At 38.7% G+C, this 72,089-nt stretch overlaps 2 protein-coding genes, 1 long non-coding RNA gene and 1 other non-coding gene across 5 annotated transcripts in view; 2 read left to right on the forward strand and 2 right to left on the reverse strand.

Moving 5' to 3' along the window:
* Positions 1 to 24,234: 24,234 nt before the first annotated feature.
* Positions 24,235 to 28,307, forward strand: LOC116031708 (lysine histidine transporter-like 6). The gene is made up of 7 exons (XM_031273984.1): positions 24,235 to 24,276; positions 24,414 to 24,565; positions 25,318 to 25,701; positions 26,405 to 26,904; positions 27,840 to 27,931; positions 28,048 to 28,116; positions 28,194 to 28,307. The coding sequence occupies exons 1-7, from the start codon at positions 24,244 to 24,246 to the stop codon at positions 28,290 to 28,292; spliced, it is 1,329 nt and encodes a 442-aa protein (XP_031129844.1). The 5' UTR covers positions 24,235 to 24,243; the 3' UTR covers positions 28,293 to 28,307.
* LOC116031709 lies at positions 27,649 to 49,819 on the reverse strand. 2 transcript variants are annotated; one of them, XR_004100642.1, is made up of 3 exons: positions 49,643 to 49,819; positions 49,193 to 49,523; positions 27,649 to 27,927 (listed from the first exon to the last, which is right to left on the reverse strand). It is a non-coding gene; the product is annotated as an uncharacterized LOC116031709 (long non-coding RNA). The 2 variants fall into 2 exon arrangements; XR_004100641.1 differs by lacking the exon at positions 27,649 to 27,927 and having other exon boundaries at positions 48,932 to 49,523; positions 49,643 to 49,818.
* On the forward strand, positions 45,756 to 45,837 carry TRNAS-UGA. Its single transcript has one exon. It is a non-coding gene; the product is annotated as a tRNA-Ser (tRNA).
* Positions 49,820 to 65,123: 15,304 nt separating the features above from the next.
* Positions 65,124 to 72,089, reverse strand: part of LOC116032915 (GDT1-like protein 5) — a 7,607-nt gene continuing 641 nt past the window's right edge. Inside the window, exons 3-12 of the mRNA XM_031275653.1 lie at positions 71,364 to 71,423; positions 71,211 to 71,258; positions 70,408 to 70,493; positions 70,242 to 70,278; positions 70,119 to 70,175; positions 68,787 to 68,855; positions 68,660 to 68,704; positions 68,507 to 68,568; positions 65,717 to 65,789; positions 65,124 to 65,638 (exon numbers count right to left, since the gene is read on the reverse strand). Of these exons, the coding sequence (XP_031131513.1) occupies positions 65,570 to 65,638; positions 65,717 to 65,789; positions 68,507 to 68,568; positions 68,660 to 68,704; positions 68,787 to 68,855; positions 70,119 to 70,175; positions 70,242 to 70,278; positions 70,408 to 70,493; positions 71,211 to 71,258; positions 71,364 to 71,423 (606 nt within the window). The 3' untranslated portion in view covers positions 65,124 to 65,569. The remainder of the gene's footprint in view (positions 65,639 to 65,716; positions 65,790 to 68,506; positions 68,569 to 68,659; positions 68,705 to 68,786; positions 68,856 to 70,118; positions 70,176 to 70,241; positions 70,279 to 70,407; positions 70,494 to 71,210; positions 71,259 to 71,363; positions 71,424 to 72,089) is intronic.

Consider the following 72,089-nt stretch of genomic DNA (forward strand, 5'->3'; position numbering starts at 1 on the left):
TCACTCCCACTATACAAACATCCATCAAAATGGCGCCGTTGCCGGGGATGGCAAACGGTTCTTGAATTGTGTTGACATTTTTGAAGTAGATTTGTAAGAGTTCTTGAATTTCTTTCTTTTTGTTTATATTGTTTTCTTATTTTTGTTACTTGTTTGAGAAGTGAGCTTATATTGCCTTGTATATCTTGTGCTCACTTGCAACTACTTCTAGTTGCATATATTTGTTGTTGGCTAAGCTTTGTGCAGGAAATTTTTGTTGAAAATCATTTGAAAGCTTGCCAATGTATGCTCAAATGAATCCCCATGATTACCCACACCATGGAGGACAATCCTATACAAATCCTCAACCCCAACCATATCCCTATTACCCCCATTCCACCTATACTTACCCTCCACCCACATACCATTACCCACCTCCATACCCTTACCCATTTCCACATCACCAATTACCACCTCCATATGCTTATCCATTTCATACACCCAATCATCACCCATACCCATATGAAACACCACCTCCACCTTTCCAAGAAAATTACCCTTCACAATACTCCAACTATCAAGAAATTGACTCGCTAAGCTCCAAAGAAATATCCCAAAACATAGAGAGTAAGCTTGGGCAAATGATGAAACAACTCGACCCAAACTATACTTGTTGGTCCCAAGGGGATGGGGTACAAGTCTAGAGGGGGGGTGAATAGACTTGTATAAGATTTTGCAAATCTTTTCGACCTCTCGTGTGTATTGGACTTAGGATGTTTAGGTCCGACACATCACAAGACGAAGACAAAGTTTTATGCGCAGCGGAAAAGTTATCCCCTTTTAATTAGCACGACTTTGAGTTAGTTCGAGAGGTGTGGTTATATGCAGTGCAGAGATAGGTTAGCGAGAGATAAAAACAGAAAGTAAATGCGAGAGAGATTTTTAAGTGGTTCGGCCAACCCGCCTACGTCCACTTCTCTTCTAGAAACTCCCTAGAAGGATTGCACTAAAACTTCCCTTTTTAGTACAATATCGAGCGCTTGAGCTTTGATCACGAAGCCCGCCTCAAGCCTCAGGTTTTTCGCCCCGCTTCTTGTTACTCCACCTCTCGAGCACTTGAGCTTTGATCACAAAGCCCGCCTCAAGCCTCAGGATCTTCACAAGACAGCTCCCAGGTTACTCCGCCTCTTCTTGCCTTCTCCAAAGCAAGGTTGTTCCGGTTGTCACAGGTTGTGTGTAACAATCTCCAATCTGACCAAAAGCTTTTGTTGAATGATATTCCTTGTAGAGCAGCTTTGGTCACCTTCTAGATATGTAGTAGTTGAAGCTTTGTAACTCTCTCAAACACTAAGATGTGTTTTCTAGCAGTTGTGAATATCAAGGATGATATTCCAGATTAAGCACTTGCACTTTGAACGTATGAAATAGACACCTCTTATGATAGCTTAGAATTCGAACCTCTTTTGAACTTGTGTCTTCACGTCCTTATATATGAGAGTTGAGGAATAATTCCGTTGGAGGAAAAATTATTCCGTTTGAAATCTGTCTCCCATGCCGATCATGGGACTTGCACATTTTTAGCATGTTTCATGGAGTGATGGTTTTGTAACTTGAGCCTTTTGTCTTGTAGTGAATATCCCATATTCCACTATCTTGAGTCCATGCTCCACTTACTTCTTTTGGCAAAAGTTACTCTTTTTATATTCCCATTGATCCTTGTTTTAGGGAATAAGACCGACCTTGGATTGGTGCACTTTCTATCCATTTGTTGTGGAATTCTGACGTGGCATCCACTTCTGGCTGTTCTAAGCTCCCATAATATTCTTTCGACACCTCCTTAATATTTTATCTCCATGATATTTTTCTTCTCCAAACTTAGATTACTTTATCCATGCATGTTCACTGCCATTCAGTCTATTGGAGAAGTACCAGTTCATCGAGACCAATGTTGATGTCTCGACTACTTGATGTCTCGTTCCCATGTCTCGAACAGGATTGATGTCTCGAGAGATTCCATCTCTCGAACTCTGCTTATGTCTCGAGACTTAGTTAATGTCTTGCAGACCCTTATTCATCTAGTAATGTCTCGTGCCTTCTTCTGATCTATCTATAAGCTTACTACAACACGAAACTTCTAAGATGTTCAAACAAGTTTACCTTAAGCTTAAATATTTCCCGAGTTGAGCTCAAATACCCGATTGTATTTTCGCTCTTAGTTTACTTGTCGAACTTACAAGTATATCCTATCTATCGAGACTTAGGGGATTGTGAATTACATTTGGTATCATCAAAACCTATTACAATATGATCCTAACAATTTCCCCCTTTTTGATGATGCCAACACTATACTTACTTATATGGCTGATTTTCAAGAAAATAAACGTTGATTTTATTTTCAGCGCATACGGTAAGTTTGACAAGGAAACTGATCTGCTAAAACATGAAGTAAAAACTCACGCAACACCCCCAGCAAAAGATATGTATATATTAAAGATAAGGGAATGTTTTACAAGGAAAAACTTAGCAGAAAAGTTAAAAGAAAGCAAAGAACAACATCAAGATATTTTCAAGAATGCATGTAGACATCGAGTGCTTACTGCTTGTCTGCTTTCCTCTTCTCGTTGATAGCTGCTCGTGTCTTAACGAGGTCTTTAGTGTTTACCAGATTTAGGTAGCCATCTGATACATCAAGGTAAAGATAATTGATGAAGGCTTCACCTATGAAATCTCCTTCGATTACCCCATCTCTCCACCATTCGATGCATTCTTGAGGAGTGAGGCCGCTGTGAGAAGATAGGTCAGTTTTGGCAAGAAGACTTACTATGATTCCATTGAGATATTCTGTTGTGTCTTCTTTGAATCCTGATTTGTAGTTTTTCATAAACTGTTCGTCCTTCTTCTCTTTGGCCATTTGTTGTTCTTGCCTCTTTCTTCTCCTTTCTCTGTCTTCTTCTCTTCTCTTCTCAAACTCCAGTGTACGCTGAACCCTTAGATTCTCCTGCCTCTTGGCTTCCTCCAGTGCCTTGCTTGTTGTTCTTGGAACTTTCGGAGGAGGTCCAGTGGTTAAGGGTTCACTTGCTGCCCTTTTCTTGCTTGTTGATGTCCCTCTTGATCCTTGATTCCCCTAATTTTCCGCCTTATTGGCATCATCTAGTTGGGAAAGGAGAGTGGACATACCTTCAAAAAGAGATTGAAGTTGAGCAGGGACTTGGTTCGACAGGTCATCGAGTAGTGCTTTGATCATATCCTGTCGAACTTCGCTGGAGTTCCTAAAGGCTTGAAGCTCATCTCTCAATTTTGCAACTGCTGCCTTTGCTTCTGCAGCTTTTGCTCGAGCTTCTGCAGCCTCATTCGTGGCTCGTCTACCTGCATCTTCAGCACAAGCAGTTTGCTCCAACAGCTCCTCATGATTGGATAGAGTCGTGTGTTCAGAATTAGTAGGCGGCAATGATTTGAAATGGAGAAAATTGACCTTTTGCTCAATTTGGGCTATCTTTTGAGAGTGATCGGACATGAATTGGCGCACCTCGCCAATGAAAGCTTCTTCGGCCTGTCGATCATAATCAGAAGTAGGAGAAGACGGTGAAGAAGTACCTTTAGAGTGAGGGGACTTGGGTGCTTCCAGATTTCCACCCATGGTTTGCAACTGTGAGTCCACCTCTCGATTGTGCATCTGAGGATCAACAGGGACACTAGGATCAGAGCTTGAAGGTAGCTCCATGTCAGGTGCTTCCCCGTTTCCACCTAAGGGATGGATCAGTTCTCGCTCATCACCTCTCGAACCTGGAACCTCAGCTTCAGCTTCTGGTTGGATTGGATCAGCTAAGGAAGGAACTTCTGTGTTGGATGCTTCCCGGTTTCCATCCAAATGAAGAGCTTCCTCAGTGTTACCTCTCGAACCAGAGCTGGGAACTTGATCATCTACTGGATCGATTGGATTTGAGGAGGGAGTCTGTGCATCGACAGGTGCTTCCCGGTTTCCACCATTGATGGGAACATCTTCCCCCTCAGTACCTCTCAAACCAACAGGGTTTGGAACTGTCTGCTCAGTTTGCTCATCAGGCTGCACCTCAGTCTGCTCAAGAGAGTCAGGAATCACGATGGGTTCAGGAGCAGCTGGTGCACTCCACCTCTGCCTATCAAACATTCTGGCCACAAAGGTAGATGCCGTGTCATCTGGTAGTAGGAATGGAGATGCCTGCTCCATGTAGATTGAAAAGCCCGGTGGTGTGAGCAAAGGAATTTCACCCTCTCGAACTGTCTGTGCCTCGTCGGTGTCAACAGAGGGTGTGGACTCAGGAGCTGGCAGAAGTAGAATGGAATTGGGTTCTGCCTCAAGTGCTACAGAGGTCTCGGATTCACCTCTCGAAGCTGCTACCTGTGCGTCCAGAGCAGAATCATGAACTTGGGACAAATGAATTGCTGCTGTTGCTATTGGATTTTCAGGATCATCCCTTGCAACTCTTGAGATCTCCCCTGGACCTCTCGTATCCTCTACTTGATGTCCCAAGGATAGAGCAGTAGCGAGCCTGACATCTTCTTGGAATTTTGCTTCTAGTTCAGGATCCAACTCAGGCTCGTCTTCTTGTACATCAGCAGCTATGCCCTTCCCTTTGTCAGAACGCCAAAGATTTCTCTTGGTCACATGCATTTCATGGGCTAGCTCTTGTAATTCATTGGCTGGGATCTCGGTAAGATTTAGCCAATTCAGTGCAAAGATCTCCTCAGCTTCCATTTCTGCTGCCTGAGCTACCAGTTGGTGAAAAGGACCTGTTCTCCAGTTGATCCAACGAAGTACTCTGGAGAGGTCATTCAAACTAGACAGTTCTTCATCATTTTGATCCAACTGAGTGGTGACTTCGTCATTCATATCATGAGGCTCAGCAGATAGGATTTCTGTCGCTGATGCAGCTTCCACTGTCTGTGCACCGATCTCTCGATTGTGCTCCGAGAGATCATCACCCAACCCAACATCTGCTATGGCTCTTGCTATTGATCCTTCAACCTGAGCAAAGTCAGTGGGTGTCAACTCCACATTATGAGCACTTTGCGCTGGGTCCCTGACCATAGTGCCCTGATCATCAGCAGTAGTTTCCACTATATTGTCTCGAACCTCTACTGCTGAAACTATTATCTCTCGAACCAGCTCTCGTGGTTCCTCAGCATCACCTTGCACTGGATTACTGATCCCAGTGCCTTCAAACTCTCGAGTTTCCTCCCGAGACATATCCACAGACTCATCAACAGCACCAGCACCATCATCAATATTCAGTTCAATCACAAACTCACCCGACATGGACCTGGTAGGGGGCACTCTCTCAACCTCAGCGGCCAGTGTAGCTTGAGGTTCCCCCTGGGCCTGTGCCCTGTCCTCGAATGGTACTGGAATAACAGAGGGTGTCACCTCTCGAGTCTTGATGACAGCATCAGATTTGGCTTTCTTAGCCTTCTTAGGTAGAACAACCCTCTTAATCAATACACCCAGTGGTGCATCATCAGAATCCTCCTCTACAGATTGGGCTTTCCTCTTGCCCTTTCCCTTAGGCTTTGAGGGAGAGGGTGCAATCTTTACACCCTTGGACTTTGGAGCTTGAGATTTCGTCCTACCCATATAGGTATTTCGATGAATCTCTCTCCCTTCCCTCAATTGCAAACCCTTCAAACTCAACAAATATTGAACAACAAAACCGAAACCAACCTTTTTATTAATCGACTGGTTGGTGTTTGAAACTGAGCCTTGCACTTGTTGCTTTAGGAAGTTGAAGATGATGTGTGCCTAGTCCATTTGAACGTTGTTCCAGATGGCATGGAGGATTTTGAGGATGTCCAGATTGATTTCATCGGTTCTAGACACCTTGCTGAGGATGAACTTCATGATGAGGTCAGCTGCAATTGCAAACCTCTCCTTCAAATGGTACTTGCGTAGGGCAGAGGTTGCGCTAGACGGTGCATTCTCCAATCGGATTTTGTCCCAAAACGCCTGCTTGTCCAGACTGTAATCCGAGAGGTTTCTGACTGCCTCTTCTGATGTGGCAAAGTCGAATGCAGCTCTAAGGTCACCCACGGATGTTGTGATATCAATCTCGTTGAACTGGCTCTCAATCTTGCCCTTTGTGACCTTAGCGTTTGCGAACCATTCGGTGAAGTCGAGGTCGTGGATGGTTCGATAATCATGCGTCATGTATTTCATGAGTTCGGCCTTCTCGAACTTCTTGAGGACCTTCTCCGTCTGCTTTGGGTTCGTCGAGTGATTGACGAATCCATCTCTGTCAAGGATGCTCCCCGCATTGACTTGCTTGATGAGAGTTCGAATGTGGTCCAACTCCCTCTGGTAAGCTTCGGAAGATGAGGTTGAAGAAGATGATTCGGACGCCATTGTTGAAAGATTGGTGTTTTGGAGGGAATGTGTACAGTGTTTGTAATTTGGGGATTTTGGGTATTCAGTTTGAGCTTGAATCCAGGTAAGGAGGATGGGTTTGGCTTTTATATCTTGTGGATCCGGGTTGGATATATGGGTAGGGTTGAGAGTTTGACCCGACAAGTAATCCCGGTTGATTTAAATGAAGTGAAAGGTCAGAAATACCCTTTTATAACGGTTAGGAGTATAACATATGGTAAGGGTATTTTTGGTAAAGGATGTGACGGTTTTAGATTCAAGATAATGGGGTAATAAAAATAAGATATCTTTATAAGCCCACATAGGTATTTTTGGTATAGTCAAGATACTGCCCTTAAAAATTGGAAATCGTCAGTAACCGAAGACCACATAGCTAATATTAAATTCCAAATTAGCCGTTCCACATATATTCGCTGAATGCATCAGTTTCACCCTTCGAAGATGAACACTTGTCTGTACTAGTTTAAGGATCTTCCCCCTAAGTGATTGATCCCTAAACCTCCTTATTCCTCCGTCTTGATCTGGTTGAACTCATGGCAACATGTTCAAGTGGTTAAGGATCTTCCCCCTGAGTGATTGATCCCTAACCCTCCTTATTCCTCCGTTTTTGAGATACATAGAGAGATAGTTTGTTATCTTTCGAAGTGATCTCTCGAACTTCCCTTCTTCGAGACATATCGTATTTGAACAAACTAAGTATGTATCCTCGAACTACCTTTCGAACACAGATTGCAAGAAGAACAAGATTGATTCATCCAAAAGATATCACTTGGAATATTTCCTTAAATTCACTTAGTGATTTCCAAATACATTACATATGAATCAATATGCTATTTGATTCCTAGAGGTTCCTTTTAAGCAACAGAGATCCCTCCAGGTCTCAAACGTTAGAACAGGAACTAGCCATCTAAAATCCTATTCATTCTAGATACAAAACTAGAGGTGGCTAATTCTTCTTGTTCTTCTCTATCTCTCCGCTGCTGCACTCCTCACTAGCTCCTACTCCCTTTCCCTTGGTTCTCTATTTGGTTGAGGGAGAGCCTTTTCCAGAATGTGCAGCTGTAGGAGTCCCACTTATACGAGACTCTTCTCCTGATTCTAGTATCCCATCATTGTGGACCTCCACGCATTTGGGGATCCATTCACCTTGGATGGGAATAGGATACTTGCTTTGATTATCAGGAAACTCCGCAATCTGTTCACCCTTCGTTGATTCTGGATAGTTTTCTCCTTGAAAGTCTTTGGACTTAACTGCCGATTTCCTTCCTCTATACTAGAATTGTACATCGTCTTTTCCTTTCTTCTTCTCCATGAAGAAGTCGATGACAAGAATTGATGGAGTAATACCTCTATTTATAGCTCAAAAACTTAAGCACTGTTGAGTCACGAGATGCTAAATGAATGACTATTCAATGCTGTGTAACTTCAAAGCTGCCATAAAGTTGATGAAACCGCCCCTCACATGCGAAACAGTTCATGGAACTAAATACAAGGAGATAAGATTTGACCGTTCAACCCAATTCTATCATTCTCAATTCTAACCTTAGTTGAGAGAATCTATTTTCACATAACGCCTTTGTGAAAATATCTGCTAGTTGCTCCTCCGTTGCAACATATTCCAAAGTTATATCCTTTTTCTCAACATGGTCTCGGATGAAGTGATACTTGATATCAATATGTTTTGTCCTTGAGTGTAGCACTGGATTTTGAGTAATGGCTATGGCACTAGTGTTGTCACACATAAACTTAACCTCTGTACATTCAACACCATAATCCAGTAATTGTTGCTTCATCCATAAAATCTTAGCACAGCAACTTCTAGCTGCTACATATTCTGCCTCAGCGGTACTTGTAGCTATCGAATGTTGTTTCTTGCTAAACCATGAGACAAGTCTCCCACCTAGAAACTGACATGTCCCAGAAGTGTTCTTTCGATCAATTTTGCAACCGGCAAAGTCCGCATCTGAATATCCCATAAGTTCGAAAGATCCACCTTTCGAATACCAAAGTCCAACACTTTGCGTACCCTTGAGATATCTAAGTATCTTCTTAGATGCATTGAGGTGACTTTCCTTAGGACTTGCCTGAAATCTAGCACATACACCTACTGCAAAGGATATATCTGGTCTACTAGCAGTTAAATAAAGAAGAGATCCGATGATACCTCGATACGTAGTTTGATCGACCTCTCGACCTCTCGACCTTCACTGTCAACGTCGATGCGTAGAGAAGTTCCCATAGGTACTTTGACTGAAGATTTCCCTTCTATATTGTATTTCCTGAGCAGATCCTTGGTGTATTTCTCCTGGTTGATGAAGATACCTTCCTTAAGCTGTCTCACTTGTAATCCAAGGAAGTAGATGAGTTCTCCCATCATGCTCATCTCGAACTTCTCTTTCATCAAACTGGAGAACTTCTCGCACAAGTCTGGATTGGTGCTCCCAAAAATGATATCATCCACATAGATTTGCACCAATAAGATATGATCCCCATCCTTAGTTCTGAACAATGTTTTGTCCACTAGGCCTTTGGTGAACCCACACTGAAGTAGAAACGAGGATAAGGTATCATACCAAGCTCTCGGAGCTTGTTTCAAGCCGTAAGTGCCTTCTTCAACCTATATACTTTGTTAGCTGCCACGTCCTTCAAGAAACCCGGAGGTTGTTCAACGTACACCTCTTCTTCAAGAAGTCCGTTCAGAAAAGCGCTCTTGACATCCATTTAATACACTTTGAAGTCTTTGAAGGCGGCATATTGGAGAAAGATGCGAATGGCTTCGAGACGTGCCACCGGAGCGAAGGTTTCATCAAAATCTATTCCTTCCTCTTGGCAATATCCTTTAGCAACAAGTCTGGCCTTGTTCCTAACAATAACTCCATCCTCATTCATCTTGTTTCTGAACACCCACTTTGTTCCAATGACATTCTGATGATGAGGTCTCGAAACCAGTTCCCAAACGTCGTTCCTCTCAAACTGATGAAGTTCCTCTTGCATGGCTTGCACCCAATCTAGATCACTTAGAGCCTCATCAATCACCTTAGGCTCTATTTGAGATAGAAAGCAAGCAAGCATGTTTTCTCTGTATGCTGATCTGGTTCAAACTTTGTCACGTACATCTCCAATCACTTGATCAGCAGGGTGACTTCTCAGCCATCTTAGATCGGGTTGTGGCTCCTCAGTTGACTCCTCGGTTGTTGGTTGGGATGTGGGTTGATCATCTGTGATCTGGATTGGATCAACTGAGTCAGGAGCATTCTTCTTTGTAGTCTCTTCATCATCTGATTCTGACTGGAGTTCTGCTACGTCTCGAACTATCGATTTCTTCCCATCGAGAGGTAAGTCTAATCTCTCGATTGTTTCCGGCTGAACTTCCTCAGAACTTTCAGCTGCTTCTATTGACTTTGATGGTTGATTAGCTGATGCTTCATCATCAAAAGAGACATGTATAGATTCCTCAACCACCAATGTCCGCTTGTTGAAGACTTTGAATGCTTTACTTGTCGATGAGTATCCCAGAAATACTCCATCGTCTGCCTTTTCGTCAAAGGCTCTTAGCTGAGTCTTTCCATTGTTGTGGACATAGCATTTGCATCCTAGCTGAGTCTTTCCATTGTTGTGGACATAGCATTTGCATCCGAATGTGTGAAAGTAGTTGTTGTGGACATAGCATTTGCATCCGAATGTGTGAAAGTAGCTTACATTCGGTTTGCATTTGCATCCGAATGTGTGAAAGTAGCTTACATTCGGTTTCCTCCCATTCCACAATGTGTGAAAGTAGCTTACATTCGGTTTCCTCCCATTCCACAACTCATATGGAGTCTTTCCAACTCCTTTCACGATCAAGGACCGATTTTGGGTATAGCACGCTGTGTTGACTACTTCTGCCCAAAATCCTTGTGATATATTGGCTTTTGAGAGCATGGTCCTTGCTGCTTCCTTGAGAGTTCTGTTCCTCCTTTCAGCAACGCCGTTCTGTTGAGGTGTTCGAGCAACTAACAACTGATGATGGATCCCGTTCTCGTTGCAGTAGCTCTCGATCACTTGGTTAACGAACTCTCCACCTTGATCTGACCGAATCTTGAGTATCGAGACATCCTTTTCAACTTGAACTTGCCTCAAAAGATTTGGTAGGGCAACTTTTGTCTCGCTTTTCTTTGTTAAGAACACGGTCCAGGTGAATCTTGTGTAGTCATCTACTACCACAAGAGTGTACTTCCTTCCTCTTATGCTGGGTGGATCTACTGGGCCAACTAAGTCCATATAGAGAAGACTTAGTGGTCTAGTAGACGAAGTTTCGGCTTTGGTTTTGAAAGAGGATTTGATCTGTTTGCAACGTTGACATGCCTCACAAATCTTGTCCTTTCGAAACGTGACTTTGGGCAGTCCTTCTACTAGGTTCCTCTTGGTAAGCTTGTTGATAGTCTTAAAGTTTAGATGACTGAGCTTACTATGCCAATCCCAGCATAAGTCCTCTTTGCTCCTTGCTAGCATACATAGGGATGGTTTGGCAGATCTCCAATCCACTATGTACATGTTTCCTTTCCTTGATGCTTCCAGGACGACTTCGAGAGATTGCTCTTGTATGATCCGGCACTTGCTTTTGGTGAAGATAACTTTGTAGCCCTTGTCACAGAATTAGCTCGTGCTAAGAAGATTGAACTTGAGTCCTTCAACATAGGACACCTCCTTGATCACCAATTCATTCTTATGAATCTCACCAACAGCCTTCGTGCCTCCTTTCTTGTTGTCGCCAAATGTCACCAAGGGACCTTCGATAGGATGGATGTTCTCTAGCAGTGTTAGATTTCCCGTCATATGTCTCAAACATCTACTGTCAATGAACCATACGTCCCTGGTGTCCTGCATGCAAATCAAGCAGATTTAGGTACCCAAACTTTGGGTCCTGGTTGGTTAGTAATTTTAGGCATCCATTTATACCTCGGGCCCATTAATCCAGGCCTAGGTGCAATGTAGCCGTTATACGATTGATAATTATAAGGAATGCTACCAAAGACTCTGGGCCTTTTAGGTGCATAGATCAGTTTAGGTTGAGGCCGGACCTCGAATTTACGCACCATGCCCTTCATAGCCTGTTTGGTTACGTGGTACCGTTGAAACTGAGGTTTATTCCACGGTTCATATTCTTGTGACCAATCCTCATCGGATGGGTAGTGTCTGCCTTCCTCCATCCGTGAGTTCCTATTTCTAAGGATCTCAAACCTTCCATATTTGCCTTGAGGCGCATTATATGGAATGTAGCTTCTCTTATACTCGGAATGGCCTTGCGAGAGATAGCTAGATGATCTCTCGATATTGTTAACCCGGCTATTCTTCATAGCTTTCCTATACTTTCCATTTCTGGTGTATAGGGACGGTTTGTGAATAGCTACTTTGGTCTTTTCGGATGGTCCTTTATGACCCTTATTCGGTTTGGGTTGAGATCTTCCATTATTTGAAGTTCCCAAACCGTTTGTCTGCTTATCTTTCGAGAGACAGTTCTGATTGAACCCTAGTCCGGTTCTATCATTTGTAGGTCTATGATCATTTACGATTTTCTCCACAACTTTGGAGGAATTAGTATATGATGCAATAACCTCTCTAAGATTAAGCTCTCTAGTCTCTCGAGCTTTGCACTCTTCCTTAAGTTGGATTATTTCAGCTTCTAAGTTGCTTACTTTGAGAGTTAGCTCTGAGTTCTCTTTCGAGACATTCTTAAGCATTTCTCTTTCAGCAATTAGTCTGTTGTTTTCTTCCAGAACTTTAGCATGAGAGCTATTAGCGATGTTGAGGTCCCTCCTAAGTAATTCCATGGTCTCGAAGGGATCCTCATCGCTTCTAAAAGAAGAACATTGAGAAGTAGAGATAGAGCAGCGAGATGTAGAAGTGGAGGTTACCTCATTGTTAATAGCCATTAAGCATTGATCCTCCTCTTCTGTAGTGTATAAACAGATGAGCCCCCTCTCATCCTCTGAGCTGCTGCTGCTCTCGCTAGAACTTGATGTCTCGGACTCCTCGATTGCTTTCTCAAGTTCCTCAGCTACAAGCGCCTTTCTGCGCGAGTGAGTCTTTGATGAGCTTTTGAAGCCTCCTTGTGTTGGCTTCTCCCTGGATTCCTCTTTCCTCCTGGAATCCTTTCCTTCTTGGCCTTGATATTTGCTTACTGGTGGGTAAGGACATTCGGCCTTGAAATGTCCCGGTCTTCTACAATTGTAGCATAAACCTTGGTTTTCTTCCTCCGTCCTTCTAGATGGATATCTTTCATTTTTCCTTCTTGAGGAGGAAGGTGAACTTGTATTGCTCTCCGGTGTCTTCTTCATGAATTTCCTGAATTTTCTCATAAAAAGAGCAAATTGTTCGCCAGACAAAAGATTTGTGGGATTAGGATCTGACTTTGAGGATGTGGATGGTTGATCAGCAACGAGTGCAACATTCCGTCTGTCCACCACGTCCTCATCTCTCGGAAAAATCTCAAATTCGAAGGCTTTGAGATCTCTGAATAGTTGGTCGGTTGTGGTGTTCTTCAGATCTCTGTGATCGCGCATTGTGATCACCTTCATTTCCCACTCCTTGGTAAGGCCTCGTAAGACCTTCAAGTTTAGCTCCTTTTGTGGGATCTCCTTCTTGAGATCACTGATCTCGGTTGACAGCTTCATGAACCTGGATTCCATGCTGTCGATGCTCTCTCCTGGCTTCATCTTGAAGTCCTCGAACTTCTTCATTGCCACAGTGAGCTTGTTCTCCTTTTCCTGTTCGTCACCTTCACCAATCAACATCAAAGTGTCCCATACCTCATTAGCCATCGTGCACTTTCTTACTCTTGGGAAGATGGTTTCGTCTATAGCTCTGAAGAGTATGTCCTTGGTAATGTTGTCAAGGTTGTTTCTCTTCCTATCATCACTTGTCCATTCTTCCTTAGGTTTTGGTACGTACTTTGGTGTGTCTTTGGTTTGCTCTGCAGCAGTGTTGACCATTAAGATCTTGACTGGTCCAGATGTTATAACATCGGCCATCTCATCATGAAGGGCTGATAGGTACGCAAGCATGCGTGTTTTCCAGTCATCGAACCTGCTAAGATCAAAGAGAAGATGTCTCGACAACATACTGTCCATGTTGAAAATTATCTCGTGCTTGAAAACGTTTTAAAAGATTTTCAAATAAGGATCTCTAGGCAATATAAACAAAGGTTTATATCGATCAAAGAACTCGCTCTGATACCAATTGTTGGTCCCAAGGGGATGGGGTACAAGTCTAGAGGGGGGGGTGAATAGACTTGTATAAGATTTTGCAAATCTTTTCGACCTCTCATGTGTATTGGACTTAGGATGTTTAGGTCCAACACATCACAAGACGAAGACAAAGTTTTATGCGCAGCGGAAAAGTTATCCCCTTTTAATTAGCACGAGTTTGAGTTAGTTCGAGAGGTGTGGTTATATGCAATGCAGTTCGAGAGATAGGTTAGCGAGAGATAAAAACAAAAAGTAAATGCGAGAGAGATTTTTAATTGGCTCGGCCAACCCGCCTACGTCCACTCTTCTTCTAGAAACTCCCTAGAAGGATTGCACCAAAACTTCCCTTTTTAGTACAATATCGAGCGCTTGAGCTTTGATCACGAAGCCCGCCTCAAGCCTTAGGATCTTCACAAGACAGCTCCCAGGTTACTCCGCCTCTTCTTGCCTTCTCCAAAGCAAGGTTGTTCCGGTTGTCACAGGTTGTGTGTAACAATCTCCAATCTGACCAAAAGCTTTTGTTGAATGATATTCCTTGTAGAGCAGCTTTGGTCACCTTCTAGATATGTAGTAGTTGAAGCTTTGTAACTCTCTCAAACACTAAGATGTGTTTTCTAGCAGTTGTGAATATCAAGGATGATATTCCAGATTAAGCACTTGCACTTTGAACATATGAAATAGACACCTCTTATGATAGCTTAGAATTCGAACCTCTTTTGAACTTGTGTCTTCACGTCCTTATATATGAGAGTTGAGGAATAATTCCGTTGGAGGAAAAATTATTCCGTTTGAAATCTGTCTCCCATGCCGATCATGGGACTTGCACATTTTTAGCATGTTTCATGGAGTGATGGTTTTGTAACTTGAGCCTTTTGTCTTGTAGTGAATATCCCATATTCCACTATCTTGAGTCCATGCTCCACTTACTTCTTTTGGCAAAAGTTACTCTTTTTATATTCCCATTGATCCTCGTTTTAGGAAATAAGACCGACCTTGGATTGGTGCACTTTCTATCCGTTTGTTGTAGAATTCTGACGTGGCATCCACTTCCGGCTGTTCTAAGCTCCCATAATATTCTTTCGGCACCTCCTTAATATTTTATCTCCATGATATTCTTCTTCTCCAAACTTAGATTACTTTATCCATGCATGTTCACTGTCATTCAGTCTATTGGAGAAGTACCAATTCATCGAGACCAATGTTGATGTCTCGACTACTTGATGTCTCGTTCCCATGTCTCGAACAGGATTGATGTCTCAAGAGATTCCATCTCTCGAACTCTGCTTATGTCTCAAGAGATTCCATCTCTCGAACTCTGCTTATGTCTCGAGACTTAGTTGATGTCTCGCAGACCCTTATTCCTCCAGTAATGTCTCGTGCCTTCTTCTGATCTATCTATAAGCTTACAACATGAAACTTCTAGGATGTTCAAACAAGTTTACCTTAAGCTTAAATATTTCCCGAGTTGAGCTCAAATACCCGGTTGTATTTTCGCTCTTAGTTTACTTGTCGAACTTACAAGTATTTCCTATCTATCGACACTTAGGGGATTGTGAATTACATTTGGTATCATCAAAACCTATTACAATATGTTCCTAACAATACTCACGAGTCAAATTCCCACCTAAACACCTACTACCCACCTCCATCACAAATTCATCTAGAAAACAATACTAGCCATTCCTTTGAAACACCACCCTCTTTCCCATATAATACCTATACAAATCCTTGTGATTATATCCCATCGGCCTCAGACGAAATTAAAATTCTGAAAGCGAAAATTGATGCATTCACGAGGATGGCCAAGGAGGATACGGCTAAAGTAAAAGCCGAAATCAAGAGCGAACTAAAGGACTATCTCGCTACCCTCTGGGAGGAAGGACTTCCACTAGAAGAGGTTGAAACGAAAATGCTATCTATGATGGAGGAGCTCATGAAGATGAATGAGTCCCGAGCTAACTCCACCATCATAGATGACATCCCCACTTTGGAAGCCCATCCAAGGATTGTACAAGGGGTTGATAAAGAGCAAGATGCTAGCAAAGAGGTGGATGTTGAAGAGAATGTAGATTGTTATGCCCGGTGCTTGAAGAAGTTCAAATCTTCGAATTGGAAAATCAAAAGGAGGTAGAGATGGAGAGTGAGGATGAGGACATAGAAGTAGTGTGGGAAGATGAAGAGTCAAAATGTGGTAAAATTCCTAATCCTTCTTGTGCTAATCTTCTTGAAAATCCTTGTGCTCTTTTTGAAAACACCCTTGACACTTGTGTGGATGACTCCCTTTGCATTAATATTTCCATTACATGTGATTATGATTGCTTTAAATTTCGGGAGGATGATTCCATGGAAAGTTTTGATATATTGATTGATAATTGTAAGGATTCTATCTTGTTTGCTAATGATTATGATTGCTTTAATTTTTCGGAAGATGAATCCTTTGTCTTGGGTGAGAATGAGTTGATGAGTGAGGGAGATGATGCTGAGTTGTGAGAGTGAGAGTAATTTTTGGGAAGATGAGAGAAGGGAAGGTGAGGAAGGAATGAGAGAAAATGATAGGATTTTAACGCTTGATCTTATAGAGAAAGTTGAGTGGAGAGACTTGACCACATTAGAAAATGAAAATGGGAGTGAGGAGATATGGTACGAAACAAATGAAAAAATCTTTAGGGGGAGAATAGAGGATGAGGAAAAGGAAGTAAACACCATCCTAGAAGAGTTAAGGAGGGTGTTTGGTGCTAAAATTCTTCCAATCTTGCATGTTGTTCTTCCTTTATTTATGTGGGTATTCAAGGATGTTTCCCATCTTAGGACATTCCTTGAAGCAAAGGTTCACGGGACGCTTGGTAAGATCCCAAATCTGTGTGCTTCGAAGGATAGAGCACACCACGTCTGGCCAGGAGACGTTAAACCATGGCGCACTTGGGAGGCAATCCCAACGTTATCCTTAGATTAGAACTTTATTTCTTGTTTACTTTTTCTTTTCCTTCGTTATTAGCAATTTTTCTTTTTTAGGTTAGCCTTGCTTGAGCTAACATTGCAGGTGATTTTGGTGCTAAGCCGTGACAAATGAGCTAAACCAGATCAAACATGGAAGGCGAAAGCCGGGAGACGAAGAAGGTGATCAGCATTGCTGACCACGCCTGCTCACACGCGTGGTGACAGGCGTGGAATCTTTCTAGAGCCGCTCCACGAGGACCACCACGCGTGTGAGTCACGTGGACCAGTCCTGGACAGATTTTCGTGCATTATTTTCTTTTCATCCAATTTTTATGAGTCTCCAAGGTCTGGCCGTGCCAAAATCATCTCCTATCTTGATTTACATATCTTTCTTATTGCTTTTGTTTTAGTTACTTACCTCGTTTTAGGATTTATGCTTTCATTATAAATAAAAGAACTTCGGCCAGGCCATTGCACGTCAATTGGTAGTCTTCTTGCGCTAAATTGTTTCATGTAGCTTGGAGAACGAAGGCAAAAGAGATGCTAGAAGCTTAAAGTGTGGAAATGAAGGGATGCTTACTTGGTTGTAAACCTCTTATCCCTTCTACTTTTTATGCCCTGTTTTTCAATTCTATAGTGTGGAAATTTAATTGTTATACGTGTTCCTTGCATACTTGATAAACACATGCTATTTTGCACCTACAAAATGCTATATTGTTGACACCCCCACACCCCCGAAAACACTTCTAAAGTGTGGAAAGGGTTTGATTGATTTTGAATGGTTGTGCTCCTTTGTTCCACTTGATCCTCAAGGCAACATCGAGGACGATGTTTGTTTTAAAGTGTGGAAAGGATGCACCTTGTGCTTATATTGTTTGTTGCTTGATTGATATATTGGTCTTGTCTTATGGGTATGTTTTATCTTTGGAGAGTATGTCATTGTTCACATTATCTAGGGAGAATGTTAATCATATGCCAAAAATAAAATTTTTTTTCTCTTTGAATATCCATGGGAAGTACCCTTTCTTTGACCAAATGAGCTTTAAATTCTTGAATGCTTGCATGATATTCACCTCTTATTTTCCTTAGACCTTAGTCAATGATCTCTCGAAGTGGGAGTGTGCACCCCTTAATTTTAGAAAGATAAGTGAAAGCGAAGCCCGGAATTGAACTAATCTTGGTAGGGCATGGGGCAAAAGGTAAGCCTAATAGTGAGCTTAGAGTGAAAAATCCCTTAATCCCAAGAAAAAGGCATGAGGGGTTGTATGGAGAAACAGTAGAAAAGGCAAAAGGCCAATCCTAGAGATAAAAATTGAGGAAAGCCATCTCGCTAGGTTGTGTTCAACCATAGTCTTCATAAAAAGCAAAAGCTATACCTGGAGTCGGTTGTCCACATAAAATGCTCCTAGGAGATGAGAAAATAGAGCGGGGTGAGCCGCTTCGCTAGGATTCGGGCACCCATTGCACTGTCTTCGAAAAAGCATGGAGCTCCATGTGAAGTCGGGTCGCCCGATGACGTTATCCTAGGAAGTGAGAAAATAGAGTGATCGCCCAAGCCATGGCGATGAGCGGTCCATGTCCCTACCCTCACTTATTTTACGCGTTGGGCTTTGGCGTCTAGTTGAAAGTATTGGTTGAGGTGTGCACATCGTTCCCACTAGGGGGCTCGGCTTGAAGGCCTTTGTAAAATTTGAGGTGAATCTAATTTGGATTGCATGCTTGGTTGAATGAAGGGTGTGTGTGTTGCATTGTCTAAACGAGACCATAGGGGTTTTGCTTCGTTTGTATATTCTTAGAGTGTATGGCATATGGTTACCATTCTGTGTAGATAATGTGCGTTATTTCACCCACTCCGTTGTTACACCCTAGAGTTAATAGACCGATTAATTTATTAAGTAACACAGCTACCTTTGGCACTTAAATGATTAGTGTTTAATTGTGAATTGCTTGAGGACAAGCAAAGTTAAAGTGTAGAAAATTTGATAAGTGCCAAAAGTAGCCATATTTTAGGGGTCATTTAGGTGTGAAATATGCTATAATAGATGCCCATTAGGCCTAGAAACATGCTAAGATAGGGTAATTTCATTGCATATAGGTCTAGGGACTAATCTTGTGTGTTTTTATATAATTTACACAATTCTTGCACTTCGTAGGGCATTCCGGCGACACTTCAGTAAAACAGACGTAACCGGAGCTAGAAATGTCCAAATGAGGCGAGGCAGGTGGCTATGGAACCGTATCGACGAGAGCTACAACATAGAAGAAGACAGAAGAAGAAAACTTCACCACGCACGCTCACACGCGTGTGAGCGAAGTGGTTGCTTACTGGTTCGCTCCCACGCACGCTCACACGCATGTGAGCCGCGTGGACGCGACACAACGCGGAAATTATTTTTGGGGGCTATATATATGCCCTTTATAGGTCTTTTAGATCAGTTTTCAGTAGCCCCCAATAGCTTTAGATCTGATTTCTCTTTCCAAATTCTTCCCCTTTGGGGAGGAAAACACTCCTTAGAATAGATTTAGCTTAGGATTTGAAGATGAAGATTATGTAGATTCAAGCTTCTTTAGGTATAATTTCTCTTCCTTTAATATAAAGTTTGAATCTTTACTTTATTGTTTTTTTTTCCTTGTTTCTATTTATGTTTATTATGGTAGAGTAGAGTAGTTGGGTGTGTGTGCCCTTGTTGATCTATGGATTGATGCTTATAATTTGATATTATGATCTTGGTTTTGTGGGAGTAAGATTGATGAATGTATGGATGATGTTGTTCAATCTTTGCTTCTATTTCCAGCCGGGATAGGTAGTAAACCGAGTGGAAGTGAGAGAGTGCGCGATAGCGGCCTCTCACGAGCCCAACTCATCTATATCTCCGCTCTTAATCCGAAAGGATGAGATCCGAGAGGAGTGGTAGGCTAGGTGTTCGATGAAATGCCTCAACCGAATGAGGATTGAGAGTTTGAGTGTGACGCCACTCAATACAAAGACCGTGACTCCTTAGATCAATCCCGAAACCCAATTCCAAGCTACCTACGATAATCAATCCTTTAGCTTAACTTTGGCATGCACCCCTTCCCTTTACATTTTGTATTTTCTATCTTATTTTACCTTTAAAACCTTTACCCAACCAACCATGAACAAACTTTCTCCCTATGATTCTTGTAACTCTTACCTTTCAACTTCCTAAATGCCACACATATTCGGTTCCCATTCGCCATCCTTGAGAGACACGACACTCGGGGAGTCTTGACTCTTCGTTTTACCACTTCACCTTCACTCCCACTATACAAACATCCTTCAAAAACCAAACCCCTTTCTCCTTGACCTGAAAAGGCCAGTAATCGCCTTGGCTTGTACACGAATGTTAACTAATAGATAAGTTTTATTATTCAAACTAAATAATACACCAACTATGGCAGCTAAGTGCCTATATTTAATAATTAAATGATAAAAGGAACAGCGACTAAGTCGCACTATTGATAGAATTTCTTCAGGTGGTAAGCATTCCAAATTCTGTCCACCCGACTGCCTTCCATGTTCTCCAGTCAGTATGTGCCTGGAAAGACTATTTCTGAAATCTTGTATGACCCTTCCCACTTTATGGCTAACTTCCCCCCACCCCCTCAATGGGTCGACTGGCCTCCCAATCCCTCAGCACTAAGTCGCCCACCTGAGGGTGCTTTACTCTGGCCCGCTTGTCTTGGTACTGCTTGTTGGTACTCGGCGATTCGAGCGTACGCGACGTCCCGTCTTTCTTCCAAAAAATTCTTTTCAATCTGGAGACTTTCTTCGTTACCATCATCGTTGTATAACATGATTCGCCGATTGGGTACCTGGACCTCAGTTGGGCCTTCACCTCAAAGCCAAATGCTAATACAAATGGGGTCTCGGCAATTGCTCAGCGAGGAGTTGTTCGATAGGTCCATAGTACCTTTTCCAACTACTCGACCTAAGTACCACCAAACTCTTCCAATCTTTTCCTCAGTTCATCTAGTAATGTACGATTCAAAATTTCAATCTGCCCATTCAATTGAGTATGATCGATCATACCCCTCAAGCCTAGATTAGTTTTCCACCTTCTAATCGAGACCCTATCATGTTGATCAACATCATCACATCAAGTCGCATCTCCCTAATCAATCAATTCAAGACCACATTGACCCAAAATCTAATATACATTCCTATCAATCTTCTAGAAATCTGCTCACACATATTAAGGAATGAAATGACAATGAATCTAACAATAAAATCACAATCATCATAAGCACAAGGGCAATAAAGCAATAAGATCAAAACACAATACAAAAATACAAGAAATGTAATGTAGGAAAACTTAGCTATTAATGGAGAAATTCTTCAAAATCTTGAATAAAAAAGTGCAACATAATGTATAATCTTGCAATTTTACTGTGAATTGGACAAGTATCTAAAGCTAAAACTATTTGGAATTTGAAAAGGGAAAAAGATCTCTAAAGCTAAACTAAAGGAAAACCTAGAAAGAACAAAAAGCTCCTTTGAATTTTCTATCTCTCCCCTTTTATAGTTTCTAAATTTTCATGTGTTACGAGGCTCGTTACATGCGTAAATCACCTCATAACGGCAACTCCAGGATTCTGATGATGGCTACTATGTGACTTATTACGAGCTTAATATTGCTCGTTGTAGCAGAATCAGGATTTTGATGATCTCCGCTACGAAGCCTCCTACGCGCGTAAGTTCATTCATAATAGCAAATTTTCCTTTACGATACTTCTTGCTACTAGCCAAGCTACGAGCATTATAACGCTCATAATAGCATAATTGGATTTCTAATCATGAGTGCTATGGAGCTCGTAATAGTATACTTCAAGTTTCCTTCCCATTTTAGCTTCTTTTTTGTCTAATTCACCCTTGTTTTAGCCCAATTTACCTACAAAATATTTAAAAAAAAAAAAAAAAAACACACACACATCAAATATGATCCTTAATCATCACAATTCAAGGCATTTTGTACACAATAAGCACATGCCTAATCCCACATTTGCCGCAAAAAAAAAACTTAAAAAGTAGTGAAATTTGGCACTCATCTGCAACATGATTCTCAACCAACATCAAGAGATTAAAGACAAGAAGGGTTTTATATGCAGTAAGAGATCAAGCAACAAGACTTCTTATGAACTAAGCAATAGAGGACGTTAAGTAGTTGATGCTCTCAACCAACATTCTCTCCTTATTTCTTATTACTTTTGGATTGTTGGCATATTATCCAAGGTGGATATATGCACTTTTAGGAAAGGTACTTGACAAACGCAAAAAATATGAATTTCATGGACAAGTTGTAAGCAATCATTAGATGTCATCCTTACATGTCAAGTATGAGCACATTATTAATTTAATGACAAGTGGGTAATTCAAAAATTTGTTTACCCTCAAACAAATAGATTTGAAGATTCAACAAAAAATAGAATGAATGCAAGAAGAAGGAAAAAAAAAAAAAAAGAAGATATATTAATTGACATCAAACAGTCAAACACAAAAAACTCACATATACCCATTCATCAAGTTCAGAAGAAACTCAAAGCTCAACATTCATCCAGTTTTCTAGTCTCTTAATTAGTTGGAGATCAATTCAACCTATGTGTTGAAGTTATTATTTTCTATCAATGGTGGATAGAGGAAGAATAACAGGGGTTGTCGGGTGAAAACTTAACTGTTCAAATCAGTGTGGACTTTGTGATCAAAGCACGTGATTTGTTGGATTCATTGTAATTGTAGAGTGTGATAAAATTATAGTGAATTTCTTCTGGACGATAGGAAAAGAGTAGAATAGAAGGATTACATTGCATCACCTTCGAACCATTATAAATTTCTTGTTTTCTTTACTTTCTTAGTGCTTACTTCTGACGTACTTCATCTCTCCTTAAAAGATTATTTCTTGAAAAATTGATTATTTTGCTGTGCAATTTTGATTTGAAAAATCTCTTTTGATTATATAGTTAAGTTGTCGAACATTACCTTATAAAAAGTCTTAAAATTTTTAACTTAATCTCAAAAGTGTCTTTGCATAAAATTATGTTAATCTTCAAAAAGGTCTATTCACCCCCTCGCTCGGCCTCTCTCTCCCTCTAGACTTTTACCATATTCAATTGGGAACATCAATTATGATTATTATTATTAATATTATTATTATTATTATTATTATTATTATTCATAATGTATTTATTACACATACATTTAAATTGATTTTCATCAAATGTTTATTCAAATAGCTAGTGGTACTCATAAGGAAAATGACATTTTTAGTCTTTCTTTTTTTTTTTTTTGAAAAGACATTTTTAGTCTTTCAGTTATGACCAAATTGTAGATTTAGTCTTTCATGTTTTTAAACTAAAGATTTAGTGTGTCAATTGCTGGCAAAATGACTAATTTGGTTAATTGTAATTTATTTCTGTCACCAATATGTCAATTAATAAAGTGGTTGATTTTTTTTTTGAGTACTAAAGTTATTGATTTAATATCTAAAAGACTAAATATGTATCACAAATAATTAAAGGACTAAATCTATATACTTTTCTCATAACTGCGAGACTAAAACTATCATTTTTCCTCACTTATATAATAATCTGTGAAAGTGGGAAGAATTATTAAAAGACGAAATTATTTTTATGTTAGAACTTATTTTTTGAGATGCTATTATTCTTCCAATTTCTGCAATGCCAAATCATGCATGTATACATCATTAGTTCTTTTGCTGCTGCTGCTACGACACATATGACTAAATTGATTTTCATCAAAGGTATTATTACTACTACTACACATATGACTAAATTGATTTTCATCAAAGGTTTAATTATCCAAATAGTAGAAGTTATATAATAATTTGTGAAAGTGGGCGGCAGAGCCGGTTTTTTTATTTGCAGGGCCCTGTGCTAGTAACTAAATGAGGCCCTATCAAACTATAAATAAGCTGCGAATTGAAGAAAAATTGCAAAGAGAAAAATGCAAAAAAAAATTAATTTTGAATCAATATAATCAAAAATACATATAGTAACTATTAGGCCAGGGCTGGACTAGGGGCCCCAAAATTTTGGGGCCCTGTGCGGTTACATATCTTGTACGCCCTAAAATCCGGCCCTGAAATGGGGCATATATGCATGGTTTGAAAGTGTGTAAAATTGAAGGAATCATATTTTCAGTTTCAAAATCTCATCATTTCATTTATGCACTCATAAACTATTGCAGTTTGCATGCATATGGAATCAAATCAAATCAAATTTAATTTGTAAAGCTACCATCTTTAATTTTCTTTGTTAATCAGAATATAAAGGATGAACGTAACTTTACCTGACCCTTCCAAGACACTGTTCTGAGCTAATCGTGAAAACGAAACATTGACTCAGTTATAGTGCAGGATTTAGCAGTTTGTGGTAGTTGTTGGTGGTGGAGGTGGAGGTGGACTCACATCATATCCAGTACATATGCATGGGAATTTGATGTCTTATTGTCTGTATCTAATATAATATGGGTCACTTCAATTCATTGAAAATCAATACTGTGTTAAAAAGTAAATAAAGCTGGGAAAAGAGTTCACTTTCAACTTTATTCCATAAAATAAAAAATAATTTTTAAAAAACTAACAACCAATATATACATGATGTTATGATCACCAAAGTCCCACGTTACGTTGTTGATTTGTGTCTCATAGTATAGGCCAGGCTGCAAATATGGTTTCAGATTCTCCTCCACCACAGCCAAAAGTAAGAATGCCATCATCATTATTTATATATTCTTGTTCTAATTATGCATAGTAGCTAGTAATTGCATGATTGATGAGTGTATTCTTTTATTATACCTCAAATATTATGTTAAATAGTACGTAATTAATGTTTTGTAGGGAGTTCCGGCAAATGATGAATGGAAAGAAGACAATGACAGTAGTGGTCCTCCCAGAGAAGCCAAATGGTGGTATTCAACATTCCACACAGTCACTGCCATGGTTGGTGCTGGTGTTCTTAGCCTCCCATATGCCATGGCATACCTAGGATGGTATTTAATTCTACTCCATCATATACTTTATTTCGATAAGTTTTAATTATTGATGATACATTTAGGAGAATGATTAGTATTGGGTGATGAATTGCTCGAGTTGTTTTTGAAAGGCTTTCTGAATGAACAATAAACAATTAGAACAGATAATTGTCGCTCAAATTGTAAAAATTTTAATGACATTGGTAAAAGCAATTGGAACAGTTAGACCACTTTAATTTTACCATCATTAATTGTTTTAACTATTCTAAATTGACAACATTTACAAGAGGAGTTTAAATCTCCTTTTAACCTATTATTGATACCATGAAATTGTTGGGTGGAGACCGGTGAAAAGTCAAGTCCAACAACCTGTCTCTACTATGAGGAAATAAAGTTGCTCCTTTGTTGTAAGCTAGAACTTTTGACGTAGTGATAAATGCATGCTTGATCCTAACAAGTAGTATTAGAGCACGAGAGACATGTGTAGTTACTAACTGGAGGGAAGAATTGTTTGGCAAAAACTAGTGAAGGGCCAAGCCCAGCACCTTGCTTCTGAAAAATGTGGCGGTATAAGAAAATAAAATTGAGCATTTGCTAACTTTTGACATACTGATAAGCGCATAGAGCCAAGTCATGGACCTGCAATTACTAGCCGATTTTGGGAGAAGGAATTGTTGGAGGAAGACCGCTAAAGAGCCAAGTTTAACACCCTGCATAGCCGAATAATAAGCGTTTGATCTTAACAAAAAATAACACCTACTGTGATTTAGGGGTCCGGGGACATTGGTGATGGTGCTATCGTGGTGCGTGACCTTGAACACAATGTGGCAGATGATTGAGCTCCACGAGTGCGTGCCGGGCGTTCGGTTTGACCGATACTATGATTTGGGACGGCACGCGTTCGGGGAGAGACTTGGGCCGTGGATTGTGCTGCCGCAGCAGCTAATTGTGCAGGTTGGATGTGACATTGTTTATATGGTCACCGGTGGGAAGTGTCTAAAGAAGTTCATGGAGTTGGCCTGCACAAATTGCACGCCAATTAGGCAGTCCTATTGGATCTGCACTTTTGGGGCCATTCATTTCTTCTTGTCTCAGCTCCCAAACTTCAACTCTGTCTCTGCTGTTTCTTTTGCAGCAGCAATCATGTCTTTGAGGTACCTACTACGCTACTAATAACTAATTTACATTATTTACGATCAAAACATATTATTTGGACTATAAAGATGTTTTGGGGAGTTAATTATAGAAATGGTTTATTGATTATAGCGAAATTATCAACTATTTTTATGCCTAATTAAGCTCTCAACTTTAAAAATCTTAATTAATTTGATTATCCGTTCGGTCAATGCCAGAAATCTATTTAATTTGAGAATATTATATTGCTGAAATTTCACATCACATGCATCATTCCCTCTCTTATTAAAGCAAAAAGTTAATTATCGAAATAGTGGTCCTTTGACTATAGCGAAATTACCAATTTGGTTCCAAGCACCCCGAAAAGCAATGTAAAATTTCAACAATACCCTCGAGTTAAATAGACATTTGATGGCTAAACAAACGAAGGACCATATCGGTTAAGATTTTTAAAGTTGAGGAAATGAGGACTTAATTAGAAAGAAATAATCAATGACTAGATTGGTAATTTCATTATAGTTAAGGAATCAGTTCGGTAATTAATTATATTTTGGTGATGGGATAGCTAGCTCAGTTAGAACTTAATAGACTGAAACTCCCTTACATTTGTTATAATATTCTCATTTAAACATGTTTTTGAAGGAGGATAAAAAAATGAATAGTATGTCAGGACCAACAATAAATTGTGATTTCCCTAATTAGCTCTATTTTGGTGAGGAGTAGCTATTCAACTATAGCCTGGGCGGGGAGCCTAAGCCGAGGGCGGATCCCAAACGTGAGCTACGCGTACAAGAAAACAAGCGCGGCGGATTCCATGTTCCGCATATTCAACGCATTGGGACAAATATCATTTGCGTACGCGGGACACGCGGTGGTTCTTGAAATTCAGGCCACCATTCCATCAACCCCTGAGAAGCCCTCCAAGGTTCCCATGTGGAAGGGAGCGTTGGGGTCTTATTTTGTCAACGCCATATGCTACTTTCCGGTGGCCTTGGTGGGGTACTGGGCCTTCGGGAACGAGGTGGACGATAATGTTCTGGTCACTCTGGAGAAGCCTTCTTGGCTCATTGCAGCTGCTAACCTCATGGTGGTCATCCACGTCATCGGCAGCTATCAGGTTTATGCCATGCCTGTTTTTGATATGCTCGAGACGACAGCGGTTAAGAGGTTGAATCTCTCTCCTGGGCTTGCTTTGAGACTCGTACTTCGTTCTGCTTTTGTTGGTAAGATCGATCAGATCGAATTTATATATATATATATATATATATATATATATATTAATATATATATATATACATTTTTATTCAAATGTGGTCGCGTCCTTACGTGCGGCCGTGCGGTTTACACCACTCAATGTTAAGAAATGCACCACTCAATGTTACGAAATACACCACTCAATAACATTGAGTGGTGTATATGTGAAATACACCACTCAATGTTATTGAGTGGTGTATTTCGTAACATTGAGTGGTGCATTTCTTAACATTGAGTGGTGTAAACCGCACGGCCGCACGTAAGGGCGCGGCCACACCTGAACATGACCCTATATATATATATATAGTCATGAAGGCCCAAGATTATGTGGGAAGAGATGCTCAGATAAAATATCGGGATAGATAAGTTAATCTAAGCCACCACTCAAAAAAAAAAAAAATCTACACTTCTAAATTGAGCACTTGAAGACTAAATTTGTGTACTCGAAGGCCCAAAATTGTGCACTCTAACACACACAAAATGCTCGCTGAAAGCTCAAAATTGTGACTCCCAATGCACTAAAATGTTCACTCAAAGGCTAAAATTGTGCACTGGTCAACATTTGTGCACTGCACAAAATTGTACACTCTAAGGTACGAAAATATGCACTCGAAGAGAGAAAATATGTACTCGAAGAGAGAAAATTATGCACTTGAGGAGAATAAATTTTACACTCAAAAGGAGAAAAGCATGCATTTGAAGAGAATAAATTATGGCACTCGAAAAAAATAAAAGTATTCACTTAAAAGAAAGAAAATTATACATCCACAAAAAATATGAACTTACTCACTGACTATTGAACTAGACTAGATCAATGACTGAAATTAAAATAACCCTATTCTTTACCTGAATACCACTATTGATAAATATATACAACTTTTAACTAAATGTTTGCCTGCCGCAGCCTTCACTCTACTCGTTGGGGTAACCTTTCCTTTCTTTGGGGATCTTCTTGGCTTCTTTGGTGGGTTTGGCTTTGCTCCAACTGCTTACTTTGTAAGTCAGAAACAAACCATCCAATGAATAAATTTAACTATTTTTTTTATATTATAATAATGTAAAATCAAGAAACTAACAAAATTGCATTGTTTTCGAGAGTTACGTTGTTGCAGCTTCCTAGCATAATTTGGCTTAAGATAAAGAAACCCAAGAGATGCAGCATCTCATGGTGCATCAATTGGGTAAGTTAGTTGGTCATTTTCCTTAATATTCCATGCATACCAACAACTAATTAATATTCCATGCATACTAATTTCAGGCATGCATAGTGATTGGAGTTTTCATTATGGTGGCATCAACCATTGGTGGGGTGAGGAATATACTTGCTGATTCCTCTACTTATCAATTCTATTCATGAATTGAAGGTGGTCCCATATCTATATATATATATATATATATATATATATATATATATATATATATATATATATATATATATTAAACATTACTTCAATGGATCGGAGTGCACAATATAATTCTCCTGACCTGCTCGAATATATATATCATATATATATATATGTAAATTAAAAGTTGTAACCTTATGGGTAAACTACTATGGATTGAGAGAATCAAGAGAAGAATGAAACTAGTTGATTTAGATAACACAATCACGCACAACTAGTTTATTTAATTTGGATTTTCCGATCCCTGTATGTTAATAAGAAATTTAATATCATTTGAAGAGAATTTACGTAATTGGGTCATAAGTTCAATTTTCAATACTTCTGTGCAGTGTCTTATAGTAATTTTTAAGTTTATTATATTTGTAAGCTTCTTAATAATTATTGGAGTTTTTTTAAGTACTACTGACTCTATTATATTGTAGTTTATGTTCAATCGTTATACCCTGCACCACGGTGCACATAGCAATGTGCACCACGTACGTAAAACGATGTCGTTTCGGTGTTAGTAGACGCGGACGCGAATGACTCAGGGAATTCATTATCTATAATACACATAATCATTATCTATAATACACAGAACGTTTGCCTAGAATACACAGAATGTTTGCCCAGAATACACAGAATATTGACACAAAATACACAGATGTTAGTGGACGCGAATGACTCCAAGGAATTCATTATCTATAATACACATAATCATTATATAGAATACACAGAACGTTTGCCTAAAATACACAGAATGTTTGCCCATAATACACAGAATATTGACGCAAAATACACAGAACTCATCCTCCTAACATTCGAATGCACAAACACATCACAACTTGTGTTAATAAAATGAATACACATAATATTTACACAAAATACACAGAACTCATCCTCTTAAACATTCGAATGCACAAACACATCACAACATGTGTTACTAACATGAATACACTTAACGGTTTTCTATAATACACAAAACGGTTGCCTAGAATACACAGAATGATTGCCTGGAATACACAGAATATTAACATAAATACAGAGACCGACCGAAACGGGAAACGTGATTTCCAAAAAAAAACAGACGATTAGTTTACAATGCTCAAAACGACGTCGTTTAGGTACGTGGTGCACATTGCTATGTGCACCGTGGTGCACAGTATAATTTGCCGTTTCTGTTAGTCTCACCACAATACTATTTCTTGTTTTAAGATTAATGAAGATCAAACTAGAGATCACTTGTACATATAATCATACACTTACACCACTTAATAAAAACTTGTTGAAAATAACTATAAATTATACATAAAGAAATCAACTTTGATAGAAATACTACTGCAAAATTGTCAATTTTAAACCAATTTTTCCGATCACCCCAAAGTATGCATGCACACAAAAATTTAGGACATTTTTCAACTTTTCCGATCACTATTGATATTGGATATATAGAAAATTAATACTAATTTCTGTCAATACTTTCTCAGCCTATTGAAACACATGTTAGAAAAATTTATACATGCGCAGCGGAAGCATCAAATTGCTTTTTCTAAGATTCTATGTAAAAGAGGGAGTTAGAATATTTTACCCTTGAAGCGTGCTTTGACAGATGTGATGTTGTGTGCATAGTGGAAGTGAAGGTGAAGTGGTAAAACGAAGAGTCAAGACTCCCCGAGTGTCGTGTCTCTCAAGGATGGCGAATGGGAACCGAATACGTGTGGCATTTAGGAAGTTGAAAGGTAAGAGTTACAAGAATCAAATGTGGATGTTTTGTTCATGGTTGGTTTGAAGGTAAAAAGGGATAGAAAATACAAAAGATAAAAGGAAGGGGTGCATGCCAAAGTTAAGCCAAAGGATTGATTATCGTTGGTAGCTTGGAATTGGGTTTCGGGATTGATCTAGGGAGTCACGGTATTAGTACCGAGTGGCGTCACACTCAGACTCTCAATCCTCATTCGGTTGAGGCATTTTATCGAACACCTTGCCTACTACTCCTCTCGGATCTCATCCTTTCATATTAAAAGCGGAGATATAGATGAGTTGGGCTTGTGAGAGGCCGCTATCTCGCACTCTCTCACTTCCACTCGGTTCACTAACTATCCCGGCCGGAAATAGAAGCAAAGATTGAACAACATCATCCATACAAACATCAATCATACTCCCACAATACTCAAGATCATAAGATAAGATATAAGCATCAATCCATAGATTAACAAGTGTTGGTCCCGGTGGTAACGGTGTGAGTCTAGAAGGGGGGGGGGGGTTGGATAGACTCACAAGGGGTTTTTGAAAACTTTTTCAAAAGAGTTATATCGCAGCGGAAAGATTATATCAAATTTTAGCTTTACTTTACACTTAGGATTTTCTTGTAAAAGATATTACGTTTGAGTGGAATATGCAATGCAATACGTAAAATAAATAAACGTTTGAGTGGAATATGCAATGCAATACGTAAAATAAATAAAAGAGAGAGAGAGAGAGAGATTTTTATAGTGGTTCGAAATAAAAGAGAGAGAGAGAGAGAGATTTTTATAGTGGTTCGGCTTAAAAGAGAGAGAGAGAGAGAGATTTTTATAGTGGTTCGGCTGAAAAGAGAGAGAGAGAGAGAGATTTTTATAGTGGTTCGGCTGTTAACTAAGCCTACTCCACTCTTCTTCACAACTCGTGAAGGTTTGCACTATATTCTCCGTAATAGTACAAACTCTGTTACAACAAGCTCCTTTGATCACTCAGCCCGACAACCTTGTTGTTGTAGGTTTTTCAACTTCTTCCAAGTTTACTCCGCCTCTTTCTACTTCACTTGTAGAGATGGTTGAAAGGTTGTGATGATTCTCCAACTTGAAATCCTTGTGATCCTTGATAAGCTTCTTAATCACACAAGAACTTCTTTTTGCTAAATATCACTTGTATGCTTATGAACATCACACTGAGAGTAGTTTACTTGCTAGACAATATTTCGCTTTTTCAACCTTGTCAAAGTGAGATGGGACAAGGGTATTTATAGGTGAAATTTCATATCCGTTGGAGGGAATGTGAAATTCAAACCTATTATCCAGTGTGTAATATCCAATGGGTAAGGTTTTCACCCTTTTCAGAATGTCAGTACTTTTTAGCCGTTTGTCCACTTTTGTGCAAGGACAATTTGTCTTTTGTCCCTCAAAAAGGTGACAATCATTAAATGCTCCTTAGGATCGTTGCATAGGACCCAATTTGACATTCAGTTATACCCAATATCAAGGCAGTAGATAAGACAACTTATCAGAGAATGTCTTTGCCTTGGTTGTGCGAGGAAATGATTGACTTTATCATTCCTCTAAATCTCCTCGAGACAATCATAGTTTGATTGCTCGGTTGTAACAGCTTGGCCCTTCCATTCTTCGGCCTGTAATCCTAGTCTTCGGTTCTTCAAGCCTTCAACACTTCGGTTCTTCAAATCTTCAACTCTTCGATTTGATTCTTCAAGGCTTCGGTGTGTGTGTGACTTGAATCCTTTCCATTAGAGATATTTCAATGATGGTTCGTTGCTAAGGATTCGGTCATCCTATAAGACTATGATATAAAAACAAAAGCCTATTCTAAAAGACAAAACAATAGTTAGGGGTCTCCTCGGGTAGTTGGTATCATCAAAATCAACAGCTCGGGGTTCCTAACAATTTCCCCCTTTTTGATGATGCCAACACCATAGATTCATTCTATTCGGCTTTCTTTATCCATAAACGGATTTTCATTAAGTATGCCTAAATAGTTGAAGTTTTACATAAAGTGTCCGAGGAGTGAAACAAAGCTAGATAACGTACACACGCTCACCCCAAAAATATGTCTTTTATTCATCAAGGAAATTAAAACATTACAACTGAAAGCATAAGAAATAAACAGATAATGAAGTTCTCCTATTTTGAGCTTTCACCAGTCTTCTTCTTCTGCTGTTTTTCCCAAATTTCAAGCTCTTTGAGTTGAATCATGTCGTTGATTTCTTTCCTTGCTTTCACAGTGTCGAGTCTTTCAATCTTGTATGCATATTTTCTGTGTAGCTTCAGCATTAAATAGTTCTGTACGACTTCACCAAGATTTTCTCCTCTTATAACTCCCCAATCCCACCACATCATCAGTTCGGGAGCATTCATTCCATCGGAGAAACTTTGTTGCATGGCGGTCAGGATTTGGGCAATGCCATTCATTTTAGCTCGATCATCAACAGACTTTTTGATCATGTTGGCGTCTTCGAGCTCTTTCGCAACTTCTTCAAATCTTTTCTGTTCCTCTTGTTGAATCCTGAAGATTTCTTCGTCCTTTTTTCTTTTGCTCGAAAATTCTTTCATTTTGATCTCTCAGGTAGAGCATCCTGTCCATAGGTTTCTTCTTGTTCTAGAAGGGTGGAATGTTGCATTCCTGATAATACTTTTCGGATCCTTCTTTGTACGGAACATATTTAATTGGTTCTCCTTCGACTGTTCGGGTCGTTTGTTTCTTCTGTCTTTTAGAGTTCGGTCCATCACCGGAAGGTTTATCTTGTGTTCTCTTTGGTGATGGTGAAGGAGATGGAGTATCTTTGAGATTTAGAATGACCTTTCTTTCACGTGAGACGTCATCATTGTCCTAATCGTCATCTCTTCGGACAATTTCCTTTCCTTTGCAAGTACTCGGAGGAGTTCCCTTAGTTCCTTTCATCTCTTCCCCCTTGTTGGCATCATTAACTTCAATAAGAGTATCGACTTTGTTGCTCAATCGATTGATGCATACTTGCAGCTGTTTGAGAGTCCATTTAAACTCCGAGATGTAAGATCCCATGGTGTTCTGATTTCCTGTGACGTACTCAAGTTTGGTGCAAGATAGATCAAGACGTTCTTTGATGAAGGCATGCTTCGTAACTAAATCACGCTGTATGGTTGTGATTTCAGTTACCGAGTCCTTCAGGGATCCAAGAGAAATAAGATTCTCTGAAAAAGCATTGTCTATCTTTTGCTCAAGAGCTGTAAGCCTTTCATTAGTTTTGGACGTAGAGCACTTCTTCTTCTGCTTTCTGATGTCCTTTTTGATATTGGTGATGGACTCATTTAGAGTTTTGAAATGAGCATCTTGAGTCCTCGCCATTCCCTGTATAGCATGTAACAGAGAAGTGAAAGTGGAAGAGGTATTGACAATTACCTCAGAAGAGCCCGAGCTCTTGGACGCTTCGGCAGTGTGATCATGACTGTCCTTGGGAGGTGCTTCCATGTTTCCACCTTGAGCCAGGACGAGTTCATGTCCTTTAGCAGATTTGAGTTCGTTGGATTTGTCGGTCGGGGAGGGTAAGTCTTCGGGACTAACACTTCGGGATGCTTCCATGTTTTCATCCGGAGTGAAGTCTGGAAAAACTTCTACCTCAACATCGACGAGATTCAGATCTGATGTAATCATCTGTTCATCAACGATATGCAAGCCATCATGATTCGCACCTCGAGATGCTTCCATGTTTTCATCTCAGGCTGAACTAGGACTTTGCATAACTTGTTGTTCCAAAGATTCGGTGGGTGCAGACTTGGTCTCATCAGATTGGGGCTGATTAAAGTCATCATTCGGATGATCAGTCTGTCCACCCGAACTTGGATTGACAACGGCTCGGGATGCATGGGAAGGAGGAACTCCATTTCCAGATAGATCGTCATTGTCATCGTCATCATCATCCTTCCTATCGTTTTGGTCACGGCATCCTTCATTTGGATTAGAGTCCAAGTCCTCATCATCAACATCGTCTTCATCAGGTAGACGGCTTGGTCCAACATCAGGTCTGAGATCCCTCATCTCTGTCTGTGCTCGAGAGATGTTATGGATCTTGGCAATTTTCATGTCTTCTATCATAAGGCGTTCCCGAGGTGTTCAGTAGCCAACACTGAGATCGACAGACTTGCCAAACCGAGTTGTTTTACCTTGAAGTTTTTCAGCAAAGACTCTTTCAATTTCATCTGGTCTTGTTGCATCAAAAATCGATCGTGTACCCATCCAATCCAATGCCCATTCTTCCTCTTCGGCCATTTCACTGATGGTGCTGGCAATAACTCGAAGACTTGACATTCTCCATTCCTGCCAGTTATAGACGCGAGCAAGTTCTTGCCTTAGTATTTCTTCATGAGAGGGCAAAGCAGCAAATGCTTCGACAAGGGGCGTCTCATCATTAGATTCCTCATATGCAAGTTGTTGAGATAAAGCTGCATCAGTATTGATTTGTTGAGAGATATGATCAGGATGGATGGTGAGCTGCTGGAATGATTCGGGTATCTCAGTCTCAGTTGCTTCAGAGGAGATTTCCTCAATTTGAATAGTTGACACATATGGCCATTGCAAGTAGATGTGTCTATGAACATAATCTAGGGTAAGCATGATATGAGCTATGAGTGGAGACATATGTTTGGTGATCTGTCTTCTGACTATCTCAGGCATCGATCGATAAGATGGTCTACAGATATCAACATCTTCCCCCTCAGAATCATCTTCTATCATCGTGGATTCTGAATCCGACTCGTCAGTCTGAGTTCGTGGCATAGTGATAGCCAAATTCTGTCCTCTGGTTATGGGAGCAATAAGACTCTGAGTTCAAGCAGATAAGGGTTCGGGAGGTTGCATTGACTCAGAAATAGGTGGTGCAGAGAAGGATTCGGGTTGTGGAGGCTTCAGTTTCATTAGCTTGGTGAGAGGCATCTGATCTTCTTCATCACTAACATCCTTAGAGAGATCAAGAGGTGCAGGGAGAACTCGGTGTCGATCATCAGTTTGAGTTCGCCTCGGTTCCTCATCTGCTGATAAGACAGTAGTTGATTGAGTCTCATGTTGGATTTCCACGTCCTCGGTCCGATCCTTCCTTTGCTTCTTTTTGGGTCGCTTCAGTTGCTTTACCTTTCGCTTCTTAGTTTTAACTTCTGACGCTTTTGCCTCTTCCTCATGTGAGGATTCGGCTTGTTGCGAAGATTTCCCATGTTTGGAATCCTTTTGCCTTGATTCATTTTTATGCTGTTTTTCCTTCGATTTTTCAGGCTTATGGCTCTCAGATGCGTCGGTAATGTCCTTTTCAACTGAGCTCTTAGAGGATTTGGACTTGTGTTTCTTAAGCTTCTTTCTCTGGGCAGCTTCCAATTCTCCTGCCTTGCGCTTTTTGGAGGGTTCTTTCAATTTGTCTGCCTCTTCCTCAGCATGTTTGATATGTTTTGGCTTTGATGGCTCGGGTTGTGACTTCGGCTGGTGTGTGGAACCTTCAGTTTCCTCCTGTCCAACTGAACTTCTTGAAGATTTGGACTTATGCTTCTTTTGTTCCTTCTTTAGGGCAGCTTCCAACTCTTCTACCTTTCTCTTGAGGTAATTTGGAGGATTTGAAGTCATGTGATAATGAGTGCGATGAGAAGTAGTTCCAGTGCGTAGTTTCACCTTCTTATCTTTTAGGATAGCACTGATCACAAATTCATAGCCGAGAACTTTTACTAACCATCCGGATGCAGGATCAACACCAGTTTGGACATTTTCAACCAAAAAAGCAAAGATAACTCTTGACCAATCAACGGGATAGTTATCCAGAAGTGCACACAGCATCCGCATCTTCTTATCTGAAATTTCATCGGTGCCGAATTGCTTGCTTTCAACAACTTTATGCAAAATATCCACTGTAAACTCATAATCCATTTTTAACATCTTCTTCTTTAAAATGGATTGAATAGATTTAGGTTGAGAATAACCTTTCATCTTTTTCCACATCCGTTTCCTACTGTATTCTTTTCCAGAACAATCTGGATGGAAACCATCTCCACAAACAGGAAAACCAAAAACTTTCCGTACATCTTCATGAGTAACAGTAATTTTAGTACCATGAACTACTGAGTGAATTTCATCTAGGCCATTAACAGTATGAACTTCAGCATTTATATAAAACTGTGTCACATCAATAGGATACCAAGTTTTGTGTTTGAAAGTGACAAATTTGTAAAGATTACCGTCCTTGAGACATTGAACCACGTGATCTCCAAACTTTTTATCAAGCATTCTTTCGAGGAAGCCATTGACATCTAGCATTGATCCGGCTTTAACCATGCAGTTTTTGGACTTTTGACCCTTTACAGTGGTGAGGAAGAATCTGAAAACTTCAACGTCCTCACATGGGCGGGGTATAACCCTTGGTGGCACAAAGGATTTTTCTTGAGTAGGCTTGGTCTTTTCCGGTGAGGGTGAGGGTTTGGGAACAGGGCCATGAGTGCCAGAAACCTCCTCGGAAGAGGAGCTTGAGCTTCCAGACGATGAACTTGAGCTTGATGACGACATGATAGCCAATAGTTGGTGTTTGTTGGAGAGGTTTTAGGGTTTTGTAGGTTTTTGAGAGGGTAACGGTGTTTTGAGAGGGTAAAAGGTGAAAAGTGAAAGGTGAGAGCGGTTATATATGGTGAGAATCGGTGGATCGGGTCACCAAGAGAAAATGGGGCGAATTTATGGATATAAGACAAACACCCTTAAATGCCCTTTATTGAGGGGGCAAAAATGGCATAGGACCGTAGTCGTGATTTTTTGCTGAAAAGATCATATGCCCATAAGATGAAATATCCATTTAATGAGGAGAGAGAAAGTGTACCCATTTCCATCATGTCTTTGATGGACCGTCCTTTCAAGTCTGACGGTTCAGTGCAGGTGGAGCGCATGCCTCAAAGTTAATAGCGAATAGAGTTTTGACACGTGTGTCACCACAATCCCACATTCTCAGATTAAATGGTCATAAGTGGGTTTCTCCGAGAAACTTGTTCAACAAGATACATGTTTAATCCTTCGGTCCCCGTTAGACTCAATGAAGAGTGTGATGCACACGGACTTAAATGTTAGTCCTTCGGTCATCATGTGTTCAGTTTACACCACATGCTATGTAGTTTGACAGTCTTCGGTACTGTTAGATAGGTAAGTACTCTTCGGTACTGAAAAGATATCGTTTCAGAATAAGATGGAGATTGCCATTCTTCGGTAATAAAGAGAGATTCAAAATAAATAGACAATCCACACAACCAAAGATAGATTAATTCATTAAAGATGTCAAACAGCAACCGAGACAACACATCAGATCATCCACCCCAATCCAGATTTCATTACAAGGAATAATAATCACTTCCTTGCCTTGCCCTTGCCCTTGTTCCTTGCATGTCTACTGTTAGCAGTAGACATAAGGCTTTGGCCTTGACTGCTCTCCGTGGTAGGAGGGCTTGGAGCAGGTGGAGCACTCGGGGCGACATCCGGATTCCATGACGAAGGCATCGGTCCATAACCAGGTTGATTCTCTAGCACTGAGGACTGATCAGAGACATCATCTGGCTCAAGCATCTCCTCAAGGTATCGGAGATAATCCTCGTCAAAGTCCTCGTTGCCTGGCTGGTTCTGAGCATGATTCTGTTGGTACCATCCTTGAATATCATTCCAAGCATCATCTCCAATGTTATCTATGGAGGGTGGAGGAGTTTGTCTTGGCACAAGATCCTGATCTGGCCAGAAGGGCTCTTCGTCTGGTGGAGCTAGTCCTCCAGAGTGAAAGCCGGGAACAGACATGGTTGGTGGTTTCGGTGCATAGTCCTCTGAATCCGAGTCTGAAAGCTCCAAAGGGTGAGTAGAGGTGTCTCCTTGAAGTGGTTGTCCTTTCTCTTCCCTTAGTTTGTTTAGTTTATTGGTCCCCTCTTTCAGCAGGAGCTTAAAAGATAACCTTTTCTTCGCAGGTTTCTCCTCAGAGCATGCTTTCTTCCCTTTGCCCTTATCCATTTCTGCAAGATAGATAATAACATAAAGGATGAGGTGTTAGGATACCTCTTCCTTCCTTTGTTGTGATCTATTTATAGGGAGATTGGAGCTCTGTGATTGGCTAAAGTTTATCTGACATGACCATTCAATGTTGCAACCGTCCAAATGTATTTATGTTTATCCATTAATGTGAGTCCGTGAATGCTGATTCTGATGACTGCAATAACTTCAATGCGTCATAACTGATGCGTCTCTTTAGTTTTGGATTGGTTCGGTTGTCTCTTCATTAACTTAATCATACCGAGCTCATGCCGTAACGTGGAGAATCTTGCTTCGGCAAGAGGTTTTGTGAGAATATCCGCAAGCTGGTCTTTGGTATTCACATACTCGAGTTTGATATCCTTTTTCTCCACATGGTCTCGAATGAAGTGATATTTATGTTTGGTTCTTGAGTGCAATACTGGATTTTGAGTTATGGCAATAGCACTTGTGTTATCACACATAATGCTTACTTCCTTGGCCGATACACCATAATCCTTGAGTTGTTGCATCATCCATAGTATTTGTGCACAACAGCTACCAGCCGCTATGTATTCGGCTTCAGCAGTACTTGTAGCAATAGAGTTTTGCTTTTTGCTGAACCAAGAGACAAGCCTTCCCCCTAAGAATTGGCATGTCCCTGATGTGCTCTTTCGATCAATTTTGCAACCAGCAAAGTCCGCGTCAGAATATCAAACTAGATCGAAGGCGTTACTCTTCGGGTACCAAAGTCCCACACATTGAGTCCCTTTCAAATATCTTAGTATCTTCTTGGCAGCGCTTAGATGACTTTCCTTAGAATTGGCTTGAAACCGAGCACATACCCCCACAGCAAAAGATATGTCTGGCCTACTAGCCGTTAAGTATAGTAGAGAACCAATAATTCCTCTATACTTCGTTTGATCAACTTCCTTCCCTTCGTTATCGATATCCATGCGTAACGAAGTGTTCATGGGAATTTTGATCGAGGACTTCCCATCAACTCCAAACTTCTTGATGAGATCCTTGGTGTATTTTGCTTGATTTATAAAAATCCCATCTCGTTCTTGTTTGACTTGAAGACCTAAAAAGTAGTTTAATTCTCCCATCATGCTCATCTCGAATTTACCTTGCATGAGTTTTGAGAATTTTTCACATTGGTCTGAATCGGTACTTCTAAATATGATGTCATCTACATAGATTTGTACCAATAGGATGTCGTTTCCGTTTTTGATTCTGAATAGCGTTTTGTCTACTATTCCCTTCGTGAATCCGCAACTTATAAGAAAACATGACAACGTGTCATACCAAGCACTTGGGGCTTGTTTTAAACCATATAAAGCCTTTTTGAGTTTATAGACTTTATCCATCCCGACTTCTGAGATAAAACCTGGTAGCTACTCGACATATACTTCTTCTTCCAAAAGTCCATTTAAGAAGGCACTCTTGACATCCATTTGATAGACTTTAAAGTCTTTCCATGCAGCATACGCTAGAAAGATTCTTATGGCTTCGAGTCTAGCCACAGGAGCGAAGGTTTCATCAAAATCAATTCCTTCTTCCTGATAATAACCTTTTGCGACTAATTGAGCCTTGTTCCTAACAATGACTCCTTGCTCATTCATCTTGTTTCTGAAGACCCATTTGGTTCCAATGACGTTTTGATGAGTTGGTCGTGGAACCAGTTCCCATACATTGTTTCTCTCAAATTGATGCAATTCATCTTGCATGGCTATGACCCAATCCGAGTCATTTAATGCTTCTTCTACAGTCTTTGGTTCAATTTGAGATATGAAACATGCCATCATGCACTCCCGAATGGATGCACGAGTTCGTACACTATCATGGATGTCACCGATGATTTGATCTTGAGGATGATTTCTCAACCATTTTAGATCCGGTTGAAAAGTGGTAGGAGGTGCTCCTTCATCTATTGTGGATTCATCGTGATTGCTTACATCTTGTTGAACTTCTGATTGATTTGGTTCATTACCATCATTTGGTAATACTTCGCTTTGAGATGAAGTATACGGTAGATGATTAGGAAGGATAGGATAATCATCGTCTTCCGATTCTGATCCTTCGGATAGTTCTTCAATTTCTCCATCCTTTGTTTCCTCAGCAGTTTGCTATTTCTCGGAGATCACCATGTCTTCTTTAGATGTTTCATCAAAAACTACATGTATTGATTCTTCTATCACCATGGTTCATTTGTTTAGTACTCGAAAAGCTTTACTCTTTTCAGAGTATCCCATGAATATCCCTTCATCAGCACGTTCATCAAATGCCTTTAGATGTGACTTTCCGTTGTTATGGATGAAGCATTTACTTCCAAAGATGTGGAAATATTTTACAACGGGCTTTCTGCCTTTCCAGAGCTCATAAGGTGTAGCTCCATGAATCTTATGGATGAGAGACCTATTTTGAGTGTAACAAGCAGTGTTTATTGCTTTGGCCCAAAACTGTTTAGGCAATCCTGAGAAGGCGATCATGGATCTTGCTGCTTCCTTGAGGGTTCTGTCGCGTCTTTCAGCAACACCATTTTGTTGAGGGGTCCTTGCTGCTGAGAGCTGATGTAGTATACCATGTTGTCCACAGAAGTCCTGAATAACTTTGTTTACAAATTCGGTTCCTTGATCAGACCGAATTTTGACAATACTCAAGTCTTTTTCGGTTTGAAGTCTTCGGAGCAGGTCTGGAAGAACTTTTTCAGTTTCATTCTTCTTTCTCAGGAAGGATGTTCATGTATATCTTGTGTAGTCATCTACTACCACAGGAGTGTACTTTCTTCCACTTAGACTAACTGGATCAACTGGTCCAAATAAGTCCATATGAAGTAGACTTAATGGCCTTGAGTTAGTGTTGAGGGATTTTGCCTTAAATGAAGACTTGATTTGCTTTCCTTTTTGACAGGCTTCACATATCTTATCCTTGTCATAGATTACATTTGGTAATCCTTCAACCAATTCTTTTCTTGCAAGTCTGTTGATGGCTTTGAAATTAAGATGATTGAGTTTGTGATGCCAATCCCAACTTAGATCTCTCTTGCTTTTGGCGATCAGGCAAGTATTCGGCTTCACTGTTTCCCATGTGACAACATACATATTCTTTCTCCGTTTTGCCGTTAGTACAACTTCATGATTTAGTTCTGAGATAACTTGCCATTTGTCCTTTGAGAATACTACTTTGTATCCTTTGTCGCAGAACTGACTTGTGCTCAGAAGATTAAACTTTAATCCTTTGACATAAGAAACTTCTTTAGGCCATTTTTCATAACATCTCAGGTGCCCAGGGTTTGTCCACTTGAGTTCCCACCGAACACGACTTTAGGACCATTCTTCGCTTTAAAGTTGCTCAATTCTGATTTATCTCCCGTCATATGTCTTGAGCATCCAATATCTACATACCAGATGGTCCTGTTTCCCTGCATTCAAAGATTAGGTATTTTTAGGTACCCATACCTTCTTGGGTCCTTGACGGTTAGCTGTGAGCTTGGGCATCCATGCATACCTAGAACTTGTAAGGTTCATCCTCGGTCCACGATACCCGTTAAACACGCGATAATCATAAGGGATAGCATAGTAGGCTTGAGGTGACTTCGGTGAATAAACCTTTTGAAGAGGAGGCGTTTGTTTATTCAAGTTTTTCGTAGTGTATGAGGTCTGCTTATGTCTATGATGGAGCAGAAATTTTGCTCTTGTCATTGGTTCGTAGTCCATGAACCAGTCCTCATCACTGGGATATAGTCTACCATCTCTGCCATTATGCTTGCTTGGGAACTTTTTGAAATTCTTGACACTATTCGGGTAAGAGTTCGGTCTTCCCTGAGGTTTACCTTTGCGTTGCCTCTATGAATAGTGTTGCCTCTTATTGCCTTGGAATTTTCCTTTAGATCGGTTACTCCCATGTGGTTGACCATTTGTAACAAAACCATGATGGTTTGGTCTGCGAGGTCTATACCGAGGGGTCTGATGACTTCTCGGGTTACCGTTTTGGGAGTTTCCTCTCGTAGGTTCCACAATTCGTGTTTCAGCCAAATCCTTAGATTGGCTCGTTGATTGTGGTTCTGTTCCATTTTCGACGTTAATCACAGGCTCAAGATTTTCGGTTTGTCCTTGGACAAAGACAGAACTTAAACCTCCATTAGTAGAAGGGTCAGTTGGTCGAGTTAGGAGAACATGTTGATAAGAGCTGGAGTTATAANTAGGCAATCCTGAGAAGGCGATCATGGATCTTGCTGCTTCCTTGAGGGTTCTGTCGCGTCTTTCAGCAACACCATTTTGTTGAGGGGTCCTTGCTGCTGAGAGCTGATGTAGTATACCATGTTGTCCACAGAAGTCCTGAATAACTTTGTTTACAAATTCGGTTCCTTGATCAGACCGAATTTTGACAATACTCAAGTCTTTTTCGGTTTGAAGTCTTCGGAGCAGGTCTGGAAGAACTTTTTCAGTTTCATTCTTCTTTCTCAGGAAGGATGTTCATGTATATCTTGTGTAGTCATCTACTACCACAGGAGTGTACTTTCTTCCACTTAGACTAACTGGATCAACTGGTCCAAATAAGTCCATATGAAGTAGACTTAATGGCCTTGAGTTAGTGTTGAGGGATTTTGCCTTAAATGAAGACTTGATTTGCTTTCCTTTTTGACAGGCTTCACATATCTTATCCTTGTCATAGATTACATTTGGTAATCCTTCAACCAATTCTTTTCTTGCAAGTCTGTTGATGGCTTTGAAATTAAGATGATTGAGTTTGTGATGCCAATCCCAACTTAGATCTCTCTTGCTTTTGGCGATCAGGCAAGTATTCGGCTTCACTGTTTCCCATGTGACAACATACATATTCTTTCTCCGTTTTGCCGTTAGTACAACTTCATGATTTAGTTCTGAGATAACTTGCCATTTGTCCTTTGAGAATACTACTTTGTATCCTTTGTCGCAGAACTGACTTGTGCTCAGAAGATTAAACTTTAATCCTTTGACATAAGAAACTTCTTTAGGCCATTTTTCATAACATCTCAGGTGCCCAGGGTTTGTCCACTTGAGTTCCCACCGAACACGACTTTAGGACCATTCTTCGCTTTAAAGTTGCTCAATTCTGATTTATCTCCCGTCATATGTCTTGAGCATCCAATATCTACATACCAGATGGTCCTGTTTCCCTGCATTCAAAGATTAGGTATTTTTAGGTACCCATACCTTCTTGGGTCCTTGACGGTTAGCTGTGAGCTTGGGCATCCATGCATACCTAGAACTTGTAAGGTTCATCCTCGGTCCACGATACCCGTTAAACACGCGATAATCATAAGGGATAGCATAGTAGGCTTGAGGTGACTTCGGTGAATAAACCTTTTGAAGAGGAGGCGTTTGTTTATTCAAGTTTTTCGTAGTGTATGAGGTCTGCTTATGTCTATGATGGAGCAGAAATTTTGCTCTTGTCATTGGTTCGTAGTCCATGAACCAGTCCTCATCACTGGGATATAGTCTACCATCTCTGCCATTATGCTTGCTTGGGAACTTTTTGAAATTCTTGACACTATTCGGGTAAGAGTTCGGTCTTCCCTGAGGTTTACCTTTGCGTTGCCTCTATGAATAGTGTTGCCTCTTATTGCCTTGGAATTTTCCTTTAGATCGGTTACTCCCATGTGGTTGACCATTTGTAACAAAACCATGATGGTTTGGTCTGCGAGGTCTATACCGAGGGGTCTGATGACTTCTCGGGTTACCGTTTTGGGAGTTTCCTCTCGTAGGTTCCACAATTCGTGTTTCAGCCAAATCCTTAGATTGGCTCGTTGATTGTGGTTCTGTTCCATTTTCGACGTTAATCACAGGCTCAAGATTTTCGGTTTGTCCTTGGACAAAGACAGAACTTAAACCTCCATTAGTAGAAGGGTCAGTTGGTCGAGTTAGGAGAACATGTTGATTAGTAGAAGGGTCAGTTGGTCGAGTTAGGAGAACATGTTGATAAGAGCTGGAGTTATAACCAAGTCCGGTGAGAACATGTTGATAAGAGCTGGAGTTATAACCAAGTCCGGTTCTACTCCCTGGATAAGAGCTGGAGTTATAACCAAGTCCGGTTCTACTCCCTGATGGTCTTTGATCATCTACCATTCGATCCATTAATCTGGATGAATTTGTAAATGTTGCAAGTACCGCACGCAAGTTTTACTCTCTATCATCCTTTTCTTTACACTCTTCCTTAAGAAGATGAACTTGCTTCTCAAGCTGGCTTATAGATTCAAGCATCTCAGCATTTTTGGACCTTAAGCCCTCGAGATCTTGTCTTTCTGCCAATAGCTGAGCGTTCTCTTCTTTAAGCTTGAAGTGTGAATCCTCAATATCATCAAAACTCTTCATCATTATTTCGAATGCTCCCCTAGGGTTTTCATGATATATGGATTCGGAGCTATAATTAGATGAGTGGTTTTGTGAAGTTAGCTCTTCTTCATCAGCCATAAGGCATAGCTCTTCATCCGAATCCTCTTGACTGAAGAGACATAGTAGTCCCTTCTCATCCTCCGAACTGTCACTCTCTGAGCTGGAGCTAGACGTGCATGACTCGTCGTTACAGCTAGAGCCTTTCTTCGCCTATCATTTTTCTGATTCTTGTTTGGCTGCTCATCGGCATCATTGGATGTATTCTTCGGGTTATGGTAGTTTCCTGAATTCTTCTTATAGTTGTGCTCGTCCTGATGCTTTTTGACAATGGGATAAGGACATTCAGCCTTGAAGTGTCCAGGTTTTCGGCAGTTGTAGCACATCATTTGTACTTCATCCTTTTCATGTGTTCTGGATCCACTTGCTTTGTCATTGCTTCGGTACTTCGTTCTCCTCGTCTTGTCCGAGTTGTCATAGGATTGATTTTTTCGCATGAACTTTTTGAACTTTCTCATAAACAAAGCAAACTGATCGTCAGTGAATAAGTCAGACGAGGGATTAGTATTCGACCTTGGTGTTGATGATGAAGGTTGATGATTTGCGACTAAGGCTATGTTCCTTGTCTCGGGTTCTTCATCATTTAGTGTTTCCTTCTCAAACTCGTAGGCTTTCAGATCACTGAAGATCTGAGTAGTACTCGTTGTTTTGAGATCTCGGTGATCGCGCATGGCTACTACCTTCATCTCCCAACTTTTGGGTAGTCCTCGGAGAATCTTCAAATTTATCTCCTTTTGTGATAGCTTTTTCTCATCAAGGTCGTTGATCTCCATTAGTAACTTTATGAACCGAGCTTCCATATCGGTTATGGACTCTTTTGGATTCAGTTTGAAATCTTCAAACTTCTTCATGGCAATTGTTAACTTGTTTTCTTTCTCTTGTTCGTCTCCATCACCTATGAGCATAAGTACATCCCAGATGTCTTTAGCTGACTTGCACTTTCTTACTCGCGGAAACAATGATTCGTCCAAAGCCTTGTAAAGTATATCCTTGGCTATGTTGTCGAGATTTACTCGGGTTCTCTTTCCGGTGGTCAGCAAGGATGCCCAGTTGTAAAGAAATGCTAGGGAGCCTCATGCTTACTTTTAAAGTTGTTATCTTCTTCTCTCATGCTTGGGAATTCTAACTCCCCTTTGGAAGCGATGCTTATTGTAGTAAGCATTTAATGCCATAAGGCCTTTTGAGAATAAACATGCGTTTTTTTCCGCAAATGCTAATAGAAAAACACTACTATTTTCAAAATCAATTATTTGTTAAAGTGTCAATATGTCTGAGTGGTTAAGGAAACAGACTTGAAATCTGTTGGGCTTTGCCTGTGCAGGTTCAAATCTTGCTGTTGACGTTCAATTAGGATAATAATATAATTTAAATTGTTATTTTCCTTAAAAAACATTGATTTGGGACAAATTGTTGGAACGAAAAGCTAGAGCAAAGAAAAACTATTTACCAAATGTGTATTTTAGTTATTTTTTTACTAAGTCAAATAATTAAGTTGGTAAAAAGCTACTTTGAAAAATATTTTCCTTGTAATTTGTTCTAATCGACTTGTCACGAGCAATGGCTCCTCCGATCGGTCTATCGTATTCTTCCCGATCAATCGAGCACTTTTTTGATAATTTCCAATTCCAATGGTTTGTTGAAGATTTTAATTAGATGGCTGACATGCAAAAAGTGACACGAGTCACTGTGTTTATTTTGTTTTATTTCTTCTTCTCTCGGAAACCTAGCCGTCCGATCGCCACCATAGAATCCAAGCAACACAATCTTCATTCCTCTTTCTCTCTCTCTCGTCGTTGATCACCTACCCCGCCGTCGATCGACCGCCTACCGCCCCAATCGACTACCAACCACCGCAATGTATATAAAAATTCAAAATTATCGTTTAATTATTCGCAATTAATTCATACATACAATCCTTTAACTTCATATATTAAGGGTCCTTGTTTTTATTTTGCGTTGGGCCTATAAAATGATGATAGGACCGGTCCTGACTGTGTGTACCTAATATGTCATTAAACAACCTTATATTTGTACTCATTTATGCTTGTTTTTGGCTCACATGTTAGGTAAAGGAATGTGGAACAATGCGTAATTTGACATATCTGGATTAAAGAAAGAAATGGCCGAGTAATGAGCAAGCAAGCATGAAAAGATATTAATCTTGGGAGAAAACGAGGCTTTAAAACACAAGGAAAACACCCAAGGGCACACCGGGAAATGAAGGAGCAAAACAATAGCGTGAAGGTCATCTAGAAAAACTCACGCTGACACTCACACCGTGAGTGTTAGGGTGAGTCCACAGCAGAGTTTCTGATCAGGGGACTCACGCTAAGACTTAGGGTCAGCATGAGTTCAATGATTAGAATTTGGAATTTGTGAGTACATTGTGCTTTCTTTGTGTTCATGCTAAAGATTGGGTAAATAGGTGGTACATTTGAACTCATTTGTGTGTTGTTTCTTTTACCCTGCATCTGTTGTGGAAGGAGTGCTATAGGCTCAATTGTCTAAAACTTTTTGGAAACGGCCTCTTACACCATTGTGAGGTGTGCATAGGGCCCAAGTAGGATTATATTCATTTGCATGCTTATTTGAGGTTAAATCTACCACTTTCATGGACCTCGGTCAAAGATCTCTCGAAATGGGAGTGTACACAGAAAAGATTGTAGAATGTAAGGTGGTAAGACCTAGAAATGAACTTTTTTAGTGTAGCACAAGGCAAAAGGGGAGATTTTTTTGGGTGAGATGTGTGATTCCCTACTCCCAATGAAAAAGGCATGAAGAGATGCAAAAAGAGTCATTAGAAAAAGCTAAAAAAAAATACTTTAAGCTATCCTTAATTGAGAGGGAAAACATGAGATGAGCCATCTCGTAGGATTAGGGAAAGTATTGCATAGACTTCAAAAAAGCGTAGAGCTCTACGTGAAGGTAGTTGGCTTGATGGGATATCCTAGAGGTGATTAGAAAAAAAGAGAGATACTCACGCTAAGCCAAAACGCGTGGAGCGGCTTGTGTCACACTATCACACTTGTCTAAATGGGTCTTTGGTGCCTAATGTGGCAAAGATTAGAAAGCTCGTGTGCATCGTTCCCATTAGTGAGCTCGGCTTGGTAGGCCCATGGAGGTTGTGGATTGAATCATTGTTTTGTTTGTGGATAACTGTGTTGAGAGGTTTCCCATGGAAATAAATAAATAATAAATAAATTGAGTGATCTTGGGGTTTTTGGTTTCCTTAAACTTTGAGCCAATTGAGGGTGTCACACTCAATTCACCACATTTCCCGGGTAGAGAAGACCAATATGTGCTTAACTTCTTATGCATCACATCTTTGCACAATCATTTATGATGAGTGTATTTGGCATTTCTATTTGTGGTTGCTTGGATTTTGTCTTGTTTGAGAGCAAGCAAGGTCTAAGTGTGGGAAGATTTGATATGTCATTAAATAGCCTTATATTTTTAAACCCTATGTAGTTAAAAATGTACTATATCATTCTTTTGAGTTTGTAATCGCAATGTGTGTTTAGAATGAGATATTTACCTTCAAGAATGAGAAGCAATGGAGTGGGATTGTCATCTTCTTGTGTGTTTGTAGCAGTGAAGAGTGAGGAAGCAGTGGATATGGCGATGGTGTCCAAGAGAAACATTGACGAGAGAAGCGGTGGCGATGGAGTCGAGAGACGCAACAGAGAATACAGAAATTTTATATTTTTAAATAAATAAATAAAGATGCGCGACGTGTATCACGCATCTAACGGCGCCGCGTCATTTTGGACCATGGTCTCCATATAACAATTGGGGATAGGCCCAAAATAGACCAAGTTCTGGGCCCCTTGATAGGGGCCTAGCCTATTTCCACCGGCAAATTATTGTGTGGACCATGGTCCATATAGTGTTGTGGATCATAACAAAAAGTACATTTTTAATATACTAAATGTACATTATTTGTGTACTGAATGTACATTATACAATACAATGTACATTCAGTACACAAATAATGTACATCCCCTGAATACAATGTACATTTTTAATATACTAAAAGTACATTATTTTTATACTGAATGTACATTATTAAAAATTAGTGTCGTATATTATTTTTAAATTTTTAAATAAGTACATACGACGTCGATTTTTTTAAAAAAACCGACGTCGTATCTTGTTTTTTAAAAAATAAATAGAGATATGGCGTCAGTTTTTTCAAAAACCGACGCCGTATCTTGTTTTTAAAAAAATAAATAGAGGTACGACGTCGGTTTTTTTGACGCCTTATCTTGTTTTTAAAAGAATAAATAGAGATACAACGTTTCTGATAAGGAGAAAAATGAATGAATTCAATTCAAGTTTTTTCTTTAGCCCAATTATCGATTGGAAGATTTAGCTTGTATGAATCGTTATTGGTTTTATACTAATAACGGCAGTCGTTTCAGTATTAAGGATCCACATGTATCTACCATTGAAAATTCGTTGATAGTATTACTATATACCCTGTAGCAGGGTATATGATAGAAAACCAATGCACACATGCCTTGTCTTATACCTCATTCGGATCTCAATGAATAGAGGATACATCGTATCCATTAGACCTATAAACTATCAATGAATCCAAAGATATTCATTTCATTTTAGGGTTTTATAAAGAAACCGACGTTGTATCTCTTTTTAATTAAAAAATCTGTAAAAAGAAGATCAATGAGCGGCGGTACCTGCTGGTTCGCCGTCTTGGAAGAAAATTACAAGAAAAAGAAGAATGTTCCCCTCTCCTGCTGCTCATATATCGACCACCATATCCAACAAGAAACAATTACTAACCACTCCAACTTCAACAAAGATTTCAAAGACAAAGAGATCAAACTAACCATGTTGATGATAAATCCACCATAGTCTCCTGCTGCGCGAGAGAAATCAGCGGAAGAAAATTAAAAGAAAAAGGATAATGTAAGATCGATGTTACCCCCGAAGAACACCATAGCCTACTGCTCCCAGTTCTTTCCCATCTCCTACGTACTGCTCCCGGTTGTAAATCCACCTAGCTCTCTGAAAATTGAGGGAAGAGGAAGTAAAAGAAACTCCAAATCTGGTAGCGAAGGAGATAAGAGGAAGGAAGTGGAAGGCTGTATGGCCCGTATTCTATAAGAAGAAGAGGAAGGTCGTACCTGCTGTTTCGCCGGCAAGAGAGAGAGAGGTGATGTTTCGCATCTGCTTCAGATCTACTTCAGGTCTCGGCGGTCTGCTTCAAATCTCGGCGGTAGCGGTGCAGGGGAGGAGATCACTGCTGCGTTCCGATCCGTCCTACTCAGATAAAGTGTTGGAGAAGGTTCACAGAAGGTCGTAGCTGTTGTTGTTTATTTATTATGTGTGAGAGAGGGAGGGAGAATTTTTTTACATGTAGCGTTGTTGTTGTTTTTTTATTATGTTTTTAATTTTTTTATAAAAATTTATTTAGAAGATACGAGCTTTACTTTAAAAAAAAAGAAAAAAATATATATATATATATAGAGAGAGAGAGAGAGCATACAACGTCGGTTTTATGGATAACCGACGTCGTAAGTCTATACGTTTTTTTCAAAAAAAAAATTATTTAAAACATACGACGTCGATTTTTAAGAGGAACAAACGTCGTAAGCTATATTTTAAAAAAATAATATATATATATATATATATATATATATATATATAATATACGACTACGGTTCGCTATCGAACCGACGTCGTATAGTAATATTTTTTTATTTTTAAATTTTTTAAAATTACATACGACGTCGGTTCGCTCTTGAACCGACGTCGTATGTTTTTTGTACGTTCTTTAAAAAAATTTTAATATCGTTTTTTATGAAAACCGACGTCGTATCCCTTCTTAAAAAAAATTATAAATATACATAACTTTTTGACGTCGGTTTTTTAAAAACCGACGTCAGTTAGGCGACATTAAATGTGTTTTCTGTAGTAGTAATAACTCATTTTCCATAAAACATTTTTCAGAAGTCATTTTTCTGCTTTCCAAACACAGCCTTAGACTCGTATAGATACTATTCTCTTTTTAAAGAAACAAATCAAATTAAAAAATGCTTAGGCATGTAGGAGGTGCAGCATACCCTTCCACTACCGCTAGAGTGGGGACCATCAAGGGTGCGTCTGCACATGCCTAACAACCCCTCCTCCCTCTTTTTTTGTTCTTTGGTGAAAGGACATGAAAGAAACAAAGTAAAAAACACGTACACGGCAATAAGAGCATCCTTAGTAGTGAATGTTTTAAGGTTTTTGGTATAGTAAATGCACACATGGATGAAAGAGATATGAAGAGAGAGAAGAATTTGGTTTGTCTGCAAGTGAAGGGCTTTTGGAACAGTAATTGAAGCTCACGGATTCCAAAGCCAGTCGCGCCACGCGGGCATGGCTGCACGCTAGGTGCTTCTGACTCGCGCCTGACAAAATTTTTTTTTTTTTTAAATCAGATTTGTTTTGTTTGTTTTTTAATTTCCTCCCTTCCCATTTTCTCTTTCCTAATCACACTTACAAAAACTCTTCAAAAACCACAAAAACAAAACTCCACTATTATGGATGCTCTAAGACTTGTTTAGAGCAACCACACCAGTGGTATTTTAATAGTTTTTTCAGAACAAAAAACTTGTAGTTGATTTTTGTACTAATGACTATAAGATTTTCCCTAATAATATATATATTATATATTATATATTATATATTAGGGCCTTAATTAAGTGGTGCAAGTTGACTGGACTTATTAAGTGGTTTGGTTGTACTAAATAGCTAGTAGTAGTTATTCAACCAGATTCTGTGCCTATATAAACCTGTATTGATGGGATACAGCACAAGCATTATATAGCACATACAGTTCACAGTACTCATACTGCTCAGTAGACACCAGTACACCATCTAGGGTTCTGAGTCAAGTATGAGACAAATATGGCTGACGGTCTACCGTTCAAGAGGCATTACATCAGCTGTGGCTGGAGATCAATACGGCTTCCGCTTTCGCTACTACGAGGTCAGGTTACTCGTGTACTATTCTGTTTAGTTAGAATATTTATGTCTAACATTTGGGCTATCAACTCAATCAATCAACCAATTCAAGTATTCAATGAAATGTGCAATGCATCCTTTCCACACATAGAATAAAACACCGTCCTCGATGTTGCCATGAGGAACAGTGGACAAGGAGCAGGGGTCATTTAAACAATTAACAAGAGCGCCTTTCCACACTTAGAAGTGTTTCCTGGCTCGAACAATTCTAAAAAGAACACCCATTTATAAACAAGATCACACTACTCATCATATGTAGATCAAAACAAACTTGCTCAAAAAGAATATTCACATCTAAGATCAACGGGGCATCAAAAATGAAGAAGGGATAGAAAAATATACCAACACTGTGTATCCCTGCATTAACCATATGTGTAGATTGTTGCCCTTCAAAAATTTTCCTACAGTAAAAGTTAGAAAGAATAAAGAATTTTAAGCTCTACCTTCTTTCTCTACTACTGTGTAAGCTGTTCGTGGTCTCTTCTTCTCTTTTTCGGCTTGGGGTGCCTCCCAAGTGCGCCACGTTTTACGTCTTTGGCTAGACGAAACGTGCAAACTAACAACATAATTAAACTACTAGTTGTTCATCCTACAGAACTTAAGGAAAAAAAAACTTAAACAAAACAAAATAAGGTATTGTCCACAATCATTGTTCACAAAACATCACTTTTGATCATTTCATTAATCACTTCTGCGGGCTTTGATTTCTTCTTGCTGGTGAGGTTCTTTGTTCACATTTTCCTCTTTGACGTGGCTTGCTCCTTTGCTATGTCCTCTATCCTCCGCATTTGTTCAAGATGTAGCTGATATTGAAAGGTTTGCAAGGACTTCCAATCTGTTACCGTGGTAAAGTGGCTTGGGATTTCAAATTGCTGAGATGGAGGAATTGGTGCGACAGTGGGTGGTGTGGTGTGTGAAGTAGAATGGGTTGAAACAACTGGGGATAAATCAGCATATGCAGCAGGCAGTGTGGATGGCGATAGTGTTGTTGCTTGTCGAGGTGGCGAATACATTGGGGAATCAAGGGGTGAATATAACTGTGAAGAAAAGAGTGACAATGGTGGAGATGAGGGTCCAGCTGGTGATGCCGGTGGCGTGTCAGTAGATTCTCTGGCCATCCCTCTCGTCTCTCTAACCCTTGATGTAGGTGTAAGATTCAAGCTTGCTATGTCCTCAAGAGACATAGGGACTATTTGCGCTCCCTGTACTCGGTAATCAAACCAATGTATCTTCCTCTGATAACCCAAAGCAACACACAATCGAGTCACTAAAGGTCCTACGAATAGCGATTTCACATTATCCTGTTGTTGAGCTTGCAACCCTCCTTTGCAAATCATTCCCATGTTTACCGATTTTCCAGTGTCCAAATATACAGGTTATATGCAATTTGGTATGATAAACGCATGCACAAACAATGATCCCATTCTAACTAACCCAGTGCCAACTAATACATGTGGGTGGCCACGGGGTAAATACTAGCAGTGCACCCAAACAGGAAATTGTGGTGCAACCAACCCCACTCACCCAACAAGAAAAGCCCAAGACCAGAGAATAAAAAACAAAAAAAAAGGAAAAAAAACGCACAGCCAAACAACCCACAACACTAATTTATGGTGTATCCCGATTCACACTGCTAACCAGTTAGTATTAACTAATGTATATATCCTACTACCAAACTCACGCACTGTGATTGTGCATGGTCTGATAATAACCAGTAACCCACTACTAGTCTCCGCATGCTACAAGCATAAATCCATTAGTAGCTACAAACCCCACTTTGTATCAGTTGTATAACCCCACTACCCAAGCACAACACATAAACCCTCCACACACCCAAACGATCCAAGCAACACACTGATTACCCAACACGAAAACCACCGAAAGAGACAAATCCCCAAGCATAGTGCTTAAAATCGTCTCAATCGGGGTGCAAATGCAAAAAAAAAAAAAAATGGTACTGTAGCTCCCACAAAATGCAAAAACCAAACCACCTAGAGCTTAAAATTCATTAACACAGAGCTCAAAAAGCGAAGTTGTTTGAACATGCAAACAGTAACACATGATCACCCTCCCTAAAAAATCAAAAAGATACAACACCAATAATGCGACACACGCCATACCTCAGACGGATGCACTTCCAGGGCAGCTTATCCCCTGAGACCGCTTCCGTGAAACGCTGGACATCACGACGTATGGTGATCTTCCGAACCGCGAAAGTCGGCGGCGGTGATGGATGACCGGAATTGGGGTTGGGTGGACTATGTGGACTCTAGGGCTGTGGGAATTCTAACGCGTCATCAATGTCTTTACGAGAAAGGCGCAACCCTACAATGGGAATATTCCAAATATGCCCCGGTGCATGCTCACTAACCAATTTAAACCCAACAACCCCCAAAAAATAATAAAACCCAACCAACTTATCCTGGCTGTGCAAACTACTGAAATTAATGGTGAGGATTAGACCACACAACAACACCTAACAACTTGTTCTCACCAGAATGGGAACCTATAATTATAGCCATATATATATATATATATATATATACACATACATACATACATACACACATACATATATGTACATATATATGTACATATGTATGTATGTATATATGTATATATATATATATATGTATGTGTATATATATATATATATATATATATATATACATATATATGTATATATATACACATATGTATATATACATATGTGTATATATATACATATATATGTATATATATATATATATAGTGTATACATATATATGTATATATATGTATATATATACACATATGTATATATACACATATGTACATATATGTATATATATACACATATGTATATACACATATGTATATATATGTATATATATATATATATATATATATATACGTATATATTACGTATATATATATGTATATATATATATGTATATATAGAGGAAGGGCTCATGTACATTATGTTCCTTAGGTGAGAAATAAGATGGAATTATAGCCATATATCTAATTCAATCCAACGTATGAAATTACCTTCCAGATTTTAGAACACGCGCATCATTAAGGGTACTATCGTAATTATCTCATATTATTTTTCATAGTTACTTGTAGTGCATAATTTTCACTCGTGTAGTGCACATTTTTGTGGTTAGTAGTGCACATTTTTGTGCCTAGTAGTGCACATGTTTATACCTAACAATGCACATTTTTTGTCTTAGAGTTCATGCTATTAACCATCTAGGAGGCTAGTTTTATGCTCAGTACTGCATGCTTTTGTGTCATACAAAGCAAAAGTTTGTGCCTACCAATGCACATTCGTATGGTTAATCAAATAAAAATGCACAAATCACACTATTTTCTCATAAATACTTGCAGTGCATAATTTTCAATCGTATAGTGCAAATATTTGTGCCTAGTAGTGCACATTTTCTGAACTAACAATGCATGTTGTTCAGTCGTAGAGTTCAGGCTATCATCCATCTTTTAGGTTAGTTTTATGATCTGTAGTGAACGTTTTTGTGCCATACAAAGCAAAAGTTTGTGCCATACAGTGCACATTCTTATGGTTAATCAAATAAAAATGCAAAAATCACACTATTTTTTCATAAATACTTGCAGTGCATAATTTTCAACCATATAGTTCAAATTTTTGTGCCTAGTAGTGCACATTTTCTCAACTAACAATGCACGTTGTTCAGTCGTAGAGTTCAGGCTATCAAACATCTTGTAGGTTAGTTTATGCTCTGTAGTGCATTTTTTGTGCCATACAAAACAAAGGTTGGTGCCTACCAGTGCACATTCTTATGGTTAATCAAATAAAAATGCACAAATCACACTATTTTTTCATAAATACTTGCAGTGCATAATTTTCAACTGTATAGTGCAACTTTTTGCGCCTAGTAGTGCACATTTTTTCAACTAACAGTGCACATTGTTCAGTCATAGAATTCATCGACTTCACTTCGTCTTCTTCGCTGGAGAGTAGCTTGTTCAAGACGAAACACAAAAGTGATAGACACTGTCAAAGCTTTACCGTATTGTCGTCTTCGTTGTCTTCGCCTGAAATTTGCTCGCTGAATAGCCTTCGTTGACTTCACTTCGTCTTCTTCGCCGGAGATTAGTTTTATGCTCAAGAGGAAACAGAGAAGCAGGGAAGGTTTGTGGAAAGGCTACGGACGATTTTGCCCAAGAACGCTAATCTTACTACATATCATTTAATGCGCAAATTTTAAATCCAATGGTTGAGATCATGCATCTAAATTAAATCGAATGGTCTATATTTCATCTTATTTCTCACCTAAGGGACTAATTTCACAGGATCCCTTATATATATAGACGTCGTTAATATATGCATAACCTAACCCTACGATTAATCGGATATTCAAACGGGTCGGGGCCAAATTTCAAGTACCCCACTTGAATCTCAAAAATCAGCGTAGCTTATTCAACCGGTCGGCTTTTAGCCTGTTGATTCAGGCCATACAAGTTTGCACTGTTTCGGGCAGGTTTGATTCAGACCATGATATTGGTTATTTCCAGGAGAACACTTGGTAATATACTATCAAAGTATTGTTGTCAATGCTATTGTTAAAATGAAGGATATTTACTATCAATTATGTTGGTTATTTGCAGCAGAATACTTGGTGATATACTGTCAAATACTAAAGAATAAACCAACATTTTGTAAAACTATTCAAATACTAAAAAAAAAATCACTTATCATTCAACCATCACGAACAAAAATATATTACATTACTTCATTACACCATTCAAGTCCTACTTTAGCTGCAATAACCCTACACTTGGTAAACCACTCCTCATCCAAATACTGATAACAAAAACTGCAAATACAATTCCAATTCCATTTCCAAATCCAAACAAAAACTTCATATTTGACTCCCAACTCTTGTTATTAATTTCATGATCTTTTTTCTCAATTGTAAATTACAACTTGTCAATTTCCAACTCATACTTATCTGCCCTCTTCAGCAAAGCTCTAATAACATTTGCTACACGTTTAGATACATCATAGTCCATCCATTCAAAATACCGACAACTCGCATTTCCTTGACCATACATTATTCAAAAATTCGAATTACAGAACAAGATTTAACCAAATAAGTCCCCAAATTTTACACTTATCATGTATCTTGGACATGCCCTATATCTCTTCCCTATGTTAGCATAACTCCATGACATCTTCATTAGAGCCAAATATTCGCACCTACATCGCACCTCCGTCATGAATTCCGATGAAGAACTCTTGTTGCAAGACATTATCTTTCTTCTTCGTTGCTTGGAGTCTTCAATTTCATCAAATGTTGTCGTTGTTCCAAAACTAGGGCTACATAGAAATTTCTTCGTTGTTTGGGTGCCTAGTTCAACGGCCGGTTATAAGAAGAGGGTTTAAGACAAGAAAAAAACAAAACAAAATGCCCATGCTAAATCGGAGTCCTCACTGACTGAACAACGGACCTGCGCTAGAAGGAGTTATTTGACCAACATTAAGTTAATTAATGGATCAAATTATATGAATATGGAATTAAGGGACTACATTGATAGTTCGCCAACAATTGAGGGACCAAATCGTTGATTTTCTCTTTCAACATTGGTACACCTAATGATAACATCTTTCACATTGGTGCACTTAATGATAATGTTTGGTGCAACTAATGATAACGTTTGGTGCACTTAATATTGATGCTCAATGTACATTATTTGTTGCACTTTTAATACATGCATTTTACTTGTAGTTAGGTGCACTATATGAAACTGTTACTTGTACTTTTAACAGAATTTACTTGAACTTCAAAGATCAATTATTTATGAAAATGTCACCGTGTTTTTTTAAAAACAGTGTTTCTGATCTATTAGATTTGGATACGTAGACATCTGCGATTGTTCTCATTTCTCTCTTGGACAGTTGGTTATCACCTGATCCATCCCATATATACATTGAGAAATTTTTGGAAATATTATAGTTGTCGAAAACACATTTGCCTTTAAAATTGCTCATATTATATGACAATCTGAATCGAGAGTTAGGCGCCAGAAGCGCCCTGATTGATTAAAGTATAAAAGGAGCAACTAAGACATATATAGCCCAGCTCACTGATAAATATATTCTCTTTATAACATGAACATCATTGAAATATTAACCCTGCAGCCCTGTAGGTTACAAATGGGTATTTGTATGAAAGAGAAACAAGAATGATGAGGTAGTGTGATATAAAGCGAGTTTGTAGCCCAAGGGTTCATGCAAAGACCCATAATTGATTTTAATCAGATATACTCTCCCATAATGGACGTCATTAAGTTCCGCTACATAATTAGCAAAATAATAATAAATTTAGATATGCAGGTACTGAAAGTCATGACCATATAATTATAGGTTAATAGACACTAATGTTTATTAGGGAAAATCCTTGGTTTATAATTCTCAGACTGAAAGAAAATAAATATCACAACATGTTTGTTGTTGAAGTACAAAGTCTTACTTAACTTGAAACAGTAAGCAATTGGCTAAGTAATTTCCTCCTAAAGTAGGAATATGTAAAAATGATTATGTGTCGTTATGTGCACATTAAAGATTTGCTAATAGAGTTATTTATTTATTATCTCAGTTAGTGTTGGTTTTATGAACATCATTGAAATACATAAATATCTTAATGATATTAGCTCGTATCTAAAGACGGAGTTTGAATGAAAGACTTGGAAATACCAAGTATTGTCTTAGCCACCTAAGATCAATTATATCCTTGAAGGAGCTTTACACTAGTTAGCCTACATTGAAAAACAACTTGAAGATGTTTTATATGGATAAGTACCACTGACTTATCACACTAACAATTGTCCAATAATCTTTTGAAGTAGATAAGGGACCATTTAGACTTGAAGAAGATAATGAGGACATTTTGGGACTAGAAGTCAATTACTTCATTGCTATTGGAGCACTATTATAGAACTAGAAATTCTATAATTGCAACAGGATTGACATTGTTTTTGCAATGAAATTGCTAACACCTAGTGCTCCTCCTACAATTAAATATTAAAACAATATTCAAATATCCTCTAGTATCTTTGATTATAAAAGATTTTGAAATTTATGCGATAAACCAATGTGTGATTTTCATAAGCCACTTGGATATTGACTCTTTTGTTCGATTCCCATGATACCAAATCTCAAACTAGTTATGTTTTGCTTTACCCCCACTGTCGGACAATAAGCTTGTGTTATACAAATAATAAATGGGAATGTTTAAGAATATTCGACAAAGTAATATAGCGTCAGTATTCAATGTTAACTCTAGTGACATTCTTGAAGATTATACCATATCTACTTTTCTACACTCCTTTTGAAACAATGTTTTTATTTTAGAACATGTAGGCCTTGAAGATTGTTATGTTCAGGGCGGGTGATATTTACTTGAATCAATCTTAAAGATTGTACTTGAATAATCTTGAAGATTGGGTATTAACGACCAACAATTGTACCCTTTTTGCAACACATGAATGCATACATATCATGTACTCTTTTCTTAACTATGTTTTTCCTATTGGGTTTTTCTAGTGTGGTTTTTAACGAGGCATGAATATGATGTAGTAATATCAATGGGGAAGTTGCAAATAAATACTTAAATAGACAAAGCCCTAAGATCCTGAAAATTATGCCCTAAAGGCTTATGGTTATTATACTTTTTTTTCTTTGACTATGTTTTTTTCACACAGGGCTTTCTTAGCGTAAAGTTTTTAATGAGGCAACCGAAACAGCACATGTATTACTCATATATCATATACTCTTTTTCTCAACTAGATTTTTCCCACAGGGTTTTTCTAGCGAGTTTTTAACAAGGCATGATTATGGTAAAATAATGTCCAAGGGAGAGTGTTATAAATGATATTTATTGTGGAGAGTTAATACCTCTTATGGTCCTCCAAGTATTAGCGATTTACCAGTTGTGGTCACTCGACTTTTAAATGACCTCCAATGGTCCTCCAAGTTTTAAAAAATAACCACCCGTGGTCCTAATTCTTAAAATAGCCCGAGTTTAAAATGACCACGATACGTCCTAAAAGGACCATGGATGGTTATTTTTTAAAACTTGAAGGACTATTGGAGGTCATTTAAAAGTCGATGGACTACAGCTGGTAAATCGCTAGTACTCGGAGGACCATTGAGGGTATTAACTCTATTGTGGACATTATTGTGTAACGATTGGAATAAAATTTCTACATTACACTATTACATTGTCTCTTTTCTTTTCCTGCTTTTTCTCTCTTGTTTGTTGTTGTTTGCTATATTGTAATCCGTTTCACCGAGGAACCCTATGGGCTAAAGAAAATAATTACAACAGTTTTTAGTAATTACTACTTTACTAACTTTAGTTGTTGCCTTGTTGGCTATGATGATACTTCCACCATTTGTCTTAATCAAAGGGTTTTGGGTTGGCATGTTGCTCATGAGTTTTCAAATAGCAATTTGTCTCCAATTCTACCTTGATATGAAAAAATAGCAGTCTAAGCCTTTTTTTGTTTCTCAGCACAACTGTAATTCCTGTAATACGTTTATTTAACTTGTGTTTGTACTTTATAGTATTGACTAATGATTTTAAATCGTGCCATTTGCGTTTTTTAGCAGGAAGAGGAGTAGAATTTATAGGAAATATGATTAGATATTTTAGTATTGACTGTTGAACTAGTGAACGGCTAAATGTTGATTCATGAAGTTGTTGTAAACTTGTAATTTGGAGTTTTGGACAATCTAATTTTGAAAAATGTAATTTTGTATATTTCATATTTGTATTTAAGTTTTTGTATATTTTTGTACTTGTAAGTTAATTCACTTAATTGCCTTTAACAATTAAGTTGTAAGTTTTAACATGTAATTTGTAAGTTGACTAAGCTCACTAAGTTGTAAGACTTGAACTTCAAGTAGTATATTTTGAAATTTTGATTATTTTTTTCAATCTGAACAAAATCGAAATCCTATTAAAATCGCCCAAAGTTGAAAAATAAATATCCGATGGGATTAACTACTTAAGTTGAACGGATTGGATACAACTAATAATAATTTTTATTTTTTTTTTTCAAAAAAAGAAGAAGAAGAAGAAGAAAGACGAGTTGGCGATTCATAAAATCTGAACTGCCCGAATCTATCTGTTGCACATGAGTACATCTCATCTTACAATATTATGCTCAAAATGAATAAAAACCCTAGAATCGATAAAATGAAATATCGTGTGTTTTCGAACTGCATTTTAGCAATGAAAGTAAATTTCATCACTACATTTCACTAGCACTTAGTGTAAAGTTCAAGAAGAACAATAGCGTAACGAGGGAGACAAAGTGTTTTTCAACGTTTTAATAATAATAATAATAACAATAATAATAATAATAATAATAATAATAAATTGTGTGTTGCTGCATTTTTATTAGTTGGCAATGGCAATAGAGGATCTCAAATAGTGGTAGGTTTTTGAAGAGTTTTAACATGTGTGATTAGTAAAGAGAAGATGAGAAAGGCGAAAAAAATAAAAATAAAAACAAAACAAAATTTGAAACAAAAAAAAAAAACTAAATATAAAATCGAATAAATGCGCCCGCTCCTGGTTCGCTTCACGCGCAACAGTCTAATTCCTTCTATTTTCGGTGGGGCCCACTAATGAGACCAAAATCCAGTTCTTGCAGTAGAACCTCAAAATTTCTCTTTCCTTATTCTCTCACCTCTACCTAGGATGTATTACATACCTTAAAACCGTGTAAAAACCATGCTAAAGACACTAATGGGGATGCCCTAACACAAATTTTACAGTGGACCGCGGTTCACAATGCATGGTAGTTCATGCATCAAAACGACGTCGTTTTGATTAAGGAAAAGAAACGGAAGAATCGGCACCCGTTCCGTGCCGTTCCGCAAAAAGTAAATCTGTGTGTATAACATATTCAGTTTCATTTTATATACACTGTAGTTTCCTTTCAACACAGCTACAATTTCTTTTCGATATAACTACAGTTTCATTCGACATTATAAATGACGGTAAAAATGTTACCAATGTATATCTGTGTATTAGTGAAGTACAATGACTAATCAGTTTCAGTACAATAGTTTGCGTGTCAGAAAACCAGAGACCGCCCTCTCCATTACAAGGTTCCTTCTTTGTACTAAAGGTGCAACGGCTCTTCTTCTGGTGAGTGTAACGGACTCGGGTAATAATGGTGGGAGGAGTAATGATGTGGAGCCGTTGAGTAATTCCCCTATTTAATGTGTCGGAGTAATGCACTGTTATGTGGTTGTTTGACTTCCTCGTGACAGCTTTGTTTTGCCTCTAGTGGTTCCGAGTTCGGTGCTTGCCCAATTATCCTGTCACCTACCCCCCACTCCCGAGCCAGCGAGAGTGGTCGAGGTGGCTTAGGAGTATTAACTTGTATCAATACAGAACTTTGAATAGAATCAAACCCATAACCTCTTTTTTTGTTTTTATTTTTATTTTTTTTCAAACCACTGCGAGCCGAGGCGGCTTCGCGCCGAAAGCCGTGGTTGAGGCACGGGGCCGAGGCACTGTTTCGGCCATTATGGCCTCGGCCAAATGAGGCCGAGGCCCACTGTGGCCGAGGCGCGACCTCGGCCAATGCAGATATTTTTTTTTTTTGTATGCGCAATTATAGCTCACTTTGGCTCGGTCAAAGGTTGGCTCTTCCGTAGGTTAGTGAGCGAGCTTATGCCCCGTACTATGCCTTAGGGGATAGTATTTTCGCAATCAAGCTTTAAGCTTGACCAAGAAAACACCCTTCCGTCAGGTAGCTAGCGAGATCGGGTCCTGTGCTAGCCCTAAGGGAATAGAGTGTAGTGTTTTAGTAATCAAACCTTAAGCTTGACAAAGAAAACATCATTCCGTCAGGTAGCTAGCGAGATCGGATCCCATGCCGACCCTAAGAGAATGGAGTGTAACAAGAGTAAAAATATATTTTTTCAACAAAATTAATCAGGGTTGACCATGACCAATAGTTACATTAAGGCAGACGCACTTGAGGAGGTGGACGCATGGAGACGGACACACTTGAGGAGGCGGACGCATGGAGACGGACGCAGATCGACGCATGGAGACGGACGCAGACGCATGGAGACGGGCGCACTTGAGGAGGCAGACGCTTGGATAAGGCGGCGGACGCACTTGAGGAGGCGGACACTTGATGAGACGGCGGACGCGCTTGAGGAGGCGGACGCACTAGAAGAGGAGAACGCACTTGAGGAGACGGATGAAAGGATGTTGCGGCGGACGTGTGGATGAGGCGGACGCACTTGAGGAGACGGACGGATGGATGAGGTGGCGGATGGATGGATGCGGCGGCGGACGCGTGGATGAGGCGGACGCACTGGAGGAAGCAAACGCACTTGAGGAGGCGGACGCATGGATGAGGCGGTCTCGGCTTTGTGTTTTCTCTCTACGGGGACTCCACCTCTACTTCTTGAGGGGGTAGTGGGGGAGCTTGGCCTTGCATCCCTGCCACAAGCTGAGCCAGTGCCACCGCTGTTACCACCTACTGAATGACCTGGATGAGGCAGACGCACTGGAGGAAGCAGACGCACTTGAGGAGGCGGACGCACTTGGGGAGGCGGCCTCGGCTTTGTGTTTTCTCTCCACGAAGACTTCACATTTACTTCTTGAGGGGGCAGTAGGGGAGCTTAGCCTTGCATCCCTGCCACTAGCTGAGCCAGTGTTGCCGCTGTCACCACCTACTGAATGACCTTAGCAGTTTCTTGGAAGTCCACGGCCTGGACGGGAACGCGGCCTCCATCCACGATTGTTGTTGAGCTGGCTATGAAGATCCCCTTCGTAGTTGTGGTTGCCATTGCAGTTCAACTTCAAGTAACAGGAACCATGAGAGCTGCTAGATCTTATCGTGCCATTTCTAGTGATAAGCTAATTCATGAAATTTTGCATGAGATTTGATCTCGGCTCTCAATGAAAGCACCAATGACGGTAAGAATGTTACCAATGCATATCTGTGTATTAGTGAAGTACAATGAGTAATCAGTTTCAGTACAATAGTTTGCATGTCAGATAACAAAGACCCCCCCCCCCCCTCTCCATTACAAGTTTCCTTCTTTATACTGAAGGTGCAACGATTCTTCTTCTGGTGAGTGTAACGGACTCGGGTAATAATGGTGGGAGGAGTAATGATGGGGAGCCGCTGAGTAATTTTCCTCTTCAATGTGTCAGAGTAATGCACTGTTATGTGGTTGTTTGACTTCCTCGTGACAACTTTGTTTTGCCTCTAGTGGTTCCAGGTCGGGTGCTTGCCCATTTATCCTGTCATTAAACTCAAATATGTGAAACTGTTATTCAGTTTCATTTTATATACACTATAGTTTCATTACAACACAACTACAATATCATTTCAATATAACTACAGTTTTATTGGACAATATATACTCAAATATGTGAAACTTTTATTCAGTTTCATTTTATATACACTAAAGTTTACTTTCAACACAACTACAATATCATTTCGATATAACTATAGTTTTATTGGACAATATACACTTAAATATGTGAAACTGTTATTCAATTTCATTTTATATACACTGCAGTTTTTTGTTTCAACACAACTACAGTATCATTTCGATATAACTACAAGTTTCATTTGATAATATAAAAACAAATGTAAAGCAATATCATTTGAGATGCCCACGATATAACTAACTGATGCCCTAATGCCACAGCCGTCATTTTTATTTATTAGTGAAATCCATATTGGACCATGTTTCACCGTATAACCATTGTTTTCTTTATTTTCTATTTTAAATTTTCTTTTTGGTTTTAGTCTTGTTAAAAATTTCACTGGCAATGAAGGAGCACAAACTCCAAATGAAAGTCTACCTAGCACAAATTAATGGTTACTGATTATAACACACTAAATGACTTAATTGACTCCTTTTCTTTTCTTTTTTTTTTTCCTTTTTTCCTTTTTTTTTTTTTTTGTTTGGAATTTAATGGCTTCATTGATACTTTTTTATACTTGTTCAAGATGTGTCAGGTGAACAAGTAACCAAAACTGCAGGAATGTTGGTTAGGTGAAGCATAATTAAATCATACCATAGTGTATTAAGCCACAAGCACTATTCCAATTGATTACAATTTACAACTAGACAACAAACACTTCAAATTGTATAAATACTGAACCTTAACACTTAATGAGCATACAATCTTGAATAGTTAACCGTTACTTTAATATTCTGCATACTCATTCAACACTTGTAATATTTGTGTTTTAGAACATCAAAAACATGGAATATATAAAAGAAGCCTTATTTTCCACTTCCATTATATTTCTTAATTGATTATTTAACCCTAAATCTAAAGGTGCTAACCACTAGCACTCCTGAACCAATAATCCAACAATGATGAAAAATGGTCTTATAACTAACCACATTTTGGTGAACTCCAAGATATTTGTGGAATTTATACCAAGAACAATAAAGTGAGGCTCTCATAGACAATATAAGTCATTAATTCGTATAAAAACCAACACAAATCAATGACTAGTGAAGTAAATAGAGTTATTGCCATTTGCTTTTACAGCATAAGAGCAAAACAATGGTACAAGAAAATACACTTCATGCTTGTTAAAAGGTTGTAAAACATAGTGATCAGAGCACCATATGCAGGTAAACAAGAAAACATACACCATAAGACAACACAAGCCCTCTACAAAAGTGCAGGTGATTACAAATTGTCCGGGAAATCTTTGCCAAAATTTTCACTTTATAACAAGTGAAAAATGGCAGTCCAATTTGTGCAAGCACACACTTCTATCTATAATCGTCAGAGAACAAGGACAATAAAATGGAATTAATTTTCACTTTATAACAAGAAAAAAATGGTGGTCCAATTTGTGCAAGCACACACTTCTTCTATCTATGATCATCAGAAAACAAGGATAATAAAATGGAATTTTTTTTTCTAACTAGTTTATAGCATTTTGGCTGACCATAATATGAGGTAGCTGATAAATATTAGTCACTGGCAATGTAACAGCCATTCTTAGTCAACTGGTGAAAGGAGGGACTGAATGCCAAACACAATGAAAAGAACTCCACCAGCAAGGGCAATCTGCATTATTCAAGAACTTCAGTGTCATGGACGACACAGAGCTAAGTCATGTATAGGAAAGCAAATCAAATTACTTACTGCTCTCTCAGAAATCTGAGATGCCAAGCTCTTTCCCCCCAATACGGCAGCAATAGTACATAAAGCTTGTCCACTAACAATAACAAATCAACAGAAATTTACAGTAAGATTATGAGGTTAAATTGATTACAGAATTAAGTACAGAGTAATTAGTTTATATCCAGTGTTATCTAGAGATATTTTTTATTGTCCATTCTATTTGTTGTATCTTTCTAATCAAATAGGGAAGGCAATTGTCGCTTGACCCGATCCACCCCCCCCCCCTCTCTCTCTCTTATTCCCTATTCCTAAGCCTTACTTCTCTTCCCCAGTACCCATCTGTTTTATACCACAACCGCCACCCTCCCTAATTCTCCACTCAATCACGATTCATGCAGCTCAACTGCCAGTAGCAACACACCAGGCACCACCAGTGACGCTGACACAGCCAGAAGTGCCACTGCGACAGCAATGTCGCAGCCAGCAAGCAGCGATGACTCACTGGCAACAACTCTTTGTTTTGTTTCCTTCTGTGGATTTACCTATTACATTTCAACTCAGTATCTCATGTCTTGCTTACAGTTCGTGGCTAACGTAATTCAAAAAGATCTAGGCCCTGTTTGGTAAATGGTTGTTAGCTGATGTTGTTAGCTGATGCTGTTAGCTGAATGGGTTAGAATGTATAATTAGTTGATAATATTAGCTGATTGTAAAAAAGCGTTTGGTAAATTAGCTGTTAGCTGATAGCTATTTGGTATAATTTTTTTTCTCAAAAGGCTAATTGAAAATGTTGCTTTGAGTAGCCTTTTGAATTTTAGTATTTTGGAGTTACAAAAAGCTTATTAACCAAACACTTATATTGCTTTTTTAACCAAGTCAAACAACTAATAGTGGTCAAATAAGGCAAAATTGACTGATAGGCTAATTATTTACCAAACAGGGCCCTAATATTTCTAATTTTCCATTGCTATGTTTAGTTTGTAGGCATATCCGTTAAGTGTTTCTAATTTTCCTCAAAAATCTAATACTTCCAATTTTCAAATGCATGTTAATTATTATGGCTGGAACAGCTTTGTATATTCATTTCCATTTCTAGGATGTCCTTTATTTCATATCTATACTCATCATCTGAATCTGAAAACATAAAATGGCATGTCAGCAGTTAGTAGTATAGTACAATATAAGGCATAGGAAGGGACAAGAAATGTAAATTGAATGCAAAGATATTTAATTATTTACTTGTTTTTATGTAGTGTTATGTATCTCTTTTACATCTTTATAACTATAAGTAACATTAAGTTATGTCTTATGTTCTTGAGATGCGGAAAGTTTGAAGGTTTGGAGATATTTCAAGGCCATTGTTTTGAAGAATTGAATTTTATGGATTTCCTACATATTAATGGAATAAATTGTGATTTGTGATTTGTATTATGGAATTTTTGTGGAACAGTGAATCCCCAACCCCAAGTAATCCTTGCAGATCCGAGGATTGGGAAAATATATTTCCCAACCCAAGGAGGCATGGACAAGGAACAGTGTGTAGGGATGTCAATCGGGCCAGCCCTTCAGTTTCAAGCTAGTCCTATCGGGCAGTCGGGCTAATCGTTTTTTTAGTCGGGTTCAAAATTCTTGGTCCTAACCCTAAAGACCTCTGGCTTATTGGGCATGCTCAACTAAAATTTTTGACATTTTTAAATTAACATACTAAACTTTCAATTTTAATAAACTAGGGTGTTTACACTAATAAATTAGAACTTATACATCATTCAATCAAATATAAACCTCCATTTCAAAATTGCAACTAAAAATAGTTAATAATAGTTACATTATAATATAATATTTATAGTAAGCTTTTTATTTTTCATTATTTATTTTCATTAAAAAATATTTTATGTAAATAAATTTATTTATATATTTATTAAATTTTTATTTAAAAATTAATAAAAAATATTAAAGATGAACTTACAGATAAAACTCTGGTATATTTTGTTCCACATCACTTCTGTAACAAAGACTAGCCTTAAGTGACTCAGGCTATCGAGCTAGCCCACTAAATTTTGGCCTTATCGATTTTGGCTTATCGAGCTGATATTTTATCAGGCTAAAATATTTAAGCCCTAAACCTAAAATTTTCCGGTCTTATCGAGCCAACCCATCGGTTTTGGGCTAAGATTGACATCCCTACCAGTGTGGGGGGTTTAGGTTGGGGTGGAGAAAATGCACTTGTTATACCATGGACCAGGATCCATCTTGCATTGTGGATCATGATCCAAAAATTATGTGTATATAGTTAACATATTTTGTATCTACAGTTAACAGTTTGTGTCTGTAGCTAACATGTTATGTGCCTTCAATTTATTTGCAGGCACATAAACGCTTAACTACCGGTACAGAATATATCAACTACATATTCCCCACCCTGTGGCCATCCCTAGACCTACAAATCGTAATTACACTGCATAGGGTCATAGAAAATAGACAAGATAGAATTCTATTGTAAATTTAAAGGTAGCATGTGGTACAAGAAAAATTTTAAATTCATTCAAATTTGTCATTCCTTACAAATCGTAATTACACTGCATAGCCTCTTTTCTTTACTACATGGAAGGAAAAATCATTCACATGGAAAACCAAGGTATAGAGTATATTTCATTTAGATTAAATTAACATTAATTAAAAAACTAATTCCTATATCCAATCCTTTCCCAGGTTCACTACTACCCATGTCTTACAATTCCACATGACAAAGGGAATGTTAAGGAGTGAAGGTTTGGTATCTCAAATAAGTAAAATTAAATAAGGTTAACTTACAGGATTCCTCCAAGAACAACACCCAATGGGTTCTCATCTGCAGCCAGACCAATGGTGGCAATCTGAAAAAGCACTCACATAGTCAATGTTGCAATTTGCAAACACAGCCAAAGTATGCAGCTATATATGTGTGCATGCCACTTCAATACATACCTGGCTCTTGTCACCCCATTCCCCAAAAAAGGTAATCGAAAATGCCTGCAGAGTAAAGACACAAGGTATGTTATTTAATTATCACTAGTAGGCCTCTGTTGAAATTCGTGACAAATCTAACAGTAACCTTTAGAAGAATCGGTGAGAAAAATTTAGTGAGCAGTGGCCTCCTCTGCTTTTTCAAATTGTCAGTGTCCTAGAAGAATCATACAAGTTGTTATGACATATAATAAAAGTAGTCCATCTAGTAAAACAGAATATATACTAATGCACAGGCAAAAATTGCACATCTTATTAGTCTGTCAAAACTCAAAAGAGCATGCTTCATCTTTAAAGAAAAACATGGAAACCAATATTGCCTATCTATTTGAGTGGTGCGACCAGGGGTTGGAAAGAAATGATAAAATGTAGCCGGCTAGAAAGGAAAATAAAGGAATAAGGGCGGAAGTCCAAGATGATGCTGTTTGCATTAATAAAGCCATTAGGCTGGTTAAATAATACAATGCCATGTGAAGCAGTCGATGAGTCTGTTATTACAGAAATGCCCCTAATTGTTGTACTTGAGGATGTGGAGCTTAGCCATTTGATTTCTTGTCATTATGATGTATTTTCTCTCATTCCTTCCCGAAATAGAAACTCAGCATTCCAGGTTGCTACACTTGGCTTTTGTTTATTTCAGTTCAAAACATAAGGCACAAGGGATCACAAAAATATTTGCAGAGATATTCTAAAAAGGCAAGCTTCCACTGAATTTCAAATTTTAAAACATCCTGGAATTTCTAAGACGAGCTAGCTAAAGAGGTCATCAGGACAATTTAAATCACTATGTTATAAAAACGTTTTATTTCTATCAAAGAAACCCTGAATATCACACTGAGCCATATGCTTTAGCAAACTTACTAATAATAAAATTAAAAATAAATGTATATATGAAGTGAAATTTACAAAACATTTACAAAAAGCATTTGGATATAGTTAGGGAATCAAAAACAAAACAAAACAAAACAAAAATAGATTGAAAAAACAACCAAAACTCCAAAAGTATGAAAAATCCAGTTAGAGCAAATCAAAAGGCCTTAAAATAAGGAAACCCCAGGGTACTTCTCATTACCTCTATATATAGTTGATAACCCCTTTATTGTCCTTATTTTAACTCCTACTTGGGCTTTAAAAACAATAAAAGATTTTCACCTAACACCAGAAATTTCATGCCCATAAGCAGATCTAGGCATCCATAACAAAGTAACATTGTAATGGTGGTAAATATTCAGTAGTATTTTGCAATTATGCATTTATAACTTCACATAGCATGTTAATGGTGAAACATTGAATCAATACTGCAAATGATGAGTAGTGTGACTTTGTATTTTACAATCCTCTTCTGTTTATTTTAAGTGGGTTGCAATTACATCAGAAGGGAAGTTAGTTACTGCAGATAACGTTAGTGTTTTCAGCTTACCTTATTGTCCTTATCCCTGTCTTTGGCTGCCCCGGCATTTGCTTTGAGATCAGCATCCTATTAACAGAGTAGTTAGAAAAACTAGACCCCCAGTAGGGAAGTTATCAGAAGAAAAATACAAACCAGTTCTGCTTCGACTTCAGCCAATTCTTCAGACTCCCTGTTGTAAAATATAATTAGGAAATCAATGGCATATACTGTTATAAATTTCAACCATATTAAAAAAAATGATTAGTAAGAAATTATTTAACCCAAAAAAACCAGTAAAAGAGAGCAAAAAAGCTGTTACCCATCATTAAAGGCATCCCATAATGACCATAGCCCAAACCCCAAAAACAATATACTTGTGATATGATGGGTCCATTTTCGAGAGATCTGCAATACAATTTGGATATTTATATAAGTAGTTACATCAGAGAGGAGAAAGTAATGACATAAAGTAATAAAAGCTGCATAAACTAATGCATCATTTCACCTTGTGAGAACAAATGAGTGGCTAGGCTGCAATCTATAGTGTCTATGATTTAAAAAGACAGCCTTGCTCTGCAGTGTAATACTGTAATCGCAGTGGCAATTTGCTCTATTAACTATAAAAATTGGAATCTACTATGGCAAACCAAGTGCTCATCTAGACTTTGGACAGACATGCAACATCAACATAACAATGCAAATACACACACTGTGTGTGGAAATGTATCATTGAAGAAGTAAAATATCCAAATGAATTACACATTTACTCATATGAAACAAGAAATACATTTGTTTCATTATTTAGAGGTTCTAAATTTTAAGTCTTGTATACAACATACATGCATAATAGTGAAACCCATTACAATCCTTATTGAAGTGGAGATGAAACATTGATTAAACACTCAAAGTATGAAATATATGTGTCTCACTATTTAGACTTCTCTTGTTTTAACATTATCAGTATTTATTCATTGTTATTAATACTCCATGTCCATGATAAAGTGTCTAATGTGTCATTCTAGCAACACTACCTGGATATTTCTTCTATTAAAGTAGATTCAATACCTTAATATAATTTTAGCAAGAAGAAACAGAACAATATAAAACTAAAAGAAAGATTACCAAATTGGGAGCAGCCCAACCAACAACGGCAGATAGAATGGTCATCACCTACAAAAAGGGTAAATTTTTGTTATGATAGTTATGCTCAAAAAAAATACAGACAAGGTTAACCAATGAGCAGAAATGGATAGAAAGAACAAAATAAAAACTTACAATTAAAGCTGAAAGGCAACCTGCCAAGACAAGTCTCCTCGGATGACGCATTGCCAATATCTAGAAAAAAAATTATTTAACATTGTAATGAACATAAAATAGGTGACAATGACATACTCATAAACAAGTTAAGAATTTAGCACTATAATATTTTTAGATATTAGCATATAATTTACAATTTTGCAATTGGATTAAAATCTCAAGTTTAGTCAAGTGATGTCTTGAATTTTTAACGAAGTGAGAAAATAGATTTTCATACACCCCTTAGGGCGTTATGATTCAAACATTGGAATCTGAATCAAAATGGGTATCTAAAGTTAAGGATTTCAAAAACTCTTTCAGAAAATCTCCTATCTTATTGAAAACCGAACACGAACCGGAACAGGAATCAACTACTCCATATAATTTTAAAAATCATGTCAAAGCTTTTTAAAGTAAATTACCACATACATAAAAAAAATATTGGAATGTCTGCAAAATTAAATTTATTTCAAAAAGGGAAAGTTCACAGTGACAGTATGTAGCATTAACAGAGTTCACAAATGTCAGGTGACTTATTTCACAAGCTGGAAATTTTTTTTGGTTATCCTCCTTGTTCTTTCTTAAGAAAGGAATAGATAACTGATTGATTGATTTCTTAATATGTTCACTATTTTTTATTTTTTATTTTTTACATTTCCTCGGATATTCATTACAAATTGAACAGAAGTGAACAGGCAAAAAGAA

Source organism: Ipomoea triloba, chromosome 10 (genome assembly GCF_003576645.1).
Source record: "Ipomoea triloba cultivar NCNSP0323 chromosome 10, ASM357664v1".
In the NCBI taxonomy this organism is placed as follows: domain Eukaryota; kingdom Viridiplantae; phylum Streptophyta; class Magnoliopsida; order Solanales; family Convolvulaceae; genus Ipomoea; species Ipomoea triloba.

Excerpts from the sequence above, each read along its gene's own strand:
- LOC116031708 (XM_031273984.1), top strand. The coding sequence starts at position 24,244 with ATGGTTTCAGATTCTCCTCCACCACAGCCAAAA. Across the intron at positions 24,566-25,317 it reads GCCATGGCATACCTAGGATG|GGGTCCGGGGACATTGGTGA; the intron begins GTATTTAATTCT and ends ACTGTGATTTAG. Across the intron at positions 25,702-26,404 it reads GCAGCAATCATGTCTTTGAG|CTATTCAACTATAGCCTGGG; the intron begins GTACCTACTACG and ends GGTGAGGAGTAG.